The sequence below is a fragment of the Henckelia pumila genome, chromosome 2 (genome assembly GCF_033568475.1).
Source record: "Henckelia pumila isolate YLH828 chromosome 2, ASM3356847v2, whole genome shotgun sequence".
Lineage (NCBI taxonomy): Eukaryota > Viridiplantae > Streptophyta > Magnoliopsida > Lamiales > Gesneriaceae > Henckelia > Henckelia pumila.
In genome coordinates, this window is record NC_133121.1 from 95,332,568 (window position 1) to 95,404,656 (window position 72,089).

A 72,089-nucleotide genomic window follows, 5' to 3' on the forward strand; every position below is an offset into this window, starting at 1 on the left:
TTAAGCTGAACGGTTCAGGACTCATCCGAAGTCATGGACTTATTGGTGGGAAATGGACTGAAGCATACGATGGGAAAACACTAGAGGTTTGGTTTTTGGCAATTAAAGATACTGACAGGAAAATACTTCTCAAATGTGTGTAGCCAGCTGCTTTGTTGTCTCATGTCTGTGATAATAATACCTTTTTTGGCAGGTCCTTAACCCTGCAACTGGTGACGTCATAACAACTGTTCCGTTCATGGCTGGACGGGAGACAAATGATGCCATTGCTTCAGCGCAGGAAGCATTTGCCTGTGAGTTTATGCTGCTTTAGTTGTCTTATTTCTGTTTCTTTTATTTCTTTCTTTTTTCTGGCCCCCATCTGCCTGGTTCTTTGGTCACTCTGGTTTAGACTAATTTTTTTTTTGTTTTGTTACGATAAGTTTTTAATTTTAATTAAAGTTACAAGAAGACCAGCGTAAAATATGTATTTTCTTTTTTTTTTTGAAATAGTAAATTATGTATTTTCACCTGAAGAAACAAATTTTGTATCGAATATTAGTAACTAAACTTCTCCTTGTTCCGTCATCTAAATGTTGGTGTTTCAGTTTCCTGCAATATTCTGCACTTTAAATAGATAATGAGGCCGTTTAGTACAAAAGTTATTGGCTTAAAAAAACACTTAAATACGTCCAGCTTGTTAAAGTGTTGTTATTAAAAAAAGCAGAAGCGGTTTTAGTGTTTGGATAAAAAAATGATTTTTTAAATTAAAACATAAATGGAAGCCAAAAAGCCAAAATTTTTGGCTTTTAAAAAAGCACATGTTTGGGCTTAAATAAGTGATTTTTTAAAAATGTCTATTGTAACCAAACACATAACTTTTTAACAAATGCACTTCTTTTAAAAAAATAATTGTTTTTCCTAAACTATCTACTGTTCCCAAACGGGCTCAATATGTGTCCAAAACTCATCCATGCTTATCAATCTGCTTTCTTGTTTTGCATTGTTAGTTGTCAACTGTGGCAGAAAAGATCTCAATCCAACAGTTCTCTATATATTATCTAATTATTAGCCCAGTTTCTTGACTGAGGTACAGTATGCTCAGTTGTTGCCTGACTCACACAGCGCACATAGCTTCCCAAAGCTAGAGCCATGAGCTACTGTCTATATATAGTATTTCGTGAAACAGTGTTGTTGTTATTTGGACAGGGCACAGAGCCTCCCGTTACACGATCTTGAGAATTGCCTGACTGTGTGATCCAAACTACAAAAGCTAGAGCCATGAGCTACTGTCTATATATAGTATTTCGTGAAACAGTGTTGTTGTTGTTATTTGGACAGGCTAGTGTATTTCATACCTTAACATATCAATTCAGATTTCTGAATGTTGATCTTCGTGTGCTTAATGAATGGTAAAATGGTTCCTGAACACTAATCTTGTACGCTTTAATGACTGTTTTTTTTAAATTATTGGAGACAATTCCATTTTTGCTTCATATCAAGGATACTCTTTATTCCATGAGATCTTGATTACTTTGATCTAGTGCATTGTGGTTGCTCAAAACTTTCATGAGAATATAACCCTATCATCCGGAGGTTTTTTTTGGCTGATGAATTAGTTCTATTTGAATTGATGCAGCTTGGAGCAAGCTAACTGCTACAGAGAGGAGCAAACGTTTAAGAAAATGGTTTGATTTACTAATATCTCACAAAGAAGAGCTTGGGCAAATTGTGACCCTAGAGCAAGGGAAGCCCTTAAAAGAGGCCGTTGGTGAGGTACCTGATTCTTCGTCTTTCTTTTAAAAACCAAACTTTATTTGCGTGCCTTTGATTTGAGAAGCATATAAATTCTTGCTGTTCATAGGTTACCTATGCGGCAAATTTTATTGAATTCTATGCCGAGGAGGCTAAACGTGTGTATGGAGACATAATTCCAACAACGTCCGCAGATCGTCGATTCTTCATTTTAAAGCAGGTAAATATTTTTCCCTGAAATCTTGAGTTCTGTACTTCACATTTTTGTTGTGGCTTTTGTGTATCTAACATTCTTTTAATTCGGGCACATACTTATCAAAGGTTCCATCCTTGCAATAGTGAATATTCAAATAGCTTATCTGTAGGATGGTTTTAATTTTTTTATAAATAATATTATCACACACTGGATGTTATAAATAATATAATCTGCACCTTAGTCCTTAGGCTTAGTTCCCATGGCATGTGTAACTTGCCCCACTGACAATTATGGCATAAATGGAATCATTTGATAAGCTTTGCACACTTGAAAATTTTAGTTGTTTTTGGCCCATAGTCATCTCACTGAAGGTACTTTTTCTTGCAGCCGATTGGGGTGGTTGGGTTGATTACACCCTGGAATTTTCCTATAGCCATGATTACACGGAAGGTAGATATCGGTTTCATTTTGGGTTTCAGTTTATCCTGGCATTTCTGTCAGTTGAAAATATAACCGCACTAGCATTGTGTTTTTTTTAGGTTGCCCCTGCCCTTGCTTGTGGATGTACCGTTGTCATAAAACCATCTGAACTGACACCACTGACTGCACTGGCAGCTGCAGAACTATCCATTCAAGCTGGGATACCACCGGTAATTCTGTTTAAGTGTCATTTAAACTGCATTACACACATTCAGTTTAACAAGTGGGAAGGATAATATTAGGTACATGTGAGTTTAACGAACGGGAAGAAATAAGGGTCATATTCCTTTGATTCTCATGACCTGCTGTCATGCTGTCTTTCTTTGTCAGAGCTCAGTTTTATCTGGATTCTGGAACATTTAAAAGTGAATCTTTTATTGTTCGCCCTCGTCTTTATTTGGCCAGTGTGCTCTATACTTGATAAAAATTATAATCATTGTGCACTATATTTTGCATCCTATTATTTCATTCTAATTGTGATTTTTGAAAGTCAGGGTGTTGTGAATGTGGTGATGGGAGATGCACCTGCTATTGGAGAGGCTTTACTTGCCAGTACCCAGGTTCTTCTTAGTTCATTTATTGTTATATGCATGCAAAAACAAGTATACTAATGTTTTTCCTAACTTATTTAGGTTAAAACGATCTCTTTCACTGGTTCCACAGCTGTTGGGAAAAAATTGATGGCAGGAGCTGCTGCGACTGTGAAAAAGGTAGGAAATATAATATGTGCATCCTAGATTATAACTGCTCTTACCTCTGCTTATGTTAAATTCTTGTGTCTTAAGGTCTCTCTCGAACTTGGTGGCAATGCTCCTTGCATAATTTTTGATGACGCAGATATTGAAGTTGCCGTAAAAGGAACTGTAAGTTGGAGCACCAGTATTTTCTTTTCTCTTGATCCTGATGTTCGCGGTCAGTCAGTGTATTACAATGTTTGATGCATATTCTGGATCTCTTCTTTTTTGGTAACTGATGTGGATACAGATAAAATGGATATCTTTCATTTGTTGCTCATTACACCTGTCCTGGAAATTCAGGCTTCTGGGGATTACAATGTATAAACATTGCGATGACTTCTTTATGTTACCCTCATTTTACTGCCTAGTTCTATCTGGAACTTAATATCATAAAATTTATAGAGCTGCTGATATTGAGAACGATGGATGTTCATCTTGCAGTGACCTTTTGGTATATGGACAGCATTCGAAATAATTCAAACTTCAAAGTTGATCTTAATTTGTCAAAAGCCTGTAATGTTCCAAGTTGTCGTAATTGACGGTGGTCACCTAATTAACCCGGGAGCAGTTTGTGGAAATTTACACGAGAAAGTATGGTACCAGTTGATGTTTGATGTTTCCACATTTTGAGTAGCTTGTCCTAGAGGGATTTCTAAATTGGTGCTACCTTATTAAAAAAAGTCCTTCCTTTTCATCTAATGATTTTGTAGAAAACTAGTATCTTAGACATCAACTGAAGGCTGAACCAAAAATGACACTGCTTTACTAGTCTGCAGGAATTATGAGATATTGTATCATGTCTATTCAAATGTCCCTCTCGTAATTATGCTTGTGCGATTGCAGCTGGCAGCAAAATTCCGTAACACTGGACAAACATGTATTTGTGCAAATAGAGTTCTTGTACAAGAAGGTATTTGACTAAACTAAAAAACTAGACTACAGTCTTCTTAATTTCGTACTTGACATGTGCTATATGTGTTTTTAAAGGGTAAGATTGCTGTCATGATGCCCGTCGGATTTTCATTTTTGAGTATGAATGGTATACTAATGAAATCAAGAAATAAAGGGGCATTAAATTAACCATTTAAAAGGACTCGAGACAAAGAGGTAGGTTTTTGCAGAATTAGAGTTGGCTTTCCTGTATACAAGAATCTTGTACAAGAGCAATCACTCAGATAATTGGAAACCATCTGTGTGCCCTCTCTTCTGTTTTGCTCCTTCTGTGGTCGAATATGGCCTTTTCGTTTGAACCTTTTTCACTGTGTGGCAATGATAAATCACATAATGCAGATTTTTGCATAAGGTTATGATTGCTTTAGATACTTTGGTGAAAGAGGTGGATGTATCACATATTCTGAATTATATCGAATCTCTATAGACACCAATGGAAACGTAGAATGCATAGTATGTAACAAGGAGGGTGAATAAGGATTAAAAATTGCTTATCATGACAATCTACATTTAGTTCGTTTGGTTGAGATGGTGAGATAATGGAATGATTTACTATTGGAGTCATAAAAATTGATGTAAAGTAGAGTGAGATACTGAATTATTTGTTTGGTGTGAAGGATTAATATTTGACAATATCTGAAGTACAAATGAAATAGCTATGCTTTGCTCTTTTGTTTGCTCATCATATCTAAACAAATCTTTACCTGAATTCTAAGCATTTCCTTCAATTTGTTTCTCATTCTTCCATCTCTTTTGCTCTCTCTCTCTCTCTCTCTCTCTCTCTCTCTCTCTCTCTCTCTCGTTTGATCTCGAATAAGCTTTTTTTCCTCCTTTCTTTCCCCATCATTTCTCTTTCTCTGCAACTTGAATTTTACCTTTTCTCTTCTTCTACCAACCAAAAAGGAGAAACAAAATACAAAACTTAAAGCTTGTGTTACGTTTTTTGACAAATTTATACAGCCAAATCAACAGTAGTGCTAAAAACTCTGGACCAAAGTAAGTAGATTCTGGAATAAAAAAGTTAAATGCTTGATTAAGATTGGATTTTGAAGTTCTGTTCTTTTACATGAAAAGAGGGTTTCCCAATTTGTCGAGCCATTCAAGGATAGAGATGGTGAGAAAATAACTTCAATAGAGACATAAATTTGAAAAAGGACATTTTTTTAAAATAAAAAATAAAAATAAAAATTTAAAAGGCTACTATTTGACCTTTTCCTTTTCTCTTTCAAGAGTCCTTTTAATATGAAGCAGAACTATTTTGCAAAATCCTTGGGACTCAAATGTCATTAACCAACATTTTCCACATTGTGGTTTGAGGTATTAAATTATTAATTATCACACATTCCAGTTGTGATGCTTATCGCCCAAAAACTTAGTACCAGTCCTAAGATTAGGAAGTAGGAAGAAAAATGTTTAACCATGTATCATGGCCTAATCCTATCAAGTATCAACCACACAACCTTTATTGTTCGTCTGATTCCAAACTCTTTAACTTTAAATTTGATGATGAAAATGATCGAAAACTAAATATAAATGAGTGTTGTACAGTATATTGTCCACGGATATATGTAAAAAATGCTCTCTCTCTATTTTGTTTATTTAATTTTTTCCATCCCTCATGCTAGTATTTTACTTTCATGTGGATGCAGTGCAAATGCCAAAAGTTCTAGGGATATAAATTGCCTAAAGTGGGCGTTTTATGTTTTAAAATTCATTATTTTGCAAGTACTACTGTACTTAACTAGAAATTATTAACATGTTTGATCTAATGATCTTTTTACAGGGATATATGACAAGTTTGCAGATGCCTTTGCCAATGCGGTCAAGAATTTGAAAATGGGGAATGGATTTGAGGAAGGTGTTGTGCTGGTAATAATTTCAGTTAGCAAATTAATTAAAATCTTACTGCCCTGCAAACGTGGACTTTTAATTTTTTTTTTAAAAAAATTCGGCTCTATTTCTACATTCTATATCTATTGCAAAAGTTCCCTTTCACATTTGGTGGTTGATACATCACATAAAATTAACCATCTAAGTTTCTGGGTTGCATTAACTAATCTAACTTGAAAAGTTTGATGTTAACGCATATTGCAGGGCCCTCTGATAAATGATGCTGCATTACAAAAGGTCAAGTTTATTTAACAATTTCAATTGTGCAACTGTGATGCTTGTAGTTGCGTTTAGCCCGTTTGACCCCTCTCAGGAATTGCCTTACAGGTCGAAACACTGGTGAAAGATGCTGTCTCAAAGGTTTGTTTGGTACCTAATTTACAGCACAGTGACTAGAACTAATGTCCATATGAGAGAAATTCTTTCTTCTTTTCCTCTCTAGTACTTTACAGAAACTAATGATGTTCACGAGTTTTAATAAATTATTCTGCTAGAATCAGGAAACAGAACCAGGTATTACTTTGTTTGGTCTCCTTACTTGTATGATGTATCAATATTCATCTTTTTGGGACAATTGGTGCCAGAGTTGTCCCCAAAGTACAATCTGTAGATGAAGTAGAGTGGTTTCTTGTTGGCTCCACATCTCGTGCATGGCCTTTCCATTTAACTCATTATTTGGGTATATATTTTGTGGCATTGTTTGTAGTTTTCTTTCCCTTTTTCTTTTTCCTTTTTTTAGCAACATTTTTTGTAGTTCATATCATGAAAATGTTGATTTCTGCATCCATGCTTTAAAACTTGAGGTTTCTGGGCACAAAATGCAAGAGGACTTACTAGCCTTACTCTTGCTTTAATGTATTCACCTTTTTTTAAAGGGAGCCAAAATCCTCGCCGGTGGCAACAGACACAGTCTTGGAATGACCTTTTATGAGCCGACAGTTATAGCTGATGTAAAAAATGAGATGCGCATATCCAGGTAACTACAAGAAAAAAACCTTAAGTAGAACTTTCTCTAGTGTACAATTGAGGCATATTTGTTAGTCTTGTCCTTTATAACTGTATAATTGTCTTGGTAAACCGTAAACTTTAAAAATCGCCACTTCTTTTACTGTGGATTGACTAGCACGTGCACTGACTGAGACTAAAGAACTATGAAGTCTGCCACAGAAAAAATAACCCATGTCTTCTGTGGTTAATTAACTGGCGTTCAGTATTATGCTTCCTGGCCGGTACTATTCTACTGTGTGCCTCAGTTGCCTCAAAAGATTGCATTTGAATTTGTCAATATATGGAAAGATGGTCCTATGAGCTCATATTTTTTAGCATAATTACTTGGAAGTCGTGATGAGTCTGTCTCTTGGATCTTTGGAAGTGGAGTCTTCATTTGCTTTCTTGGTGGCGTTGATTGAATGAGGAATGCAAACACTGGCAAAGAGGTGAGGAAACACAAGGGATGAGCTTTATCCTAATTTTGATAGTGAATCCCCTCTCTTGTATTTCCTCTCGTTACATAGCATACTTGATACTGGGTCCATGTAGAGATGTCATTGGATTTTGGTTTAGTTTATTTGGTATGACTCATAGGCATATTCCGTCAGTTAAAGCGCTGGATTCCCTTTAGATTGCCAATAGCTGTGGAAGTGGTCTGTATTGGTTTGGTGTTGAATCAGTCGGCATCTACACCTTTGCTGAACGGAATCATAATTCATAACTGCTCAGCTTTTATTTTTTTTTAACTGTTTTACTTCCATGTAGACTTACAAGTTACTGTTGTAGATGTATCACGATTATCTTATTTCTTTGACATGAGTTCTGAACTTACGAATGTCATGAAGAAAAGCCTGAATAGAGCTTTTTATGTTCTTGATGACACCCTTTTGTTCTAGTTGTCTATGGTAAATTTTGTGGCTAATTTTATTTTGTGGATAATCTAGTGAGGAAGTATTCGGACCCGTTGCACCTCTTCTGAAATTTAAGACCGAAGAAGAAGCCATCCATGTTGCCAATGACACTGATGCTGGTATGAATTATGGATAGATGACTGTTATTATTTGAGACTCGAAATTAGAAACTTTAGCTCATTGGAGGTCTTTAAGGCCATCTGTATGATCGATCTTCATTCACATCTTAAGAATTGAAGTTATTAGTTCTCAAATATTCTGATTGCTGAGTTCAACTGAAGAAGATATCATATCTTTTGTGACTATGTTATATTAACAATTTGTTTGTAGGTTTGGCTTCGTATATCTTTACGTCAAATGTTCAACGTTCTTGGCGTGTTGCTGAAGCTCTTGAATATGGAATTGTCGGAGTTAATGAAGGACTAGTCTCAACTGAGGTGAACCTTGTCTGCATCTCGATGAGATAGATGAGAATTGAAGTTCATACTTGTTCACTAACTTCCATTCATATAGGTGACTCCACATGGAGGTATGAAACAATCAGGTCTTGGCCGTGAAGGATCAAAGTATGGGATGGAGGAATATCTTGAGGTATTTATATTCAGGATGTCTATCTTTATGCACCTGAAAGAATGGATGTGATATTCTATCATCATCGAAAGTTTGTGAATATGGTCTGAATTCTCGTTGTGATTTTTTTTTCTTTGATTTTTCTGTTTCCATGTTTACAATTGGGAACCATTCGTAACTGCCATATAGTTTTTGTTTTTATTCACATCAAATTCCTTTCCAAGTTGGTCATAAATTCTGATCTTCAAATTTATCACAAGCAAAGGGCCCAAATCCAACAAGATATTAGGATTTGCTATGCATGTGGATGCTTGAAAACTCTTATAGCAGATTCTTTGTAGTACCCACAGTCCCGCAACGGTTTGTGTGCAGTTTTTGGATTGGTCGAGGAAAAGTTGCAATAGATTCATGAACAATTTAAGATAATTTTCACGAAGCAAGGAGGGTAAGAGTACTTGCTAGAGCTCATTGTGCCCAGTCTTGCTCGCCTTGGTCTGGTGCTTGAGAGGTGACCCTTGATGGTGTTACCCCATTAAAAGAAAATCCTACACTGAAGAGTAGATATTTATGCAACAGACGTTTTGCCTGTATTATTGGAGGAGCGCTGAGTGTAGCACTTCTCGTGTCGAATCTTTCATAATATTGAGTGTATGGTTGTCTGATTTAGTTTTGGTTATTAATTTCTCCCATTCCAAAAGTTTGAACTGTCAAAGAAGCGAGTTATCATGAGTTTAGCTAGAGTACGAGCAACTGACTCTGGTTCATATCTTCTGGTGCAGATAAAATATGTCTGCTTGGGCAACTTGATTTGAGTTGGATATGAAGGTGTTCAGCATCACTCAGATTCTTGGAAAATGGGATGATGGCATGATGCCATGCCCTTCGCGTCTACTAGCTTACGCTTGGATTTTGTTGCAATGTTGTCTCTTTGGAGCATTAGTATCTAAATAAGCGAGCATCTCTGAATGCCTGAGTTGTAATTCCTTGGTCTAGTTTATCTTGTATAATGCATGATGATGGGGAGGGTATGAACATATTTGCTGGTGGATTTCACTTAAATTTGAGGTCTTTCGTTTTTGGTACAAACGTTGTTGGTTCCTAAACTTTTTCTACCTCTTTTTTGGCAAGTAGCAGCTTCATTTTTAAATTGGTAAACAAACTTCAAACCTTTTTCGAGAAATTTCTTCTTTTTCGGCTTTAAATAGACATCGTTCTATTTGTTTTTGTTGGGTTGCAATTGCATCCTTGTGCGAGATAGGTTGCTGCTGAAAAAAGTGGAGAAATCTTAGTTTTTCTTTGGAACTAATCTGTTATATTGACCCACATCGAGCTGGTCTTATACATGGTATTGTATAATTTCTTTTTAAAAAATAGCTTTTGCGATTATGATTAACATAATTATAATCATGGATTCAAGGTTATATGTACTCTAAAGGTTGAACTTTTAAAAATTTATTAACTAAAAGTTGAACTTTTAAAAATTTATTAATAATTATTAATATTAATTAAAAGTACTTTAAGGTTATATCGCATTGACCAGGGGTGTAATAGGGTCGGGATCCGTCCTGTAAATTTTTTATCCAACTCTCGTCCCGAAAAAAGTCGGGAAATTTTTTTTTCTTCCGATCTCGTACCCGAAACATTTCGGAACCCGACTATTCGGGGGATCCCGTTGGGTAGGGAGAGAAAATCCTGAATTTTTTTTCATGTTCAAGATTTCATTCAAAAAATTAAAAAAATGTGATAATTTTATTAAATATACTATTTAAAAACTTTTATTTATAAATAAAAATAAATATTCAACTTAACATATAATATTAAAATATTTCGGATAATGTTTCAAAGTTTTGTTAAAAGAAAAAATGTATCGGATTATTATTAATAAAATGTTCGGATACAATTACTAAATAAATTTTGTTAAATAGATTATCAAATAAATCTCTTGAGTTTTGTTCTACATATTTGTTCTAATTAGATAATTATAAATATGAATTAATTAAATTATTAATTCAATTTTTTTAAAAAAATACACAAAAATAAAATGACATTTCGTGATTTTACAATTTGATCGTCCCAACAATAAAAATTATGCGAATTAAGTCCACAATTAAGTGTTATATGAGTTGAAACCTAATAATATTTAGCCTATGATATTAATAAAGTTATTAATAAAATATATTATTATATTATTTCGGACGGGTCGGGAATCCCGTCGGGATAAGGTTTTATTCCCGATCCCGCTCCCGATATTAATCGGGATGGGAAAAATCCCGAAAGTTTGGGTCGGGAAAATTTCGGGTTGGGATTTTTTCGGGACGAAAATGGGATATGATTCGGGAAGGGTCGGGATTTCGAGAATTTTTTTCACCCCTAGCATTAACGAAGTTCAAATCCATAAATATCCAAAAAATAATTTAATAATTATATAAAAAATAATATCATAAACTTCAAATTTAACATTCATATGTTTATATTTATTTTCATATTATATGAAAAATATTTCAAATTAACGGTGTTATTTGAAATTCTATTTATATCAGTGATAAGCAACACGTGTAACATATGAAAACCCAGATTACGAAAAAAATTAATTAATATTGCAAAACTATAGTTAATTGTTATATTTATGCACTTCATAAAGATTAACTTTGAATCGCTTTTCAAAAAAAAAAAAAAAAACTTTGAATCTAGAAAAAAAAAAAAAAAAAAAGATTAACTTTGATGAATTCGATATATTGTATGTCTTTTTTCTTTTGCATTTTTGTACTCCTTTGACAGTCATTTTCTTCATTTCTTTCAATTCATCTTTCTTTTATATCACACTCTTTGTTTTCTGCATTGCATGTAATGCATTTATTGCCCACATCCTATAGATCTTCATCATCTTTTGTTAGTCTAAATACATATTGGTATTTTGTGTTTCTCCTTCAAGTTGTTGCATGTTGTCGTTTTAGATGTTTGTTTGTTATTAGATGCATTTGATTATTTTTCTAAATTTTTTTATTAAATCAAATATGATGATTTTTTTTGAGGGAAAATATGATGATTTTTAACATTAAAGAAAATTTAATAAATTGATCAAATTTCATTTTTTGCTTTCTGATGGATAAAATCTTTGAGTGTTACTCTAATTAACACTGTAGCAATATCTTTAAATAACATCACTCTTGCAAGATGGTCATTTTCTTGGACTGAAAATGTCAAACGATATCTATAAAATATATTTTCGTTAATATTATTATTTTTTATTTCAATTGAACTTTATGTTAAATTATTTGTTACACTGACTTTAGAATTATATTGATTTTGATGCTTGAACACTTTGGGCAACTAATCTCTATTAGTTGTTTTGATTATATATCTCATATAGTCGTTGCATGCTTTGTACAAGGTTTTGTTTCGTTTGCCACTTGTGATATTTTTTATTCAAAGGAGTAAATAATATCATAATATCTTGCAATTGTATTTTTTAAAAGAAATAAGAAATTCATATTTTATTTCATTTGTAATTTAAAATTTTAGTTATTTTTTATATAGTATAAATTTGGGATGTGCACTAAAATTTTTGCTAATACTGATATTTTTTTTTATTATTTCAGTATGATTTCGATTCTTTTGTCATCTAATAACATATTTTATATTTTTCTTAAATTGTAATTGAATAATTGAAATTTACCTTTTTAAGTGATTTTTTTTTTATGTTTTATCAAGGGAGAATTGCTTAACAGTGATCAAAGTTGAATCTTCGATTTGCTTGTCTATCCACGTGTCTTTCAATGTTTGTCTATTAACACTGTTTTTTCTAACACGTGTCATGTTTAATGTCAATTTGGTAATGTTCTAAGAAGCCCGTTTAAGCAACGTTTAATCTCGTTTAAGTTTTAATACGCTTAAGCTCGATTAAACGACCGTTTTTTAGAACAAAAGATTTCATTTGTTTTTTAAAATGAAAATATTTTTATAAATATGTATATTTATAGTTTGGAATTTGAATTATCTATTAAATCATATATTTATGGTTAATCTAACATTTTATTTAATGTTTGTTTTAAAATAATTAAAATTATAGTAAAAATTAAAAACGTTTTTTCACACTTAAACTCGTTCTAAGCTCGCTTAAGCTTGAAAAGCATGGAGTTTGACCTCTACGCTTCGACACACTTCACGCTTTTTAGAACCTTGATATTTGAGAGATAAATTTAACTTATTAGTTCCGATTACTTCTCAATAACGTAACTCATGCTCACTTGCTGAAAAGTTGAATTGAAAAATATTTTTTCTTAATTTTTTAGCAAATAAATTTATTTGTGCAATTATGTGTAATAATGACTTTAATAAAAGTTAGTGTCATCTAGTGGAAAAAATAAAGTAAATTGTTTATCATGCTTTCATCTCTAATATTTCATTGCAGTAACGATTGAGTAGTATTCTCGTTGTCACCGATTATTGGAGCAGTGTTACACCTAAAATATCAAATTTTTTTTTAAAAAAAAAGTATTTCTGATTACAAATGAGAAATTCAAGTAACAATAAAATAATAGAAAAACATGTATAAAAACCATTTAATTTTTTTATAAAAAAAAAACTATTGGGCTTACAAGAATAAGAATCTATTTAAATAATTATCTTTTGTTATAAATCATAATAGAAATAGAGAGATGAGTAGAGAGAATTCATGAGAGAAGAGAGAATTCATATGAGTCAATACTCAGGTGCAATTATTATTGAACTCAATCACCCTATTTATAGGAAAAGATTAGAAGATACAAATCTTTACAGATATTATCTTGACATATTTATAAAGATCACGAATCTTCCAAATCTAACTAAATAAGATAATCATCTATAATAATAATATATTTATAACACTCCCCCTTAGATGATTATTTGCACAAGCAATCAATTCTTTAAAATCTCCATTTGGCAAGATTGATGTTCGGGAACTTCATCGGGACTCAAGTGCTGCCTCGTTAAAACCTTGACAGTAAAACCCCGTGGGAAAAATCTGAACGAAGGAAAAAGAGTGCAACACCATATATTTTCTTTGGATATCTTCCCGAAGATAGATGCGCCTCGTTAAAACCTTATTAGGAAAAATCCAGTGGGACAAAATCCTAATGAAGGAAAAAAAAAGTACGACATCTCTCGCGATACTTGTTAATTGCCTCATTAAAAACCTTGTTATGAAAAACCACGTGGGAAAAATCATAAACAAGGGAAAAAGAGTACAACTTTGATTGCTCTTCCTCTTGCAAGCATCACTTGAAATTATTAACTCGTCTTATTCCAATCTTGTGCACTTATTTTCCAAAAATTGATTCAGATGCTGATTTTGCCATAGATATGGTACTTCAAGACCAAATATCTTTTCTTATTCTCCAAGTTGGCAAAAACAATATTTTGAGCATCGAATCCTTCGAGGATGTTTCTATATGTATCACCGTCAAATCAGTGCATTCATGACAAGTGCAAATATTTTCTCATAATCTAATTGAAATATTTTGAGAAACTTTGCTAATATTTTCTCAAATGAAACATGTCACTTGTCAATCATTTGTTATTGACAATCTCTATAAATTGTTGTTCAAAATAATCATCATTTTGCATAATAGCAAAACACACGAATAATTATATCATTTCGATCCCAAATAATTTGTGAAATCTCATGTTTTAATACTTGTTATTCTTCAGGAATAACATAATCCAAATTGTATTCATTGAAAATAATTGATCGTTCACGCTTCTACCGTTCTTTTTCATTTACTTGCAAGTAATATAAGATATGGTCCTGCAGGACATTAATTTATTTCATAACGACCAACCTTCATTATTCTTTTCACATTGAGATATTCACACATTTTCTTTAAAGGGGTTTCGTCACTAAAGAAGATTTATATATATTGTTCAACTTGATATTTCATTGGGATCGATCTCAAATATTCTTGTAGCTTTTATTTTCTCCCCTCAATGTTGGAAACATTGTTTTACAAGAATAATAAATGAGAATTTCGCGTCATAAAATTTCATTTCTCAAGATAATTGATTATAAGATTCAATTTATTTCCAACATATTGACAATCCCTTCAAGAGATTTATTGTAGTGCATTTCTCGCACAAATATTAACTTTCAATACATGAGCATTTGACATAATATTTATAATATATATTTCAGATATCCCCAAATATGACGCATTTATTCTCATGGTTTAATAGTTGATTGGAGGCAAAATAAATCAACTAAACCAATGTATTTATAATCATGAAATTGAAATGCATATCCTCTTTTGATCAAGCTTGTCTTGATTACATATTTTGGAAATTTTTTCAATACGTATTTTTGCAAACATCATGTTGCGCTTCGTGGGCCCACGTTATTTATTCATTCCAGATAATATGGGGATTCTCTAACAATTTTTTGAGCTAATGATAGTGATATCAAATTTGATAAGACAATAAGAATTCATAAAATCTTCTGGATCTTTGATTCAAAAATATCCATATTTATCGATCCAAGAACTTTTGGCTTGTTCATTAACAACTTTGTGCACTATCAATAGTTTTTCAACTATTTATATAATTTGAATGCTCAATTCAATCCATTATGCCAAACTCTGAAAGTATTTGTATCAATGATACTTTTGGAGCTCTTTAGCTCTTCTAGAAATATTGATTTGTAATATACTACTTAAACCAAATCAATATCTGCTAGATTCAAAAATACATATATGTCATTATTGTGTATCACTATTTTATAATATCAATCATATCATCTTTTTTCATCATCAATCAAGCGATCTTATAGATCTTTCAAACATTCAATCAACATACGATGAAACATATGATTTGGATAGACATCAATGGTCTCCACAAACTTTTATATCTTGCTTGATATATATCAATAAATCTTTTTACGTACTTCAGGTACGATAGTGATACGAGATACCGATGAACGTTTAGGACAATACTTGATTATGACGTATATCTAAATATTTTGTGCCGAATTTATGATTCATATCTCGATCATACGAGATGACATATTCTTCCTTGAAGAATTAAACTACAGTGTATCAACTGTGTTCACTGGCACTGTCACATTCACTTAAAAGAATGGACCACATTAATTAGACAATTGTCATAATTGTCTTTCCTTGAACAAAATACTATAAATAATATATTATATTAGAATGATTGAAATTGAGAATCGAATGTACCTTTTCAAATTCTTGTATGCATCAAGTAGATCTTTTACCTTCAACAGTAACATTCGATCTATCACGAATATCGTTTTACATTAAATTCATGTTCCTACATGTAAGATAATAACATGTGATAAAAATACTCTATCATTTATTTAAAAAATGATAGATTAATCAAATGATTTTGAAAAAATCCAAAATTTATATCCACAATCAAAATTGATGAATTTAAAATCCATAATCAAGTTTTATTAAATAAAGATTTAACAACCCAATATATCCTTAAAATATAAAAATTCTCAAATCAAAAAATTTATCACCAAATTGCATAATCAATATCTCATGCAATATATTGACTAATAGAATAAATTCACAAAATTTGTAGTTTTTATTTTATATCATCAAAATAATTTATGTGAATCAAAACAAAACACATTCTAGAGTTTTCCACAATTTAGTTTAAACAAATACAAAATTAATTTACCAAAAATAAATTGGTTCAATAAATAAATAAAATGACTTGAAGTTAGTCATAAATCAACTCATTTACATCATCATGCATAGGCTACCATCAATCCATCATCGTCGTTGCCCAATATAGATGATGGTCCAATTCATTAGGTTTAACATTTATTTTTCTTTTTCCGATTGATAGTGTTGCGATCTTACTACCGCACATTCATAATTTTCAATCAATAGTCTATGCAGTTCATCATTGAACATCAAGTCGCTATTCATAAAAATAGTGACAAATAATAGATCATGCTTCTTCTAGAGCATTAAAAACAAATATATGATTTGAATCGATATCAAGTCAATATCTTTTGATATATATCTCACATATATCTTTAATAATATTTTCTTATGGATATTGACAATTTTAGATCATATATCGATATTCTTTGAGAAATTGTACTAAATTTCTCAATTCATAAGATCCTCAACAATCAAAAGGACATTAAATTATATTCTTCGAAAATATTTCAAAATCTTGGATCTTATATTAATATTCTTCATGAATATTATCAAATCTTGCATATTTTTATCAATATTTCAATATTGATACAATATTGCATCCTTTTATCAATATGTCAATATTGATATATTTTGACATGAAATCAATTTCTTCAATGATATTTGTAGATATTTGATATCATATCAGATATCAATCATAATTTCTTCACTTTCTCAATATACGAAATCATATATCACATCTATATCGTGAATCTATTAAGATTCTCAATATATTATATTATAACTATGAATCTCTTTAGATTCTCAATATATTTGATATTATATCAGATCTTAATCTTGAATATCTCAATATTCAATATATTATATCATGAATTCATGAATATCTTTCGATATAAAACAAAGCGTAGAAAATAATATATTTCTTGTCTTTTTCAACTGATTACAATGTAACATATAAATAAGAGCCTAATCTTCTAAATCTAGTAATGAGATCCCTACAAATCTGGGATAGAATATTCACCATACAAATAACATAATCTGCAGGATTTATCTACCATAATACAGAATTAATTCAAATCATATATTATTTACAGAATCTGACACTCCCCCTCAAGCTGGTGAATGGATATCGCCCATTCCAAGCTTGCTAACAATATCTGTGAACAATCTACTAGATAGTGCCTTTGTGAATATATCTGCCAACTGATCCTTGGAAGAGACGAATGGAGTACATATTAATCCACTTTCCAATTTCTCTTTGATGAAGTGTCTATCGACTTCAACGTGTTTCGTACGGTCATGTTGCACTGGATTGTGAGCTATACTAATGGCTGATTTATTGTCACAATATAACTTCATGGGTGAGTTCCACTTAATTCTCAAATCATCAAGAATGATCTTCAACCATAGCAATTCACATATTCCTAAAGCCATAGCTCGAAATTCTGATTCTGCGCTTGATCTTGCAACCACATTTTGCTTTTTACTTCTCCACGTCACTAGGTTTCCTCCCAAGAATGTGCAATAGCCGGAAGTGGACCTTCGATCATCCAAGGAGCCTGCATAGTCGGCGTCTGTATAGGCTTCAAGAGTCATAGCATCCCCTTTTTGAATAATATGCCTTTTCCTGGGCTGCCCTTAAGATACTGCAAGATCCTGTGGACTGCCTTGAGGTGTTTTTCTTTTGGACTTTGCATATATCTGCTAACTACACTTACAGCATACGAAATGTCTGGTCTAGAGTGAGTTAAATATATTAACCTCCCAACCAGCCTCTGATAAGAGCCTTTATCTACCACTGGGTCATTTGGTGCATCACATAAGCCGTGATTGACTTCAATAGGGGTGTCCACCGGCTTGCAGCCCATCTTTCCTGAGTCCTTCAACAAATCCAGCACGTATTTTTGTTGGGAAATGAATATTCCATGCCGTGAGTTAGCCACTTCAATTCCTAGAAAGTATTTTAACTTCCCAAGTTCTTTGATATCAAACTCTTTGAGTAGGCGCTGCTTTAGTTCCTGTATTCCTTCTATATCATTCCCAGATACTATCATATCATCAACATACACCAGCAGAATAGTCACTCCCCCTGAAGCCGAGTGCTTCACAAACAAAGAATGATCCCCTTGGCTTTGTCTGTATCCCAAGGTAGTCATGGCTTTAGTGAGTCTTCCAAACCAAGCCCTTGGAAATTGCAGGAACTCGTGTGAAGTTCAGAGGTGGTGGTGCTACTGTAGAGGCTGGAAATTTCTTCCTGGAATAGGTTTTGAGTGGCTGTGTTTGGGTTTCTTGTTCCTTATCCGCGATCATATCACTATGTGGAGCTGATTTGGCAGTTTGATCAGGAAGTATAGATGGTGGGCTGTGTAGTAGTGGCAGTGTGCTAGAGTCGAAGGGAAGATCAAGTGAAAGACTTATATCCCCTCCATCTCTATCTGTTTTGTCTTCTGGAAATTTTGAGGGAAAATAAGACTCATTTTCCACAAAGGTTACATCAGCGGAAACAAAAGTTTTTCGAGTGGAAGGATGAAAACACTTATATCCCTTTTGAGTAGAGGAGTACCCGATAAAGATACATCGAAGAGCTCGAGGGTCGAGTTTTCCTCTATTTTGGGAATGTATATGAACGAAGACAACACTTCCAAAAATTCTAGGAACAAGATTATTAGACGCAGTAAAATGAGGAAAAATTTTTGTGAGAATTTCTATTGGGGTTTTAAAATCAAGAATACTAGTGGGAAGTCTATTAATAAGGTGTGCAGCGGTAAGAACAGCTTCTCCCCAATATTGTTTCAGAACATTTTTGTGGAATAGTAATGCTCTTGTGATATTTAGGAGGTGGCCGTTCTTTCGTTCAGCCACGCCGTTTTGTTGTGGTGTATTGACACAAGAGGATTCATGCAAAATGCCTTCTTTTTGAAAGAAAGAAGAAAGGGACATATTAAAGTAATCTTTGGCATTGTCAGACCTAAATCTTTTAATTCTCACATCAAATTGCGTCTTAATCATATTATAGAATTTTGGAAAAATAGTGCTAACTTCAGATTTATTTTTCAAAAGATAAATCCACGTCACGCGAGTGCAGTCATCGATAAAAGACACAAACCACTTGGCACCAGAGATATTGGGAACACTAGAGGGACCCCATATATCGCTATGAATTAAAGAGAATGGAATAATAGTTCTTTTATTGCTTGCTGGAAATGAAACACGTTTGTGTTTTGCAAATTCACAGTCATTACAATGAAAAGACTCTAATTTATTTTCTTTAAACCATAAAAGAAACATTAGCTTAAGGACCCTAAAGGAAGGATGACCTAAACGATGATGAAAAAGCCAAATTTTATTTTTAGTTGACAAAATAGACTCAGAAAAGAATGATGCGGATAAGGATCTCTCCACCCTAGTTCCTCCACTTTGACTTTCTAGATAGAAAAGATCATTCCTCTCATTAGCACGTCCAATCATCCTCTTCATTTTCAGTTCCTGAAACTCACAGTGGGAAGAGAAGAAGGTTACACAGCAATTGGAATCCATGGTTAGTTTCTTAATGGAGATTAAGTTTGCCAACAACTTTGGAACATGGAGGACATTTTTAAGAACAAGGGATGTGCTTATATAAATATCACCTTGACCAGCAATGGTAGTGAAAGATCCATCAGCTAAGGTGATTTTCTTATGGCTAGAGCATGGTGTATAGGTAGAGAAGGATTTGGAATTATAGGTCATGTGATCAGTGGCTCCGGAATCGATTATCCATAACTTTGGAGAAATCTTTTCAGAGATATTAACAAAGCAAGAAATAGGACCGATACCTGAAAAAGCCAAGGAGCTAGTACCTGACGAGGAGGGTTTCTCAAGTGACCCTAAGAAAATTTTCAACGCCTTAATCTCCTGCTCACTTAATCTTGCAGCAAGGTTTTGTGTGCTTCCTTCATTGTTTAATGGTGCACTTACCATATGTGCCTTTCCTCCTTCATCAATGTTTCGATCAGGCCTACCATGTAGCTTCCAACACTGATCTTTGGTGTGACTATTCTTTTTGCAGTAAGTGCAATATAGAGATTCACAACTGTTGAATCTTGATTTTTTGTGTTGATTGTTGAACTTGTATTCCTTTATCCCAACCGTTTTAGCAACAAGTGCAGATCCTTCCTCTCCGCGGGTCTCGAGCATCACCCGTCTGCGGCCCTCTTCTGCCCGAATGGTCGAGATTGTTTCATTTAAGGAAGGCAGATCGGCCTTCCCTAAAATTTGCACTCTGACTGCATCGAACTCCATGTTGAGGCCAACCAAAAATTCATAGGTTCGTTCCCTTTCAATAAACTGCTTTAAGACTGTAGCATCTGATGCACAAGTCATCTTAATGCACTGGTATTGATCCAGCTCTTGCCATAGTCCTTGTAAGAGATTAGCGTACTCTGTTGTGGTCTGATTTCCTTGCTTTGTTGTTGCGATCTTTGACTTAACTTCATAAATCTGGGCTGCATCATTAGCCCTGGAGTAAGTCTGTCGCATGGCCTCCCAAATTTCTTTGGCTGATCCAAGGAACATGCATGTATCACTAATCTCAGGCAGCATCGAATTCCATAGCCAAGACATTACCATGGAATCTTGTTCATCCCAAGATGCATATTTGGGATCCTTCTCCGAAGGTCCAGTACCTGTTAAATGATCCAGCCGTCCTCGACCTTTCAAAAAGGTCTTGACAAGTTGGGACCATTTCAAGTAATTTTTTCCATTCAATCTATGAGCAGAATGAAGATTTTGTAACTCCCCTGTTGCCGCAATATGTTCGATGGTGGCAACATCAGATTTAGGACTAGTTACGGTACTATCGGACAGTTTACTGGAGATGGATGAAAAGTGGCTCTGATACCAAAACAAAGCGTAGAAAATAATATATTTCTTATCTTTTCCAACTGATTACAATGTAACATATAAATAAGAGCCTAATCTTCTAAATCTAGTAATGAGATCCCTACAAATCTGGGATAGAATATTCACCATACAAATAACATAATCTGCAGGATTTATCTATTATAATAGAGAATTAATTCAAATCATATATTATTTACAGAATCTGACAATATATCAAAATTGAAATAATGAATCTCTCAAAATTCTCAGTATATTGTATCATGATAATGAATTTCTTCAAATTCTCAATATAAAATCATGTTGTGCTACTTTATAGCCATCAACATATTCATGATATTTCATGGGCACCAATATATCAATTATTTTCATTGTGCTACTTCTAGAGCACCGATGAATATCTCTTTGTGCTATTTCTAGAGCACCAATGAATATCTCTCATAAATTTGAGTATTGACAACACGTTGTGCTATTCCAATAGCATCAATAAAACGAAAATTATTTTCATTCTCAATTGGTTACAGCATCGTGCTGATAACGTGTTATAAATCATAATAAAAATAGAGAATTTATATGAGTCAATACTCAGGTGCAATTATTATTGAACTCAATCACCCTATTTATATGAAAAGATTACAAGATAAAAATCTTTACAGATATTATCTTGACATATTTATAAAGATCACGAATCTTCCAAATCTAACTAAATAAGATAATCATCTATAATAATAATATATTTATAACATCTTTTACCAATTTTTTAGAGCATCTTCGAACAGTCGAATTAACTCATCCAATACTATTTTTTAACAATATTTTATTAATTTAATTTTAAATAATCAATAAATTAAGTTAGCCATAAAATTAAAACATTTGATCATGTACTGTTCAAAAGTGAAAATAAAAGAACACGATATATTTTTGGTTCATTAAAATAATCTAAATTTTTTTGATATTTTATACAAGATGCAATGAGCCAACAAAATTACTAGTACATAATGAAAAAAGAGATCGGGAATGGTTTATCAAAATCTAAAGCCCATTAAAAAATGGCATGACATGTTAATGAACAAGAAGAAGAGCTGTGCTATGCCTCAAGCCCTGGACAAAATACAAAAAATATTTTTATTTCTTAAAGATCAATGACTCGTGTACCCATGGGTGGCAACTCGTCGGGGGCTTCTTTCTTGATTAAACTGCTAACAAGCACGGGGGCTGCTTACTTGTGTTGTCGCGAAACTTCCATTATTAGCTTATCCATGAACTGACATTTTTTGTCGAACCCCCAGCCTGGATTGCTCTGTACCGTAGCAATGGATCAAATAGGGAAAATCGTGATAATGAAGGCAATTCACAAGCAGGATGATCCTTGGGCTTTTAGAGTGTTGACAAATTTTGATTATACTAAAAAGTAAAAAAAGATCAAGTAGCAACTGGGGTAACCCGTATATAAAACATGAGAATGGAAGACATAAACTTTGAATCCAAAAATGTGATGCGAAACCAATTAAAACCACAAACACGTTCCCTTCAGGCAAATACAAATCAAAACTTGCAGACATTGCAGACAGGTCCCATCTAGAATTGCCAATTGTCAATAAGAATCCATAAGAGCACGTGCACATGAGAACCGCATAGAGGAAAGTCCCCCACGTCGAAGTAGGTAAGATTAGAAAGATTACAACTGTTAGAAACTTAGACTTAGACACATAGAATGTAAAGGACCGAGGCTATGCTAAGCTGTTGAATTTAACATGCATGGATTTCTCACATGAATTTCATGTGGAACCCAAACAATTAGTGAACGATCCACGAATCAGACATCATATGGGATATATCATTCAGTATACTCTAGACTTAACCATTGTCAGGTTGAGAAGAAGGTGTTTTCTAGCCCTTTAGGATAGATAAATCTCAATTACAAAAGGATGAATGTGTAAAGGCTTCAAAACATTTTCCTTCTTTAACATCTGGAACTGAGTCAGTGGTCTAGAACTGCTAATCAAATACTATTTTTCACATTAATATTTTTCGTTCATTCCATTTAAGAAAAAGATAATCATCCGTAAAACTCGGCCCCCCTAAATACATATTTCCTACAACAGTATAAGACTGCAACTGACACAAAAGACACTCAAATAATGCAGCAAAAGGTGCTAATAAAAAAGTAAAAAAAGATAATAAGAGATGTAACCTGTAATGAAAGAACAGCACGCTCAGTAAAGCGTTTTACAGATGCAGGTGCGCTTGCTGGGAGAGTTTTGGCCACTCTTTCTAGCTCTTCTTGCTGTTGCTTGGCAGTTACTCTATCAGGTCCACTATAATGGTCTACAATCTCTTTTATAAGGGGCACAGTCTTCATAGTTTCCTCCATCACTTCCTACAAAATATTAAATAATGTCAGTTAAATATAACGAAGAAATGAAGGCAATAAATGTTTGACAGAAGAGAACGAGACACGCGATTGAGTAACTTCATTATAGGAAACGGCAGTTTGCACTACTCAGATAACTGCTAATTCAATAAGTACTTTCTCTACGGAACCAAAATTTGAATATAAGTACAAACTTAAATATGACAACGTGATGAGTAGGAATACAATCATAAGACCTTAGCAAGAGCAATGTCCAAATGAGAGGCATGTAAAACCCCCTTATCCGGTTTTTCAAGGATTATTTGTAAGAATTTGAATAACGTCAATTTTAAATATTATATCCTTTAGCTGGACAAAGCTCATATCGGCTAATCAATGGAATATTGTAAACAAAAATCAACAAGTATATACCCTGCCGGCCAGGAATATTTTTTCAGCACTAAATTTGGCAAATATGCACATTTCAAGAAGCAAATCAAGGAAACAAGCAAGTCTGACAGTTCTATACATAGTCAAGCAAAATATGAATTCATATAAGTCCTGTTCTCGGTTTATATGCAAGCATTTCAAGCGAATACGAAGTTGTATGATCTGATAAACTATAAAGCGTTATCCTACAACGTAATGCTTTCGGCCGAAACTGCCCGTACAGCTTTTTCGACAAGCTATGTGCATTCATTGATCACGCGACCACATTTCTCCTGTCAAAGGGTCTAACTTAAATGAAACATAGCCATATTTGTTCTTAACTCATAGCACGTTCACGTGAATGCATAAATATATAATAACAAGAGGTCAAGGACATAAATCAAAGTGAGAGTCCTAAAGTTTTGAGAAAGGACTTAAATCAAAGAGCAGTCTAAATTTATCGAGTTCCCAGATTGAATTAGTAACATACAAGTGAATGTTCTGAAATCAGATGCAAGCAAACAATTTATAAGTGTCCATACCAAAAGCATCCGAAACCATTTCGAATTTTCATAGGATTCAACTGTGATAGAACCAAAAATTCAAAGCCTCAAATGCCAGAATCTGAGTATGGTAAAAAAAACAAAATAGATCCAGACAACAATGCAAGAGAATAAAAATCAAGATGCAGTGAATCTTTTTTACCTCCCACTCTTCTTGACTTTGAATCCCTTCATATGCCATAAGGAAAGGTTTCATCTTCTCAAGTGCATCACGCAGAGGGATGGGAGGCTTCTCATCAATATCTGGGTTGGTACCAAACTCTTCCATCAAGTACTCTGGTTCACATTCAATCTGTACAAAAATAATTCCCATAGAAAGGACTGAATGATCTCATCTTTACACGACAAGCCTACAATCAAAAACCTAGAAGTGCATTACCAGTAAGTTAGTGTGAAGTGCATCTATATAAGCATCATCTTCAGGGGAAGGCAGCACCCTACTCGACATTTCCTCGAACCCTTCGGCTAATTGATTCATAACCTCCGGCCCAAGCTTCTCAGCCAACTTCTCTCCATCGGCAGGATCACCAAGATAAAGCCCCTCCGCCTCATCGTCGTCAGAATCCGCATATTTATCTTCTCGTTTTTCTAGGCCTCTGCCTCTCCCGAATCCTCCTTGTCCTCTTCCTCTTCCTCTTCCCCTGCCTCCTCGTGGGCCTAGTCGACCTCTACCACCTCCAATGCCATCACTAACTCTCATGCTCTCACCATCTCTCTTTGACAAAATTCCCATTGCCTTTTTCACTTTGTCCTGAGTCAATTGCTCACCAGCTGAGCTCTTTGGTTTTATTGGCTGCTGGGGTCGGACATGCCGATTTTCACTCTTGGGCTTCAAGGCATCTGCTGCTTCAGGTTTTGTGAGCTTCCCACGACCTGCTCCGGATAAGACATTGATAATTTCGGAAGGCAGGATCTTCTCGTGCCTCACAGGAGATTCAGAATCAATTGAATCGCGGTGTGCATTATCATCCTCAACGAATAGATAGGGCCTTTTGACATTGGGATTCGGTGGCGGCCGTTGTTGGGGTGGCTTAGATTCTTGTGGTGGGATGGTTCTGGGGGGAATAAAACCACCGCCTCGGCCCCTGCCAATGGCAGCAGGACCAGCATCGTTGTTGACGAAGGAAGGGAATGAAGGTAGAATAGGAGGGGAATGAAGAGGTTTACCTCTACCATGGCCCAATGAAGATGGCGATTCGTCTTTGGGAGCAGGACCAGCATCGTTGTTGACGAAGGAAGGGAATGAAGGTAGAATAGGAGGGGAATGAAGAGGTTTACCTCTACCATGGCCCAATGAAGATGGCGATTCGTCTTTGGGAGTGTCCGATTCAGTCTGGGCAGAGCCGTCGACAGTGAAAACGAAGGGGGTGGGTCCGCCACGGCCCCGGCCCCCTCCGGAGGTAGAAAATGCGGCGGGAATGGAGGCAGAGGTGGTGGCGCGGCCGATCAACGGATGGGGGATTTTCCTAATGCTGCTTCTCATCTTGGGTTTTGGGACTGTGCTTCCAAATTCTTCACCTCGTTTCCTTTTCTTTTCTTGTCTTTTGATGGTTTTTCATTCTTATTATTCAAAAAATTGTTCATTTATGAAAAAATAAAATTTAATAAACTCTTATTTATTGGTTAAGTGAGATAAATTTTCTAAAATATAAAATATTATTGGTTCCATCCTTAATTCATTTTTTTTTTGAGAAAATTTCATCCTTAATTCACAGTTATATGAATAAGATTATCTGAAGTTAAAATTCTTGGACAATATTTCAAGCATGCCCCTTTAATATAAAAATGAGTTTTTACAAATCTAAAACGTGAGAGCAGTTGATTCGATCCACATTTTTAATAAAAATTAACATTTTTAACGTAAAAAATAATATTTCTCATGAGTCGTGTTAGAAATTTGTCTAATAAAATTAACTTGTAATACATACTCATAAAGTTTTTGTGCGTGACACATATAAGATGTATTTGTCTGATAATTTTTTTTTTTTTTTTTTCAAATATACAAATATGAGAGGTGAAGAATTTAGCAAGTGCGAGTCTAAATTCAGAGAGAACAAAATTTGAGTTAAATCAAAATAATCGATGTCGATTCTAGTTTGCGCTTTCACAATTTAATAAATAGTATTCCACAAAATGTGTTGCATGATCCTACAGTTCGTTTTTTTTTTTAACGAACAAAATTGAAAATTTTTAAAAATACAAAAAAAAAAAATATAGTATTTTTCTAACCAAATAGTCATAAAAAACGCAATAAATATATCAATTTGACAAAGTAAGAGACATTTTCGTAAATAAAAATATATCGAAGAACACAAAGTAAGTATCATCTTGATAAATAATAAAACATCTAATGACTAAAAAAAAAAAGCCATATAAAATGACTAATTTGTCAATTAATTTGTGTTTTATTAAAAATTAAGTTAGTATATAATGATAATTTCAAATCAAGTTTCACCAATTAATTGAAAGTTAGATAATTAGATGATATGTACTATAATAATATAGTAAGACACATAATATTTTTTTTGTAATTAAATCACAGTGCACGTAGATACAAATTTTTTTTCCAAAAACATACAATTTGTTTTAAAGTTATGATATTAGATACCATTTACAAATAAGAAATTCAACATAATGAATGAATCTAAATATAATGCTTTTGCAACAATACTTGCAAAAAAGTCTAACATAAATATCATCACAACTTGACTTTCTCGTCTTTAGCTTAATGGGACAACATGGGAATGCATGAAATGATGCAAACTCTTTCTCCGATGACTGAAATGAGAAGCTTGAATACATTATCAATTCATGGATCGGGTAGATGAGATCTTAGCATATGAGTAATACCCAAATCATGCATCCAATGGTTCGTATTTTTACACATAAGCGTAATTAATTATATATTGTTCACGTGGTAAATCATAGGACATTAGATCTATCATTGGGATAATACACATATGTTAGGTTGAAATGTACCCATGGATCGCATTGATAATAATTTCTTTGACATGCATCTTTAGTATTTGTTGTCTCACGGTCGGTAAATCCGTGTAATATGCTTCTCCGCTAATGAAGGAACGAGACATCAATGGCAAATCCATTGGTACATTTATACAAACCTACCACTCTAATTTCACAAGCATATAAAAGTAAAAAAAATATATATATCTTGGACTTGTACATTTCAGGCCATTCCTAAGCGAAGGAGTAGATGCGGATACCTCATACCTTGACGCCATTCAGGTCGTTGTTACTGCTTCGAGAGATTGAACGTGGAAGTTTCATTGATGGGCTCAAAGTGCCAGTTGGGATCTACATTTGTCGGTTCCACTGGGGATATACGCAAGACTTGCTCATGGTATTCGTAAAGTGTTTTTCTGTGACCGATGCTTATGTATGTGATCCCTGCAGCTTCGATCAACTGATATATATGTGTCTGCAAGTAATAGTATAGTGTAAGAAGCAAGGATATTGATGCCAATCACCAGTGGTAACTAAACATATGATAATTCCACAATAAAGGAAGAGGCACGCAAGAATTACTAGATAACAAATCTATGACAAAAGATATAGGGAATTGAAGGTAATAAATTTCAGTCACCTCGTTGGCTTCGTCTAAAGCACTAGTAGATTCATCCAAGAGAACTAAGTTTGGTTTTGAAAGCAACAAACGTCCAAATGCTAGACGTTGTTGCTCACCGAGAGAAAGAACACTAGACCATTCATACATGGAATCTAGATCAAATCGGGACAATATATAGCCAAGCCGAACGTCATGTAGGACTTGAATTATATCATCATCAGTAGGCTTCTGAGGCCTTGGATCCATGTCTTGTGCCATCGCTAGGAAAGGTAGTGAACCTGCAAAATAAATCTCTCGACAACTTTAGCTCTAAATAAGTGCATGTGTACCCATACTGGACCTATTTTTCAGGCTTCAATGCATTTCCCAGTTCATGTCCTTTTCAATCTACTAAGATAACATGTGTTTAGAATGTCTTAACAGTGGTGAAAAAATTAACAAAAATATTTCAAGATAACTACCAAAGTTTAAAACATAGTGAATGTGGTTAAGTTAGACGTCTAGCTTTTCTCAGGACTTTCCTACATGGCCGACTGTGTGTATTTCATAATCAAGTAAATCTGTAAATGCAATCAATTGAAACATACAAAAACTTGAAAGTCCTCGCAACATATAAACATTTCATGGGTTTATAAGCATTAACAGTTCAATTTGCTATCAAATGTCCACGTGGAATATTAAGGCAATAGGAAAGAGTACTTTTGAAGCAAAGAAATCTAATATCTATCGCAGTTTCAGCCATGTACGGTGATACTCAGGGATGAGGTGGCATATATGAGATATCATACCAGTTGGTTTATCATTGTCTGACATGGAAACTGAATCTTCACACCAAGTAGGATAAAGCAATTGTTGACGAAGCGTTCCCAAAACCATATATGGTTTCTGAGGAAGGAAAAATACACCTCTTGAACGTTCATTTTTTCGTCTGTTTTCATGGTCCTTGGTCTCTTCCACGGAACTTACTTCAAGAGAAGACCGGTTTGAAGAAAATTGTGATAAAGAATCTCCCTCATTTCTCTCATAAGATGTGACAGTTCCCTTTCCAAAGCTCCAGAGACCAGCTACAGCTCTTAGCAATGAAGTTTTACCACTTCCACTTGGTCCAGTCACCTGTTAATCAAGCCAAGCAATAATAATATTTCCATTCCTTCACTTTCCCAACTCATTTTTGTTATTACCTCAATAATGAAATACAATTACTAACCAGCAAGTGGTTCCTCTCATAGACGTCCAAAGACAAATCCCTGATAAGAATTGCTCCGCTTGGAGTCATTAGAGTCAAATGACTGATACTCATTAACTTTGAACTGTTATCAAGGGGCACAGATCCATTGGAAGTGCTACAGTCGGAAACAATGCATAATTCACGACAGATTTCTTCCAAGTTGTCAGCATCACTTCTAGTGTCTTTGTTGTTTAAAAGATCGTCGAATTCACCTGAGATTTAAACTTTCTAAATTACATCGCATGCTGGCGTGCTGTTGGAAATTTACAACCATCAACAATGCTACAAAAGAAATGCAGCAGTCTATGTAACAAGATCCATACATCGAATAGCACATTAGCACAAATTCAAAATATAAAGGGTAAGATAGAATCAGGCAATCAGCAATGACATTGTTCTATCATAGCCCAAATAAACTATAGTAATCCATGCACATTCACCAAATAAAAAGGTGATTCTCGCCATATTTTGTCTTCCATCAACAACATATACATACCAAATCAAGAGAGCTGTATAAAGCCAAATCAGTGAAGCTGGTAAATAAATGGTGGCCATGATGGCTGATAAAAATTTCTAAAACTGATTATTAACAAAGTTTAAAATTGTTTACTCATGAAGCATCACCGCAGCTCAACATAGAACTTCAACAATCAACAATGACAGGTGGTTTCCACATATCAGCATTTAATAAAATCAGAGTTACATGATAACAGTTGCTCTTACTTCAAGATATTCAAGAGACAATCTTATATACACTTCTAAAAGAGAATCAACTTACCTAGTCGCTCAATGACAGCAGAAAAGGCACTGAGAGCTTGAAATTGGTACACGATGAGGGAAAAATCTCCAAGAATGTGATTAAATGCAGATACAGACTGATTAATGACTCCAAATTCAATTTTTCCAGAAAAATACATGGGTGCAACTACTGCTGCAGGAAGAATCTGGATCAAGTATCTGTAGCCATTGGTGAAGAACTCCAGATTTCGGGAAGAGATCAATAGTTGCTGTAAATTTTAAGATGGAAATATTAATATAATAACATAAGGGACTTACGATATCAAGTATTAACAGCTTTTAATATAAGAAAAAAAACTGGTTTTGAAAGAATGGGTGGAGATAAAATAAATATAAGGATATTTCATAGGGATTACATTATATTTTCATTTGCTTTTCTCTACTCTTCTGTTGGAGATCACGATCAGATCGGTCATATAATTAGATTGATTGTGTGAATCGTAAATTATTATAGATTATGGAATGTGTAGATACGAATCCATAATTTATATTAGGGAAAATTGCATATATCACCCTTGTGAAATCCCGTGTTAGCTAATAACCTTCTGTGAAATTTTTTTAAGCTAATAACCTTCTGTGAAATTTTTTTAAGCTAATAACCCCTTGTGATTCTAGATTTGTAGCATACACACCATTTTCAGCTAAAAAATGACGAAAATACCTCTACATAAAATAAATGATAAATTAAATAGTTCATAAAAGTCAAGGGCATTTTCGTCATTTTTTAGCCAGAAGGGGTGTGTATGCTACAAATCTAGAATCACAGGGGGTTATTAGCTTAAAAATTTTTCACAGGGGGTTATTAGCTAACACGGGATTTCACAAGGGTGATATATGCAATTTACCCTTTATATTTTTTCCTATTTTAGTCTTTCTCCCTGTAATTATATAAACCAGTGTACATATGTTGAAGAATATATGAGATTTACACTCTTCTGACATGGTATCAAAGCATATACTGATGCAGATTATGCAGGATCACCTGTGGATAGGAGATCTACATCGGGATATTGCACTTTCCTAGGGGGAAATTTGGTGACATGGAGAAGGAAGAAACAAAATGTGGTAGCACGATCAAGCGCCGAAGCAGTCGAGCAATGGCCTTGGGAATATGTGAATTATTGTGGATCAAGATAATTCTTGATGATCTTCAAATCAAGTGGGGACCTATGAAACTTTTATGTGATAATAAATCTGCTATTAATATTGCCAATCCAGTGCAACATGATAGGACGAAACATGTAGAAGTGGATAGATACTTCATTAAGGAGAAGATTGATAGTGGACTTATACCGTATGTCCCTACCAATGGTCAACTCGCTGAAGTGCTCACTAAAGGTCTGAACAATCCAGCCTTTCAAGACATGATTTCCAAGCTGGGAATGGAAGATCCATATCTACTAGCTTGAGGAGGAGTGTCGGAAATCACGATCAAATCGGTCATATAATTAGATTGATTGTGTGAATCGTAAATTATTATAGATTATGGAATGTGTAGATATGAATCCATAATTTATATTTTTTCCTTTTTTAGTCTTTCTCTCGTAATTATATAAACCAGTGCACATACGTTGAAAAATATATGAGAATTACACTCTTCTGACGTCTTCTTTTCAGTATTCCTATATTTATCAGGACACTAACAGCAACCAGTGACAATGAAAAGGCAGTACATCAAGTCATCAACCAACCAATCAGGGTAAGAACTAAGGATCAAGTCAATAAAAAGTTATTTAGAATTAGAATTAGATTTACATAATTCTCTATTTCATGTCGCATTTTACAGATAATTGTGAAAGATTGATTCCACCACTATGTTTGAAATTTGATAAGATGAAAGTGAAATACTCAAGGTGAAAAAATCTAAATGACGTGGAAACAGCACAAATGGCTGGTCAGAAGGGTTTAGAAGCTTGTACTACAAAAGACGGCCATATGACTTCCATACACTGAGATTTTCGAATGCGCTTCTGAAACGCTGCATTAGAAGTTGCATCTCGTTTTGTTCGCCACCATAAAATGCAATGGATTCAGCATTTTCTCTAATGCGCACTAGTCCATAACGAAAATCTGCTTCTTTTTTCTCTTGCAAAAAGTTCAGATTCACCAGTCCCTGGAAGGTAAAAAGTTCTCAATACCGAAAGGTAAGTTGTTACAAACACTAGTTTATGATAAAAATATTCTCTTGCTCCAAGGAATTTTAAAAAAGCATATCTATGCAGTTTAATAACTACATAATGTTTAAGGAGAGACTTACCTTTCCAAGGACGATACTGATAGCTGTTCCACCAAGTGAGTAACCCAGAAGAACGAGAAAAAGTGGTGGATAGATCCCATACAAGATATTACTGAAAGATATCAAGTCCACGGAAGCATTGAAGAGTGTCAAGGAAAATGCGAGAGCTGTTGCTGTGAAAGAACTTAAATCATCAACAATTCGCTGATCGGGGTTATCAATTATTGACTGAGATTGTATTTTGTAAAAAGTTCTATTCTTCAAATATCGATCCATGTAATAGCTTGTCATCCAAGATCTCCATCTCAAAGAAAGAGTATCTTTTGCATAATCCCTCAAAACAAAAACCTGAAAATAAAATAATATGAGTATGAATAACTCCTAAAATCAGCAGAAGCAAGGACAAAAATCAATAGAGAAAAATGCAAAAAACACGAGGAAGCATTATTTGAACTCATACATAGTAACACTCCGAGTCTCCATTTAAATGAAGTAAATAAAAGAAAATTCTAGGAAAATTTTTTAATTTCTTCCCTTTCTCACAGAAAATTGTTCCTCGGACATTTGTTGCCGTGTAAGATATAAATCAGTCAAAAAATCATGTATTGAATACTATCAATAGCATATAAAAGGTAAAGGAAATTTTCCACGTAGCATTATTCCTTTGCGAGCCTTGCTGTAATCTAGCATCCAAATATGTTCAGAAACAATAAAATAAGGCACATACTTGTACTTCCCCTGCATGATATATTCCTAAATAGGTAAATGAACACCAGTAAACAATTCACAGGAATTACAATCTGTAATGGAGCTGCTTAGCCTGCTTTATGACACATTTCAGTTCAAGTAACAACATTCTGAAATTATATAATCCTCAGGTAGTGACCAAACAAAATGATGACTAATAAAAATTTGGAAATGTTTATTTTCTATCACTTGAGAAAACATATATATTTGAAGTTCGATGGTCTAAAATGCTTGATATTAGCATGTTAAAATATTATATATGCCCTGGTTGTTAAAAGTACGACGTCTTAGTTCTTAGTTTTTGGTAATTTTTTAGAATCTAGTGTTTTGTTAAAACTTTGCAATGAAGGTGTTGAAATCATTTTCATATTGGTGTTTTGGCCCATAGCTTCGAATTCCTAATAATTTATCGAACTGTGTTAAGTATTTATACCTCACCAGTAGGTAACACACAACGTGTTACCATAACTGTGGTGATGTAATTAATTGGTCAAGTATGATTTCTAGGTGATGGTGAATCAATCAACCTGTGAGTATTTCGAACACTCATATTGTCAGCACTCGTTGTTATGATTACCATTTGATGCATGACTAAATTTGACAAGTCCCTTCGTTATTGTATGTGTTGGATTGAGGTTATTGTTGTGATTTATGGAGCTATGGTCATGTCCAGTTGTCCACGAAGTAGACGAATTGCTTCAGCGGTACAATGATCTTGAGTTGTGAGGTTCAAGCACATCATGAATCTAAAACGTCCAAATGTATTTTAGCCAGAAAAAGATAGAAGCAACATAGATCTAGATTGGATATTAGACATCATGGTGGAAGCAATAAAGACGTTTCATATCCTGTAAAGAATGCAGAGAAGACTAAAACGGGAAATACCTAAGAAAATGGAGCAATGTGCTCACCGGAATGCCAGTAGCAAAAGCAGCCAAGTAATACGTCAGTTGCTTAGTAAACTGTTCTTGGTCCTTGTCTTCAATCACAAGAGAACACATCAGAGAAGTCACCCTCGTTAGTATATCAAACAGCTGCAAAGATAGTACAATAACGTGAAAAGAACAAGGGAAAAAATCATACTGGCGAGGGCATTATAGAAGTCACGGCCAAGAAAATTGAAACCAACACTGATACCCGTTGTCCCCAGAGTAAGTGCAAAAACACCCGCAAGCCGCCACCGAGCAGCGACCTTATCATCGGAAAACCAATAAGGAGCAGCCACTTCCCAAAACCTCTTCAGCAGGATTTGAACATTTGGGGCCTTCCTCCCTGTATTCTCCTACACTCACAACAAAACCAACACATTCTTTTAAAACAAGCACTCAATTTTGACGCATTGTCAACATCCAGAACGGTACATGAATAATCGGAGTGTGAATAAACAACCTGATCAGATTCCGGCGAAGCAGAGGACAAATCACTAACAAAAGCTGGAAACAAAGAGGAATCCGATTTTTTCCTCCGAGTAGCACCAAGAAATGAACGATTAGGAACCAAGCTGAACCGACACAATTTGCGATACTTGATTTGACTGGCTGTAGTACTTGTTGACAAAGCTCGACGAATGTGGAATTTATGTGGTGGAAGGTACACCGTGGATTCCAGTCCTATCATTTCGGTAGATGTCACGACCATTCAACTCCGATTCATTGGGTTTGCTCCGGCGGCCATTGATGCTACTGGATTCCTCCGCCAGTGAGCGGTGGTGGTGCTCAGCTGAACTACTTGGAAGAATCCCGTTTCATTTCCCAGTGGTGGTTGGAAATTTTTCCAATTCAATTTTGTTATTAAAATGTATTATCCGCACACGGCGGCTCATCATATCAATGGCACGGAGGTTTTTTTTTTTTTAGTAGTATTATTATTTTTAATGATAAGTCTAGTAACATCGCGTGAGATCCGTCTTTATTCGTTATCGATCAGTTCAAATAAATAACGGGTCCAATTGATAGTTTATATTGTTTGTTATTTACTTTTTCATATTATTCTTATGTATTTTATTAAATTTTCATCATGCTCTTTGTCCATTTTTTTTACATTATTTATCAATTTTTTTTCTAAATTAAAATTAAAAATAGTTTTATTTTATAATATAAGTTTAACATTTATAATAAATTTAAAACTATTTTTGTATGTATATTACTATTTAAATTGTTTTCATAGTATTTTACCTTTTTTTGGTAATTTCGACAATAAAAAGATTTTATAATACCAAATAGATCAACATCTTTAAGTTGTTTAAAATAAGTCCATCCAGACACTTCAACAACTTATTTTTAAAATAAGACCTGATAGCTTATAAACTCTTAAACAGCTTATAGTCTGTGTGCTTTCAGTATGTTTTTTAAAAATAAGTGTTTTTTTAAAATTAACTTTTAAAACCAAACGTAACATTTTTTTTTAAAAAAAAGTACTTTTATTTTATAAAAAAATGTTTTTGGTCTCTAGCTTCTCTAATCAAAGAGACTCTAAGATAGATGCAAAGAGGAGTGGACTTTGCATTTGGATCTCTGAATGGAAAGGAAGATAGTACGATTGATTTTTGTTTTTAAACGGGTCGACCTTTCACAGATGTCTATATTATTTTTGTTATATGAAACTTATATTTTAGAAAAACTACACATAAAATTTGAATATAATTTGTAATTGAAAGGGCGATCAATTGGGTCTATATAATACAATTTTAGAGAAACTACACGTAAAATTTGAATATTTGTAATTGAGAAGGCGATCAAAATTGGGTCTATATTGTATATCAGGATTGAAATGATCGGATGACAATTAACTATTTTGGTAAAAAAAAATTCAAATGTATATATTTCAATAAATATTACTTAATTAATACTAGCAAATGAGCACACACGTTGCGTGTGAAACATAATATATTTATATTTTTTTTTTGAAAATTTTAATTTAATTACCATATTGTACAAAAATAAATATGATATAAGATTTAGTAATATAATTTTTTATATAAAATATGAGAAATTAAGCATTTCTACAAAATTAAATATGTTTATGAGTTAATGTATGAAAGGATAGGTTTGGAATTAAGAAAAAAAAGGCTTAACCAAAAAAGCAGTTACTATTCACCTCTTTTGCTTTATTAATAGTATAGATTATATATATCTTGCAAATTTTAATACCAGAACTTAAACTATCTTATATATATAGACCCTATATCATCTAAATAACTATGGCATCCGTGTCCTAATTATACATGCACAAAGATTAAAAGCAGTAATCTTCAAAAAGAAAACGAAAAAGCAAAAGAATAACAACAAAATTATTCTCATCAAATTTTGTTGGATACTGGAAATTTTTATTTATTTATTTTTGTTTGCAGATACTCAAAGATTTTTAAGATTAATTATGTATTGCATTGGAGTCTCACTGACGTCGACATTTGTCATGACATCATGATTTTATGGTTAATGTAAATAATCCTAAGTGGATATTTACACAATCTGATTTTGTACATTGGTGATATACAGATTATATATATATATATATATATATATATATATATATATGTACAACTAATATTTAACAAATTTATTTTATTTTATTATATTTCAACGTAAGAGCTGGAAGGGCACATCTCTTTCTCCATTTTTTGCTGTCAGAACAATGACTATGGTGGACTGAGTGGGTTTTCTCCAATTGTGAGTCAAAATATTACACTACTACATGTTTTCTAGTTATTTTCTTTGCTTAATTATTTGGAGTATCTTACTATTTTTTAAAAATAAAATTAATTAATTAATAATTGATTTGGGGTTATATATATATATATATATATATATATATATGTGTGTGTGTGTGTGTGTGTGTATATGTATATGTTTTGATCAGTGCTCAATTTGTTGAATTACTTGATTATATATATATTTTCAAAAATTTATTTGTGAAAATATATCTATCTTCGTTTTTAAAATGTACTAATTATTAAAAAAAATATTATATATATTGCTAAAATCATATATACTAAGCACATATTGGGTCAGTCTGGAAATTATGTACCTTTTTTTCCTTTTGTTTTTAATTATTTCAGAAACAAGTGTTTTTTTATACATATAAAAATAATAAATCTGCTAGAAAAATAAGCAAATATCAGTTTAATTTGAAGTTGAAAAAATTTATTGTAAGAGATCAAATGAGCCTTGGGTAAAATAAGCAAAAATAATTTTTTTTTGAAAAATGACTGAAGTGAATAGGGTTGGATACGGTACGGTATACCGTATCAAACTCTCATATCGTATACTGTACCGTACCGTACCATACCGTACCATACCGATATGAAGAATTTCAATCCGGTACTATACCGAAAATTCGGTATATCGAATTTTCGATATGGAGAATTTTTATACCGAATACCGTACCGAAAATAAAAAAAAATCGGTATACCGACAAATTTCGGTACCGAGTTTTTTTTTTGATATACCGTGAAAAATTTAAAAATAAATAAATAAATTCGGTATATTCGGTATACCAAAATAAAATTTTTTATATATGACGGTATTTTCGATATTTCGGTATTTTTTCCCAGCCCTAGAAGTGAACAATACTAATAAGTGGGTTTTTTTTAAAATGTATGCTACGTTTTACATTAATAACAATAAATTATGATACATTTTAGAATTCAAATGAAAATTTTTGTTATTAAACATTGTAATGTTAGATATATATATATATATATAAAATTTATGATATCTACAAATAGTAAAAAAAAATCTGTGATATAAATGAAGTAGGATAAATATATAGAATGAAATTTAGTAAAATTGGAAGGAAAATAATAATAACAATAATTAAAAAATATATAAACTTAATTAAACAGTTCAAATTTAAAACGCAGTAGTAGTAGGATCTTGTACTTTCAAGTAATTCAAACAGCATCATTAGAATTTAGAATACATATTTTTTAAATTTATTTCTTATAGATTTTGTTCCGTTAAATTTTCTAAAACACCATGTACCATCCCACATAAGTGAATATTGTGGATAACTGCATTTTATTTATTTGTGTGGCTTGTATAAATTCTATTGCATAAATTAGTTATTTTATGTATAATTAGTTTTTAACAATTTTAGATTTAAATAGAACAATTAATTTTATTTTAAAATTTTAATGGAATTTTCTAGTTCTTTTAATCTTAATTGGATGTAATTTTTAATAAATATATTAAAATTATTTAACGTAATTACAACAATTAGTTATAATTATGAATTATCGAAGTATAATGAACATCTTGGTTTGTTAATCTGATCATCTACGTCGGGGAGGAGGAGTTTAATTTGTTAAATTATGTTATAACAACACGTGAAGAATTAATGTATGTCTATTTGTTTAGTTCACAATTCTCCACGTCACGACAATTTACGAATCTATCAGGTGTCATGAGTACGTTAAAAGTTCGTAAATTATGTCACAACAAAACAAATCAAAATTATCTCTGTTGCGACAACATAGATGATCAAAACTTAAATCCTCACGTCAAGAAATCTAAATCATGTGTTGCTGACAACATCGAGGGCTAATTGCATTCACACCCCCTGTGAAAAGTCTAAAAGACATAAAATCCCCTAAGAAATATTAATAGGCTAATGCATCCCTTAGTTTTTTAAAATGTAACAATTTCACCCCTATGTTATACAAACTCGGGCATATTTATACCCTCTCATAGGGGTTTTTATGCTAATTTTTTTAAAACATAGGGTCTAACATGCTATTAATTTTACACATGAGATTTTATGCCTTTTAGACTTTTCATAGAGGGTGTGAATGCAATTAGCCCACAACATCGATGATCAAAACGTAAAAATGCATGCATGGACAAAGGTTACAAATTTCCTTTTAAATTATTATTTTCACAGTAATAATAATAATAATAATAATAATAATAATAATAATAATAATAATAATAAGATATATAAAAATTAGTAAATAGGGGTTTGGATTTGAGAAATTTGGCGGAACGAGCCTAGGGCGTGTGGATTTAAAGGAATAATCAATCCATGGCGTAACGTTTTCCTACTCTTCCAAGTTTCCTTTCTCGATCGAAACTGTTTGATTTTCTCTCTCTCTCTCTCTCTCTCTCTCTCTGTGTGTGTCTCTCTGGCAAAAGCAAAGCATTTGGGTTTTATTTGTTTGTTAATCTCCAAATACATACATATATACAAACACACGCTGGAGATATATATATATATTCAGATACATGCATGCGCGCATGTAAAATCAATCATACATACGTATTCGTATTGCATTTTACATATACGTGTCGATCTCTGTGTCTTTTTCTGCTTTTTTCCGAGTATATAAATCGGTGATGAGTAGCTAGCTAGCTAGGGTTTTCTCTCTTCGATCGTCTACTGTCAATGCAGCTTCGGCCCACTTCAAATTAATCTTCAAGGAAGAGCTAGGTAGGCTCAATTCTTGGTTTCATGGACCATGGGAACGCTAAATCATCAGCAGAAACTGAACCCAGCTTCAACTTGGATGACTGGATGAAAGAACTTTTGCCAGATCATGAAGAGCTGGTTGAAGCCGCTGATCAATTCGGGTAATTTTTTTTTTTTTTTTTTTTTTTTGCATTATTAGCGACTCCATCTCATGAATCTTGATTTTTAATTAGTGATTTTAATGTTATTTCTAATCAGATTTTTTTATGAATATTTTTTTTAAATTTTTTTTCTTTTTTCAACTTAATTTTTTGTTTTCCCCTGGCTTAAAATGATGCTTCATGCGAAGTGATTCAATTTGCTGGTTCTTTGTTGATCTGGTGTTGATTTGTTGATACAAGGGAGATATGTATGTTGCATGCATAATTCCTCAACTCTTATGTTAATTTTCTGGGGTTTTTAATGCTTCCTAACCTGAATTTTTGGGTTATTTTTTGACATTCAGTAATCGAACAAGGACAAATCAGTAGATCCGCGAGATTGAGACTGCTTCTATCTGTTGCTTGCAAAAGATATCTTATATATGTTGAGGTTTTAGAAAGTATCTGGATTCTTGTTTTTGGTTGAATTTTTAATTTTGAGCATGATTGAGGTATAAGAGACGAAATTTTAGTTTTATATTGTTTTGGAATGTAATCATGGTAAAGATCTACTCACTTACTTATTTACTTGCTTTTTGTGCATTTTTACCTTTTTAATCACATAATTTTTCACGTAGCAAATTAGCTTTTATTTTGGAATGGATAATTTCCTCATTTCAATTCATGTAATAACTTACTCTATATATTTTCCTTTCTTAATTTATTTCTTTCTTCTTGTTTTTTTGCCCCCTTCGAATAGTAATACTGCACTTGTATCACAAAGGACAGTACTTCTGCTACTAAGAATTTATATACTATTTTTGTTTTTGTCAAGATGAGGATATGCATTTGATTTTAGTATAATATTGTTCAATGTAGATTCAAATGCATGGTGAATCCTTTGATATTGTGCAAAAATGTTGGAAAAAAAATTGGCATAGTTTTTTCCTTTGTACTTGGAATCTGACGTCCGATGGATCACTAGTTCATCAAGTATATATCATCATTGCAATACACTTGCTGTTGATCATAATTTTTGTTCCTTTCCTATGTTATCTTTGACAGCAAGTTAAGACATGATATTGTCGTGTCTGATCGACCGTTACTTGAAATATTCGGCACCTCTAATTATGTTTTTAAATATGACGTCATTGGCGAAACGTCATGGACAACAACTAGCTAGTTAGTTAATTCAAGTTAGTTATCATGCCAATTAAAGAATATACTCCATGCCTTAAAGTGGAATTAAATTTAACTTTCTGTGATCAGAAATAGATTGCAATCAAATTTTACATTAGTAGTTTCTTTTTTATTCCGTTTAAATTGTGGTGAAACCTATTTTATCATCAAGTTAGGCTCCAAGTTGGAAAACAATGGTATTAATGATTTAGAGTTCTCATAATTACATGCAGGATGGGGCAAGCTGGAATATTATTGCCACCCCCAAGTGTAAATAATTTTAGCCAGGAAAACAAGTCTGTGCAGATGGAGAGAAGCTATCAAATTGATCATGCTACTTCTGTAAGTTTCCTTAATTCTCCAATGTTCCTCTAAATTTTGGCATTTGGCTAGCAAGAATTGAGAATGATTTTCTATATTAAATGTATAAAATAGCTTGAATTATTTTATGAAATCATTAAGATTGTTGTTTTTGTAGATTGTTAATGAAAACCAAATTTACTCACGATTAACGAATGGTTTAACATGAACGCGAATATACATTAACACCTCTCATTAGGATATGTTAGAATCAAGAACCTAGATGCATGTGTGATGTTATGGGATTTTTTTGCTACTTTACAAGACTACACCGGAGATCGGACAATGTAAAGCACATCATTCTGCTGTAAGTTGTTACACAATGAGGGCTACTTATTAATTTGTTATGTTTTTAATGGCGAAAGCCTTGTATCCAGTAGTAAATTATTGTGTCATGCTCCTCTCCAAAAAGATATATAATTTGGTATTTCGGAACGAAAGTAATACTAATTTGTTTCCTTCATTTTAGGCTATCATGTAAGAGGGATTAGTAAGTTTATAATACTTCATAATTATTTTTCTATTTTTGATTTAAAAGAAGTTTTGAAGTATTTTGCTTTCAAGTTTTTTATTTCAATATTTTTATTAGAAGTTGAAATTATAGGTTAGCTAAGAAATTTCCTGAATAGTTTGATTGAAATCAGAATGAATTCATGTGTATTGTTTTCTGACTGTAAAATTTTGCTGGTAGTGCTTTTTTACTTCACTGTGAATAATTGTAGCAGACATTTGCATTTGCAAAAGTTAGAAAAGACATACAGTGACAAAACATATTTTGATGATGAATGCTTCATTGGTATATATTACTATAGTCATTTTCTTAATGCTCTAGATTTTTTATCTATTGATTTGTTCATCATCTGCAGTCAAATGTCTTACCCAACATATGTCAGAACTCGAAGCCAATGGTTTCTGCTTCAGGTACCTCTAGAACTATGCATAGAGGCTAGCTAGAATGATCCTCCATATGTTTGTTGTTTTATGTTGTTTTTAACAAAATTTTCTTCATAGATGTCCCGTAGATGTATCCGATGAAAGTTTATAAGGTTTTACCATGTCTGTAGTTTTATCCTCTCAGAAGCATCTCAAGAAAACTATATTACATTATCTATTTTTCACGGTCTCAGCATATATGGTGCAAATTTAGTTAGTTACTCTTCACTGCATGTCAGCACGACACTTTGCAGCAAGACAATTTTGTGCATCAAAGGAGAAGTTGAATCTATTAACAGAAAACATTATTGTACGTACAACTTGAATTTTTAGGCTTATGTATTTACAGGCAGCTCGATTATCCAAGTCAGGCAAAATATCCCAAGTAGTTCATCTACCAAATACTCTGGATTCCCCGAGAGTCAGACTTCAAGCAACATGGTCACTCAAATCCATCCGCACCATCAATTTCAGCATCAAGTCCTTATGCAGCCAGCAAACAGACCGAATATTCAATCGCCGGCTTTGCATTCCAATTCCCATTTGAGCAATCTCAGGCCACAACATCCAATACATGTACTTATCATTCCCATTAACATCTATGGATCTTTTTGTTGCAACTTTTTAAATTGTTATATCAGGACTTGGACACTAGGGACAGGTCTAGGAATTTGTGAGAGTTGGAGCGAGATGGGACAAGATGATTGAGGTGGAGATATTCAATGGATTTTGATGGCAAAACTAGTGGTTTTTAAAAAATTTCACATCAAAATTCAAAATTTTAAGTGCCTCTGATTGGAAGGAAGCAATCACCGCCTCCTTCCTCCAGGTCTAGCCGCGCTGCTGTCCATCTCAAACAAAAAATTTCAGATTTTACTTGCATATTTAATTGAAAAATGCTAGCAATGCCCTCCCAAAATCCATTGGATTGTCCGCAGATGAAATTGCAGCGGTCACACCTATTGGTCTTAGTTTGTGAAGTATCTCGCTCGTAACACATATCTTGCACTTGTTGAAAGACAGAGACATAGCATTGATCGCAATTCCTATTATTGATACATGACGCCATAAAATTTTATCTATATTTTAGCAGAAGGAAAGCCCCACTTTTGGAATGCTGCAACAACATAAAATTGGAAACCAGTCAAGTTCCTTTATGGTGAACGGCCAAGAATCATTTAATGTAGTTCAACACTCTGATCAATCAACATCGCACAATCAAATAATGCAGCTGCCTCAAAAAATGCTGTTGCAACCGAAGTTACAGGGAACTGCTTTTCTTCATTCTCAGAATGTGATGGCTATTGATCAGAAGATGCCAGCAAATCAGTCGCAACCAATTCAAGTTGGATCTTCGCAAGGTATGTTCACAGCCCATACATATAGATCGCATAATGTTTTGATGAATATTTAAAATGGTCTCACTGTACTTTTGAAATCACATTTTAAATGTATATGTTTTGTCGGGTAAAATTATGTGAGTTGAAAAATAAAAGAGGATCAGAAACATAGTAGCTTTATTTATCTCATCGCACATATAATGCTGATGGTTGGTTTTCATCCTTTCCTAATCGATGACTCCTAAGAGTCAAAGGAGAAATTTTTTTTTTTATCAGATAAATGATAAATTACTAGCATTGGATTTGTATATTATAGAAATTAAGATGCTCAAATCCATGTCTTAGATAACGATAACAAAATAAATTCCAAACTAAGACGTGAAAATATGTTGAACTGAACTCCTTTTAACTAAGATTGTTAATGTTATTTCCCTTTTTGGTAACCGCTATCTGGTATGTAACCTACTCGTTGTATGTCGCACTTGGCACTGATTTGCCGATGTATTTCCTGTTCTCTGTCTTCTAGATATTTTTTGTTTATTTCATTTTCACAAGTAGTTACTAAAACTCCGCGTTTCAATGCCCTGTCCATTCAAATATTTCTGGCTGATAATTTGAGATTTGTCTGTTCAAAGGATTATTAAACTACAATTCTCAAGCCGGGTTGATGAATTCCAGCGATTGGATTGATGCAGCATTCCAGGAGGTAAAATTACTACTGATGGAATCCATTTGTCTTTTAAAAACAGTCGTTTTAATCACTACTTAAAGTAAGTTCTTCATCACGTGGCATCAATATGGCATATATTTTTAAATGGAGTTTGAGTCCTCTGTAAGAATATTTATCTTGTCTGTGAAGAATGAGGAATTGAAATTTGTGCCTTTTCTTCTTCTCTAAACTATAATGTGTTGCAATTTTGCTGACAGATTCAATTCATGAAGGAAATGTACATGTCTGAATTGATCAAATTATTCGAGAAATCACAGGAGTTGAGACATCAGGTACGAGTCGTATCTATTTTATACTTTTGTGTCACAGCACAAGATCATGTATGTTCATTTGTTATCCCTTTTATCATTACCATTCGATACTGATGTTGGAAAGTATGAATTCTCATGCAGGCAACCAATGCAGAGTCAGTGGCAAAACACGAAAGGAATCGGACTTTCGCAGAAAAAATAATAAGATTCCTACAGTTGTCCAAAATGGATCTTATGATGAATTACAGAAAAGAGAAATTATCCAATATTATTCGTGATGTGAGGTTACACCTTGAACGATTAATTTCCAAGAATCACGTTCCGTTGCAACGACACCCTCAGCAACTTGTTGAGATGTCTGGTGGTATGATGAGAACATCCCCGATGCAGCAAAGACCAAACTTTCTTCAGTACAAAATGTCTAATCAGTGCCTGAACAGCCAACGTGCAGGAATGCCACTGTCTTTGATGCAGCAAGGGGCAAATACATTTCAGGTCAGCCCTTCAGTTGGACTCAGAGACACCTCGCCTATAACAAACTCCAATGCATATAACTTGATGGGTTCAGGATTTCAAAAAGGAGTTGAGCACATGGCTCGTAATATGTTACTTCATCCTGTAAGTGGAACCGCTAACAGTAATGATACGATGACTTTACACCAAAGAGTTTCCTCATCAAAGAACATCCTCAACTCCTTGGATTCTTCTGTCAGCTCTATTACTCAAAAATCCATTTCCATTTCACCTCAGCAAAATAAGCATCGGGATCAAGCTATGGAAATACCAAAGCTGAAGCAACCATTACAACAGTCGCTGGCTGAAAAAAATAAGCGTAAGGTGGTACCAAAATTGAACAATGATTTGAAGTATGAGTTTATTTCAGGATTCAATCAAAATCAGCCAATGTCTTCCTCATATCATGTTTCTCCTCAAAATTCCCAGCTCTCTTCGACATATATTGAGCCGAAGGATTTTTCATCCACATTTTCCAATTCCGCAACACCGTTGCTACCAATTTCCTCGCCACCAGTTGTTCCATCTCCTCTGACTCCGTTAACTCCCTCTTCGGCACCAGTAGATTCTGAGAAATGTCATTCAAGAATTCATTCATTGTCTCTTGACGAGAGGAGAAAAGTCCATCAGATGCCTGCTGCTCTATCTCAGCTCAAAAATGCAAGCCAAAATCAATCCCTTGTAACTGAAGAGACTGGACTACTGAAGTCTCCTTTGCTTGCAGAGTCTACTTCTCCAGTTGTCCATCAGCCGCCACTTGCTAAAGAATACCCGTTGGACCGACTGGTTGAAGCGGTTTGTCCAATTTTTACACTATTTACATTTGTTTGCAGATATATCCAACAGCACACACTTTCAGTTATGGAACACCTGGTTGGTGTAACATTTATTTATATAAGCATGTATCTGCTTTACTACTATTTGAAGAAATTTATTTTTACTTTGGTGTTGAAGGTGAAGTCTTTATCAACCAGAGCTCTAAATTCTTCACTACGGGATATCTACGCTGTGACAAAAATGACTGACAGAACAGCAAGAAGCCTCTCTCACAGTGAATCAGATAGGATCTTTGTCCAGGACCTGGCTGATGATATTAGAAATTATGAAGATGGAAACTTCAGCCTGATCTATGAAAGTTCCATAGAGACGAGGATGAAGCGTCGACTGAGCACCATGGTTTCTGATGATTCAATACTGGAAATGGAATTGAATGCAGATTCTCCGACGAAGAGGTTTAAAAAAGAGGATCTCATCTTACAAGAGATCAAGGAAATTAACCAGAAGCTTATTGAATCCATGGTGGAGGTGATAAACACGAAAGATGTTTTCCGGGCGGAAGCTGATAAAGGAATCGTCATTAGGTGCTGCTATAGTCCGGTAGGACGTTCCTCAGAAAATACGGTAACCGTTTTTGGATCTTTTTCTTTTCTACTTTCTGGAATTTCCGCAAGTTAAACAATATGATTGCCTGCTTACAGTTCCCTACTCTGCTTCTGGAACTGATTGTGACTCCTGATTATCCAAATTCTTCTCCTGTTGTGTCGGAAGCATTGCCTGTTGATTTTAGGTGAGAAACCAATTGTATACACATAATTTTTGTGACTAAGTTTTTCTGTGAAATCATTTTTTTAGTGAGATTCTCATTATCTTGTTGGGATTCGTTTGCTTGCTAATGGCACTCCTAGAATGCGTTAATGACACTCCCTGTTTTCAAATAATGGCATAAAACAAATTGACAGGAGGATAAATCTTACACAATCGAGAATGAAGGATTTATCGCAGCCTGACATGATATGTGTGCTTTATTTCGCAGTGGTGATGAAGAAGGGAAAGATCTCTGGACAAAGGCTAAGTCCATTTTCACCTTGTCACTTAGAAAATGTTCGCACCCGATATCACTTAAAGAAATGGTTAAAACCTGGGATGCTTCTGCTCGTGCTGTGTTACTGGAGTTTGCTGAGCAAAGGGGAGGTGGTAGTTTTAGCTCAAGATATGGCAAGTGGGAAAATGTTATTTCTTTTTCTCCTGTTTCCTAATTTTTTCCCTTTTGTGGAAAAACTTGTATAATTAGAAACTGATGTTCTAGAGCATTTAGTTATGTGTTTGTATTTTGGAAATGTTGGAAGTCTTATCTTCGTTCTTATAACTTTTCTCAACTCTTCTGGTAGTTCATTAATCTTAGTTTTATCATCAGTGTAAAAATGACCAAGCTGCCCGGTTTTTTTTTTTTTTTTTTTCCCTTTTCACCTTTGCTATTACTTTTGGTTCTGAGACTTGTACTAGACTAGACTTGCTAGTTTTGTGCAAGTGACTTCACCGAGAAAACATAGATGCTTTGATATGCATCAGGCCTGCAGTCTCATAGTCGAGAATCTACACACAGGGCCAAATCGACTTTGGGGGCATGTGGAAACTTTTGAACTCGACTTGCTTGAGCATCAATCGAGCTCGAGCTTGTCTACAAATTCACAAAAATGCCCTTTACTTCCCTGAGCTCAATTGTTTGACGAGCACTTGAGCCTGAGAAATTAAAGCTCTAGCTTAACTCAAGCTCTACTTATGATCAATTAACAATTACATGCAGCATTTGGTATCTAACTAAGATGACCTTAATTTACTTGAATTTTTTTTAATGCTACATATATGACCATACATATATATATCTATACTTAAAAATAGTTTTTCATAAAATATAATTCATAATAAAAATCTATTGCATGCCAATAATTTAAATACTTAAACAAACTAAAATCTCATGCATGAAAGTTCCATAACGAAAATTCGAAAACACGACGATTCCCATGCAAACATCTAAAATCTCAAAACCAAGCGAAACAGTGAAATTTAGTAATCATGTGCGGAAATAACATAATGCATAAAAATTCCAAAATAAACAATATCATAAACTGGCATACGTCATGGGTGCTAGCTGTCACGGATGCTCAGGCGTCTTCATCGTCAGTAGAAACCACATCCACAAAACTAGCATCACATGCACATCATTTAAATCTAATGAGCCTAGAGACTCGGCATGCTCTATCCAGTAATAACAAATACCATATAATAAAATCGCATACAAGCGTGTATCACTTAAAAATATCATGAGTTATCTTATGCATGCATGCTCGTAAAAACATTTGCATAACGATGAGTCGTAAACATAAACATATATGTCGAATTATCACTTTTAACAGAAACATTAATACTTTTCATGGGAAAAGTAATACTTTTTATTTCAAATTAACATATATTAGAAGTAATATTTTTACCAAAAATAATATTACTTATGACCTAAAAAATAATACTATTAAAAAAACAAATATTTTTTTATGTCAAATGTGCAAAAAAAGACAAATTTCTTTATGTCAAATTAGCAAACGAATGAAATGATACTTTTAACATAAAAACTAATATTTTCCACATAAAATCTAATACTTGTCACTGAAAAATTAATACTTGTGACATAAAAAGTATTTAAATTTGCGTTCGTTAAAAGTAATACTTTGCATATAAAAATTAATACTTTTATCATAAAAACTAATATTTTGCACATGAAAAGTAATACTTTTTATGCCACGTTAGCATACATTAGATCTAATATCTTTTACATAAAAACTAATATTTTTCATTGAAAATGTAATACTTTTGACATAAAAGAAAAAAAAATTATGTCAAAGTAGCTGTAGTGACCCGTATCCGTAATTAGCGATTAATGAGTATGTTAATCATGTGATCATGTTTGGATTAAGTAAAACATGATTAAGGAAATTCCAAATGGATTAATGGAGTTCAGAAATGGATTCAGGACACTCGGAAATGGTGGGTAAGGTTCGAGGGGTTCGGACGCTCCGAACCTGAGTTCGGAGGATCCGAACATGGACGGAGCCAAGGATCGGAGGCCTGATGAGTTCGGACGATCCGAAGATCATTCGGACGATCCGAACATTAGCCCAGCCAGCTGTCCTGAAATATTATGTCATCGGTGACGTCATAGGGGTGACTTCGGACGATCCGAAGAGGCAGTTCGGACCATCCGAACAGTGTATTGGACAGGTGCATGGTTGCATGCGTTTGGATTGACACGTGTTGGAGATCGGACGATCCGATGCGGCGATCGGACGGCCCGAAGCAGATTGGACGCTCCGAAGGCACGATCGGACGGCCCGAACCCTCGCTTATATATAAAGAGCCAAGGAGCTCATTTGAGACTTGCACCAACTTCCTCTCCTTCGCCCACGTGGCTCTATTTTAGGGCTTTGGGTACTCTTATTTTAGAGTTGGAGTAGGGAATATATTCTAGTATAGTCAGACAGTGTCTGACATAGTAGCGGAGCAGTGCTCGTGTAGTGGAGCCGTGCTCGAGGCTGTGAAGCTGCAGCAGGGGTGTGCCCCTAGTCCGCGATAGTCGTCATCAGTGGGCTAACGACAGACACATGTATAGCTATGGTCTTCTTAAATTATTTAGGAGTATGAAATAGCTTAGTTAAGACTGTTAGAGCTTAATTAATGATGCATGGATAATTGCATTGTAGAGTTGATGATAGGCTTGGAACCTAGAGTGGGACTGCTAGGACTGCCTGTAATCAGGTACGTAAGTACTGACTGAGATAACCAGCGGGTTTTGCATGCTTATATGTTGCATTTGTGTGTCATATTATTATGTAGCATGTGCATATCATATTGTGCATGCCCATCCTTTGAGTTGAGCCATGTAGGGCCGCTCAGCCTTGTTTGGACGGTTGATGTCTAGTGCTTTGCTACCGACGGGTATGGGCTGGTACTAGCATCTAGGGGACACGGTCCACGTCCTGTAGGAACGAGAAATGTACACAGGGTTTGCTCCCCGGGTGGTACCACTCGTGTCCTAGGCGCCATTACTGAGCAGTTGTATACAGTTATCCCAGATATGGATACCCAATCATTTGCATGCATCATATTTGTATGCTTTACCCGTGCTTTCGTATTGAGCTTAGAGCTCACGTCCAGTCTTTTCTGTGTATCTGGACACCCTATTCGACGGGGCAGGTATAGGTGAAGGATTGAGCACCAGGAGCTTGGAGTAGCCAGTGACCAGTGAAGACAACAGGATTAGCTGTAGGTTTTGCCCTTTAGGCTTATTTATTCGATTGGGTTGTATAATCGAATTTGTTTAACCGGTTGTATTCTGCCAGTCTGTTTTTATTTAAGTTTTCCGCAGCAATTTATTTTAATGCATGCTTTATTATGCTCTTAACTCTGATTAGGTAGTGGAGCCGGGTTGGGTTGCTACATTTATTGGTATCAGAGCGCATGCATGCATGAGACTTGGGATATAGTATTAAAACTTTGGGTTATCCTTATATGATTGATGAGACCTTGGAAGAGGTGATGATGCGACGATTAGATTGCCCGAAGACTATCATCATCTGCAAGATTTCTGAAGATTTGGCTTATGGGATTCCAGCAAGTGCAGACAGGAGCGATGGATCGTGTTCGAGTTTTCAAGACTTCTACTCATGTGGATCCTAGCTTTGGATCAAGTACCAGATGTCAGAGGCAGTGGCAGATGATTGGTGGGGACTTACTTGATGCTTGCATCTATACAGTCATTACCATGATAACACTACTATGAAGATTCTCCAGTCGTAGTTGGAGAGATTATCAGATAGACCTTTACCAGGGAATGTCTCAAGTGCCTAAGGCATGACAGGTTTTGAGCGTAAGGTCTTTAAACTCATGCAGAACATAGTTTTGCCGGTATGCTTGTATCAATGCGTTCGGTAGGCAAACGGGAAACTTCATGTTGAAAAACATGATTTGGTTACAAGAAGAATGCTGACGGTAGATCGTGAGCAGATGAGGTCGACTGACATGCACTGACGCAGAGCATAGCGGGTTAGCTATCACGTGCCATTTCTCCGGATTTCTTTGTAGGAGGACATTTAGAGAGACTTGGATGGGAGTACGCTTGCATTGATGCGTGTGTCGATTAGAAGCTTCATGCTCAAGAAACGAAGACTAGTACGATGATTTAAATATTGTATTGATGTAATTTGTAAACAGTATTTTAGTTGTAATGAATCATCATACTTTGGTTATATCATTTCAAGTTCGGTTGTACATTTCATTTTATTTTGAATACTGTATGTATTACATGAGATTTTAATAAAGAGAATTGTACATAACTTGAAATAAATGATACATGTACTAATTATCCAGCAATTCATGAATGATTGCATGATTGTGCGGAAGTTCGGCTTGGGGTTAGTTGATTAGTGTTCAACTATTGCAGCTCATGGGATTTGAGTGAGCCGACTGTGACTGTTTGACTTGTGGTTAGTCTAGGCGTTTTCCTATGATTGACCTAGTTAGTCAGGGGACTAAGATAGTGCCAGCAATGAGGTGATTCATCTGGAGGCATGGGAATATTGTTCGGTTTAGAACATTGTGCTTTGTTCTAGGTTGTTTCCTTAGAACAGTAGGCTGTCTGACCTTTGATAGGTTTAGATTTGTGATGATTGGACTTTCATCAGAATACAAGGTCCAGTATATGCCAAGAGTTGTGGACTATGACCATGACTAGACGTGATGGGGCGCGACCCTATGCTAGTGTTACTCTGGGAGTCCTTGTACTTCAGAGGGTACCTGGGAGCCTTCGTGCTTCAGGATTGGAGGTGGGAAGGCTACTCAGTCTAGGGATTTGGAAGCAGTCACGACAGGGTATGACCTTGGATTAGATATCATGTTTGATATCGATGGTTCGATATCTTCTGGTGTGCCAGAGATATAGTTTGAGTGTTCTGCTATGGGAACCGGTCTTGGAGGATTTCCTTGACGAATACGTACTCTAAGCAGATAGGTTTTAACCTTTGAGTTACTGCTAGACGTGTGAATCTAGTAGGAAGACGGATTTCTACCAGCGATGACTAGAGGTTGTCATCAGAGTTGTGGTTAGAGTTTTCCTGTGATAGGAATTATCCAAGAACTTGGATGGGATGTTGTTTTAAGACTTCAACTTGAATACGAGGACTACTCCTTGATGATTGGCTTCATCAGTATTGGATTATATCAGAGGTTGATGATTGTACGTACAGGACTATTTGAGATGTGAGGGAAGCGTGGCCTATGACCGTGAAGCCTTTGTGGTTGTCCAGGTGGGTTATCATGGTAAGCTACCTTAGTCTTGAATTGTTGCACAATCTTAATGAGAGATATAATTAGGAGTGTGTCCGGAGATTGTGAGAATCTTGGAGATTCGTTAGTTATGATTCTGAATTTGACGAATCGTGATGTTCATCCTGAATGAATGAAGCAAGGATAGTGAGTCCAGTGTTTGCGCTATGTACTGTCTGATATTTTCAGAGGTTGAGCGTAGTATTTTCCATGAGATGGAAATGATCTAGGTTGATAGATCGCAAGCGAGTCTTGGGCTTAGTTTGTCTTGATGTTCGCCTTGGGTGAACAAGACAATGATTAGTAGCGCTAAGGTGGCACGGGATCTGTGCTAGTGACTACTAGTGGCAATTGGCTGACTCTGTCAGAGTTAAGTTGATTAAGTTTAGTGTACGAGGCAGCTGTCAGTAGTAAGGCACGAGATTGTGTCGATAGACTACTAATAGCTATTTTCTTGTTATCAAGTATAGGTGTGTTGAAACCAGAGAGATTTGGGTATTCCAAGTGTTTGGAAAATAGTTCTCTGTGGCAGCTGAGTCATGATTATTAATTGAGCCATGTAGGTTGGATGATCAGTGGTGGTCTGATCTTATGAGTGCAAGTCTAATTAGATCGACGAGTTCGATTGGTTGAGCCAATCAACTATGATCGAAGTGTATCAATTAAGAAATACTGGGAGTAGTATTTTTTGATTAGTGCTTAGGAGATGAGTACTTTGTATAGTCTCAGAGCATTCAGCACTTTGGATGATTTAGAGTCTCTAGGATTTCCAGAGATGAACATTTTGAGATTTCTGCTAATCGGGAACGATTGCAATTGGACTTGTATGGACAAGTTAGGTGATAACTTGATGGTGGAGACAAGCGAAGGAATTGGTAGCTCACTGGATAGTGTTCTTGTGATGATGTCTTAAGTATACCGTTGGGATTGAGATCCAACGAGAATTGTGTACTCTTATGGACATCAGTTGTCTGATCATGAGGTGTGACATTAGCTGAGATCTAGTTCTCGAGATCCAGCAGGTTGTGTCACTAATATTTCAGCGAGTGATGTGCGATATCTCTGATTTACTGAGATAGTCAAGGATCGACTTAGTAGCCAACGAGGTTTTCCTTTGGAATCTAAGATTTCGCAAGATCGTGACGGATCGAATTGGTTCTTTCAAGTCAGTGAGTGTAGTAACCCGTATCCAGAATTAACGGTTTACAAGTAATTAATAATCCGATCATGTTTTGACGTAATAAAACATGATTAAGGGAGTCCCAGATGGATTAACAGATTTCGGAAATGGATTCAGAACGCTCGATAATGGTAAGAGGGTTGTCGGGTTCGGAGGCTCCGTTGGTAAGTTCGGACGGTCCGAAGGCAGGGTTCGGACGATCCGAAGAGTGGTTCGGACGTTCCGAACGTTCTGCCGACAGTCGTCATGGATGACGTCATTATGCTGACGTAAGCAGTGACATAATATTGGGTTCGGACGATCCGAACTCCGTCTATAAATAGGGGTGCCGAGCTCACATTTGAGTGCACCAATTCCTCTCTTCTCTCTCGATTCCTTAGCCTTTCAGCTCAGATTTAGGGAATTCTAGGCGTCCCGTTGGGAATTCGGAAGTGGCATAGAAGTCCAGGCATTGTAGCGAAGCTGTGGCCTAGTTTTGAGGCATTCGACAGCAAAGGGCTAACGACGGACGAAGGTATAGCTTTTGCTTCCTAAAAATATTTAGGAGTATGCTTTAGCTTAGTTAAGGCTTTTAGAGCGCTATAATGATAGTAGTATCATTTGGCAGTGAAGCGCAGATTATAGGCGTGGACCTAGGGCTGATAGCACTTGCCTAGTATTTGAGGTACGAAAGTACTGTTCGAGATATCCTGACTGAGTATGCATGTATTATGTGACTGCATGATTTATATGCCATTGATTTATGCTGCATTCATTTGCATATTGAGCTATCTCGTTCGAGATATCTGTTAGTAGGGTTTTTCCCTATCCTGTTCGTGGATGGACTTCCATCGATTTGGGTCCGGCATATCCACTGGTATTTTGGTATGGGAGCCACCTCCTGAAGCGACGGCACAACGTGCTACATACCAGGGCCCGGTCTGTCTTTGTTCTCTGATCCTTGACCTCGAGTTTATAGGGAGTTCACTTTGCATGCATGTATACTCATACTCTCGTGCTGAGCGTTTTATGCTCACGTCTCGTACTCTGTGTTTCTGGACACCCAATTCCATGGGGCAGGTTTGCGATTGGACGAGGTGGGTGGATCCAAGAGGGGCTAGGCAGTGGTTGATCAGCTGGAGCTTCGTTTAGGTTTTTATTCTGTTGTTTTGGGGTTTATACAGCTATTCGATTTGGTTGTATATTATTTTGGATATTTACAGATTCCTTTTCTTGGGATTGTATAAATGTTATGGTTTCCGCAGTTGTATTCTGATTACTGTTTTGATTAAGTTAATTGCATGCCTAAGTTCTGTTTAGTAGGTGACCTCGGTAAGAGTCACTACATTTATGGTATCAGAGCATGCATAGTTTTCTTGGGAATTTAGATTCTGCATAAGGTAACCGTGAGGTACTTTTGTAGATGACGAACTACGATGACCAGAGTAGCCATGGTAGTGGAGGTGGACGCTGAGGAGATGACAATCGTGAGCATCGTCGAGACCGTCATCATCGTCGTCGTGATGAGGAACGTTTTAGCGTTCGCCGATTCTTGCAGATGGCACCTAAGCCCTTGGTTGGAGGTGAGTCTTGTTGGAACATGGTCGTTCTCCGGATCGAAAAAGAAAGTGATACCCGGTGCAACGGAAGTTTTAAAATTTTATATGGAACGATTCCATATGTGTATCAAATTCCTACGATTAAAATTGATAATATAAAATTTAAACAATATAAATTTTACCTTAAAATATCGAAGCGAGATTATGGACACCAACAGATTAAACTGCTCTTGTTGTATATCCCAGGAACTGATGAACGAACGATTCTTCAATCAGGTCCATGAACAGAAGTTTAATCCCTCTGATAGACTGCACTAAAAAGTCTATCAGAAGTTTCTACGAAGAGATAGAACAGATATGATCTGTTAAATCAGTCTGCAAATTCAAAAATTCACAGACTGAAGTTTCGAACACAGTAGGGGAGGGGGGCGGCCGAATTTTCTAGGGAGAGAGCTCTAGGATTTTCGAAAATTATGACCTTGTGTTCTCTAATTTCTGCACTGCAATAACTTATTTATAATGTGGGCTGCTAACAGCTTAGGGCCCATTAGTCATAAGTTCAAGCCTGACAAGCAAAGCGAGCATGTTCAGAAATTAATATAAAATTCATCGTGACTCAGATTGATAAACCAATTTCACCAATGTGCACAGAAACCATTTCTGCATCTTTTAAAGTCAAGATAAATTTTCTGAATCCGAATTCAGTGGTTTCCAAAAATGTCCATCACCATGTCATTTTAGGAAATCTTACTCCCTCTACTTTTAAATAAGAAGTCCCACTTCTTTATTCACTAAATTTAACTCTTTAAATTTAATAATCTAAACGGGGATTAAAAATCCATTACTTGTGTGACCCTCAATGGTTCAGGGATACAGCTAGCCGTGAGCTCACAACTCCTTGTGACTCGGAACAACAATTTCCGACTTGCCCATCGAATCATGGTAAGAGCGCCTAGCAACATCGCCCCATGATTCCCTAGGTATCACTAATAGTGCCTGCAAGAACCAATAGATTTTGGTTAGCGTACAGTACGGTCCCTTCATCCATATATCCCGATCGAATCAACAACCATTGGTAAATCGAGAGTCGTTCGAGATTCGATAACTATGCAATGCATCTTGAAGATCAAATAGTGACATCGCATGTGCTACTAAGAAACCATTTCTTAAAACACATCATGTACTCTGGCCAGAGATTCGTCACACTAATATCTCCTCAGATTGTATAGGATATCCACACTCGCAAGTATGTGGTGAATCCTTGACAACAAAGCATCGACTCCTATATGTGTCGTAACTGTACCCAATCCCGACACCTGATAACCCTAATAGAGTCGGTAAACGAGTCAAAGCATAGTACTAGCATATAGAGTCTCAATGATATTTCAAGTAATAAGGACTAATGGTGTACAACCAAAACCGCGGACTTTATCCACTCGATAAGTGATAACCACTTGGAAAGTCCGGATAGGGTAGTTCGATCATTCATCATATGAATATCCATTTGCATGCTTTGAACATCTCTATGTTCCATACCAATGAAACGTGGTACTCGGCATCGCAAATGCTAGTCTCAATCTCGAGCGATCCTTATCCTCATTAACGGACGGCTCAATCGACTAGGAACTGTTTAGAATATACAGTGACTATAAGATGTGTTTCATGATAGCCATCCCCATGTGCTACCACATCTTACATACACTATAGTATATTCAAGGTCTTCATCTAAACATCTTATAGTATGTCACAACATAATAATATGATAAAAGATAAAGTAAATGCCATTATAAAAGTGTAAATTATATTAACCAAAAGATTGTTTATACATAGAGTCATAAAAGCCCTTAGCCACAAGTTGGCTCACCGGGCACCCACTTTTTCAATCTCTCACTTGCCCTAAAGCCAACTAGTCATACTACGTAGTCCCATTCTTCGCGATGTTTGTCAAATAATGGTCCTGGAAAGGGCTTAGTAAGTGGATCAGCGATATTATCTGCAGAGGCCACTCTCTCGACAGTGATGTCTCCTCTTTCCACGATCTCCCGGATGATGTGGTATTTCCTCAGTACGTGTTTGGATCTTTGATGAGACCTTGGTTCCTTTGCCAGAGCAACGGCACCCGTGTTGTCACAGTACATCGGGACTGGACCAACAGCTTCAGGAATAACGCCCAACTCTTGGAAGAAATTCCTCATCTAAACTGCCTCTTTAGCAGCAGGTGATGCCGCAATGTATTCTACCTCAGTGGTGAAATCCGCTGTGGTGTCCTGCTTGGAACTCTTCCAAGAGACAGCACCGCCATTGAGCATGAACACAAATCCAGAGGTTGACTTCGAGTCATCCACGTCACTTTGGAAGCTAGAGTCGGTATAGCCTTCCAATTTCAGTTCTCTTCCTCCATAAACCATGAATACATTCTTAGTTCTTCTCAAATACTTAAGAATATCCTTCACGGCTTTCCAATGCATTTGACCGGGATTGGCTTGATATCTGCTCGTGACACTCAGAGCAAATGCCACATCCGGTCTGGTAGATATCATCCCATACATGATACTCCATATGGCTGACGCATATGGTATGTGTGTCATTTTCTCTATCTCTTCGTCAGTCTTGGGACACATAGACTTGGATAGAGAGACTCCATGACACATAGGTAGATGTCCTCTCTTGGACTCATCCATTGAAAACCTTTTTAATATAGTGTCGATGTAGGTAGCTTGAGTAAGTCCTATCATTTTCTTAGATCTATCTCTATAGATCTGTATCCCTAGAATATAGGACGCCTCACCCAAATCCTTCATCGAGAATCTACCTGATAACCATATCTTTGTTGACTGCAACATCCCTACATCATTCCCAATGAGTAAGATGTCATCAACTTAAAGTACTAAGAATGTCACAGCATCCTTAACTACTTTCTTGTACACGCACGGTTCCTTCGGGTTCTTGATGAAACCAAAATCCTTTATTGTTTCATCAAATTTCTGGTTCCAACTTCTTGATGCTTGTTTGAGACCATAGATCGATCTCTGAAGCTTGCATACCTTATGCTCGCTTCCCATGGATGTGAATCCCTCGGGCTGCATCATATAGATTTTTTCCTTAATGTTTCCATTAAGAAATGCAGTCTTCACATCCATTTGCCATATCTCATAGTCATACCATGCTGCTATGGCAATAAGGATTCTTATGGACTTGAACATTGCGACTGGTGAAAAAGTTTCATCATAGTCAACTCCTTGTCTTTGAGTATAACCTTTTGCCACCAATCGTGCCTTGTAGGTCAGTACCTTTCCATCAGGCCCAAGTTTTCTCTTATAGATCCATTTACACCCTATTAGAACAATTCCATCGGGAGGATCTACTAAAGTCCAAACTTGGTTTGTATGCATCGAATCTATTTCCGACTGCATAGCTTCAAGCCATAAGTTCGAATCCACATCAGAAATTTCTTCCTTGAAGTTTCTTGGATCACATCCAATGTCGGGTTCACTTTGATCCCCTTCAAAAAGAAAACCATATCTAATAGGAGGCCTAGAAGTCCTCTCGGATCTTCTAGTAATAGGCGTGCCAATCAATGGTTCCTGAGGTGTAGGATCATTATTTTGTATCTTGGGTTCTTCTCGAATTTTTTCGAGTTCCATCATCTTGCCTTTCTTATCCAATAAGAACTCCTTCTCCAAGAAGGTGGCATTCCTTGAAACAAACACTTTTGTTTCAGTAGGATGATAGAAATAATATCCGATTGAATTCTTTGGATACCCTACAAAATAACATAAGGTGGATCGACTATCCAACTTATCTCCCACTGTCTGCTTCACGTAAGCAGGACATCCCCAAATCCTCAAGTACGAATACTTAGGAGCTTTGTCATTCCATAACTCGTATGGTGTTTTGTTCACTGCTTTAGTGTGGACGTTGTTCAACAAAAATACCGTCGTTTCAAGAGCATAGCCCCAAAACGAAGGTGGGAGCTCAGTGAAGCTCATCATAGATCGAACCATGTCCAACAATGTTCGATTGCGACGCTCCGAAACTCCATTCAGCTGAGGTGTCATAGGAGGAGTCCACTGAGAGAGAATCTCATTCTCTTTTAGATAGCTCAAAAACTCGGTACTCAAGTATTCTCCACCTCGATCCGATCGAAGTGCTTTAATACTCTTACCTAGTTTGTTTTCTACTTCAGCCTTGAATTCTTTGAACTTTTTAAATGATTCAGACTTATATTTCATCAAATATAAGTACCCATACCTAGAATAATCATCAGTAAAGGTAATGAAGTAGGTGTGACCAAATTTTGTACCAATACTAAATGGTCCGCAAACATCTGTATGGATCAAATCCAATAGATTTTGACTACGCTTAGGTTTTCCTTTGAAAGAAGATTTAGTCATTTTTCCTTTCAGGCAGGACTCACAAGTAGGTAGAGAGTTAATATCAGACATATCAAACATGCCCTCTCCCACTAGCTTGTTCATCCTCCTTGAGGAAATATGACCTAGCCTAGCATGCCAAAGGTTTGCCGGGTTTTGACTATCGCTTTTCCTTTTATTTGTTGTTACCGGTTTATCAACATAATTCATTGGAATGTCTTTTAATTTTAAGTTATATAGATCGTTTTCAATTGTCCATTTCAAATCAAATATTCATTCTTGTAAATATTGCAAATCATATTCGCAAAATTTCAAGAAAGATCTTCTCTATCAAGAATAAAAAAAGAAATAATGTTTTAATGAAATCTTGGTACAAATAAAACATCTCTCTCAAAATATAGCTTAAAATTGTTTTGCAAAATTAAACAAATGTTTTCCATAGCTTTTGGATTCAACTCTGGAACCATTCCCGAGCCTTAACTGGGTCTCACCCATCCTAAGCTTACGACTTCTTGTCATCATCTGCAACTCATTGCAAATGTGAGATCTATATCTGGTATCCAATACCCAAAAATAGTATTAAGTGAAACATTTATAAAATATATCCTTTGTAGTTCATAACTACTCAATATACATTCTTTGCAGTTGCGTTTCCAGTAACCGGGTTTCTTGCAGTGATGGAAAACTTATTTAGACTTGTCCATCTTTGCATGTAACATTTGTCCTTGAGATCATGGTCCTACCATTTCTCTAGTTCGGCCAACCTTTCCGAAGTTACATCAGCCGGGGCTATTTTTCGGAGGAGCCTTTTCTAACACTTAGAAAATCTTTTCCGAATTCAGGACAATCTTAACTCATGGAACCTTTCCGTATAGTTTGCGCCAGTCAACTTGTTTTGTTCGAGAATCGAGAATAGTGGATTACGCGAATTCATTATAATGAAATACTGAAAGGAAACAGACAATAATCGATGATTTTTTAATTAATTTACTAAGACATAAAATATGGCAAAATTTTATTTTATGAATCTCACTCCCACTATTTTAACGATTTCACTACCCTCTAGTGAAAACGAGAAACATTTTCTTTAGTGGGAACATGAAGTCCAATTGACAAACTATAGTCCCGAATAATATCAGCCAACCATAATTTTCATAAGGTAGAGCCCAATTGCTTCCAAAGAAACCTCCATGTTTTTACCTCATGTCCAATAATGGCCCAATAATATGATGCCGTTTATCGTGACACGTCAAGATGACCCATCAATATTAAGTTGTGATGGACGGTCGCCATGTGGATCCCCAATAATATGAGCCAATCCCATAGGAGTTCCATCCAACTTACAACATGTGTCGATCCAATGTACAGCTTTCCGACGAACGGGCCCCCCCAATAATATGAGCCGGACCGTATCCGAGGGTAGCATCTCATACATTGATCATTGATGGAAGGTAGGAACATTTAAACAATATTTAAATTTCCTTTATTTATCTTGATATCAATTTTAAATCATATTTAAAATGAGGGATTTTTAATTTTTGAAAATTTGTCTCATCATTTAAAATTTGTATGCTTGCGGGATTCATACAATTTAGTCTAAACATGCATACAATGATAATATCATATATTATATTTTAGGATGATCGATTCCATTACTAATCGACCCGTGGTTGCCAATCACGAGTCTAAGTCCAATCCTAGGTGATATGCAAGTATGCAATGCAATCCCATTACATTGTGCTTCCAATTTACATTTCTTCAGTCTTTATCATTGCTTGCTGGTCCCACCTCCATCTTCAAAATCTCCCATTATTTCTAGTGAATTTACAATAAATTACTATGACAAATAAAGGGATACATTATAGGGGTGGGAACGGGCCATAAACTAAGCCCACTTTTATTACAAATGATAAAATCAAATTTGGGCCATAAACCAGGCCCATTAATAAAATACAACAATCAATAATAAAGTCAAATGTAAACAACCTAACATACACCTATAATATTGGTCATGACAATCGATCATCCTTATCCAATAATATTTAATTCAAAAATTAATTTATTGGACATCATGCAATGGCAATAAATATAAATAGATAAAATCATATTTCATACATAAAATCTTATTTTATATATAAAATCATATTTTATCTAGTTTATCCATAAAATCATATTTTACATATAAAATCCAATTTTATACATAAAATCATATTTTATTATCAATTGTACCAAAATTAATAATTAAAGATTTAATTTATTGGATTAAAATTTTAAATTTCCAAAATTCAAAATTTATCCAAAAATTAATTTTCTTAGTTTTAAATTTTTTTTTTCTTTTCCGTTTTATTTTTCTGAAAAATCGAGGCTTTGTACAATCGATAAAATTTTAATCGTAAAATCCGAGAACAGCCTGGCTCTGATACCACTGTTGGAACACGGTCGTTCTTCGGATCGAAAAAGAAAGTGATACCCGGTGCAGCGGAAGTTTTAAAATTTTATATGGAACGATTCCATATGGGTATCAAATTCCTACAATTAAAATTGATAATATAAAATTTAAACAATATAAATTTTACCGTAAAATCTCGAAGCGGGATTATGGACACCAATAGATTAAACTGCTCTTGTTGTATATCCCAGGAACTGATGAACGAACGATTCTTCAATCAGGTCCACGAACAGAAGTTTAATCCCTCTGATAGACTGCACTAAAAAGTCTATCAGAAGTTTCTACGAAGAGATAGAACAGATATGATCTGTTAAATCAGTCTGCAAATTCAAAAAATCACAGACTGAATTTTCGAACACAGTAGGGGAGGGGGGCGGCCGAATTTTCTAGGGAGAGAGCTCTAGGGTTTTTGAAAATTATGACCTTGTGTTCTCTAATTTCTGCACTGCAATAACTTATTTATAATGTGGGCTGCTAACAGCTTAGGGCTCATTAGTCATAAGTTCAAGCCTGACAAGCAAAGCCAGCATGTTCAGAAATTAATATAAAATTCATCGTGACTTAGATTGATAAACCAATTTCACCAATGTGCACAGAAACCATTTCTGCATCTTTTAAAGTCAAGATAAATTTTCTGAATCCGAATTCAGTGGTTTCCAAAAATGTCCATCACTATGTCATTTTAGGAAATCTTACTCCCTCTACTTTTAAATAAGAAGTCCCACTTCTTTATTCACTAAATTTAACTCTTTAAATTTAATTATCTCAACGGGGATTAAAAATACATTACTTGTGTGACCCTCAATGGTTCAGGGATACAGCTAGCCGTGGGCTCACAACTCCTTGTGACTCGGAACAACAATTTCCGACTTACCCATCGAATCATGGTAAGAGCGCCTAGCAACATCGCCCCATGATTCCCTAGGTATCACTGATAGTGCCTGCAAGAACCAATAGATTTTGGTTAGCGTACAGTACGGTCCCTTCATCCATATATCCCAATCAAATCAACAACCATTGGTAAATCGAGAGTCGTTCGAGATTCGATAACAATGCAATGCATCTTGAAGATCAAATAGTGACATCGCATGTGCTACTAAGAAACCATTTCTTAAAACACATCATGTACTCTGGCCAGAGATTCGTCACACTAATATCTCCTCAGATTGCATAGGATATCCACACTCACAAGTATGTGGTGAATCCTTGACAACAAAGCATCGACTCCTATATGTGTCGTAACTGTACCCAATCCCGACACCTGATGACCTTAATAGAGTCGGTAAACGAGTCAAAGCACAGTACTAGCATATAGAGTCTCAATGATGTTTCAAGTAATAAGGACTAATGGTGTACAACCAAAACCGCGGACTTTATCCACTCGATAAGTGATAACCACTTGAAAAGTCCGGATAGGGTAGTTCGATCATTCATCATATGAATATCCATTTGCATGCTTTGAGCATCTCTATGTTCCATACCAATGAAACGTGGTACTCGGCATCGCAAATGCTAGTCTCAATCTCGAGAGATCCTTATCCTCATTAACGGACGGCTCAATCGACTAGGAACTGTTTAGAATATACAGTGACTATAAGATGTGTTTCATGATAGCCATCCCCATGTGCTACCACATCTTACATACACTATAGTATATTCAAGGTCTTCATCTAAATATCTTATAGTATGTCACAACATAATAATATGATAAAAGATAAAGTAAATGCCATTATAAAAGTGTAAATTATATTAACCAAAAGATTGTTTATACATAGAGTCATAAAAGCCCTTAGCCACAAGTTGGCTCACCGGGCACCCACTCTTTCAGTCTCCGGAGGATGCGGAGAACTGGTTAGACCGCATGGAGACGAATTTTCAGACTTTCCACTGCACCGAGGAGCAGAAGATGGAGACCCTTGGCTATCTTCTAGATGGGCGAGCTCGTAGGTGGTGGAGGTTTACTTCTACGCCCTTTGTTACGGCGAGAGGAGTGGCCACCTGGGCCGAGTTCCGCACAGTTTTTCAGAAGCTGTATTTTTCTCCTGCACTCCGTCAGTCGAAGGCGGGTGAGCTACTGAGTCTGCAACAGGGAGCCATGTCTATTGACGAGTATCAGCAGAAGTTCTTTGATCTGCTATCCTATTGCCCCGAGATTGCTGACAGCTCCGGGATGAAGTATAATATGTTCCTTCAGGGCCTTAACCCTGAAATCCACGAGCATGTGGCGGTCGGCGATGACATGTCCTACGAGGGTTTGATGAGCCGTTGTCACTAGGCAGAGGACAGCATTAGGTGGAACAGGTCTTTCTCTCAGTCGAGGCCTGCTAGTTCTTTGGGTCCACGTGCCCAATCTTTCAAGAAGTCTGGATCTACTTCTTCCTCTGGTTCTGGAGGTGTTGTTCGCTTTAGGAAGAAGGATAAGTGCGACCATTGCGGGAAGAACCATCCGTCAGACAAGTGCCGTAGAGCCTCTGGAGCTTGTTTCCGATGTGAAGATGTTGGTCATATCCGGAGAGATTGTCCACTATCTGGGGGAGGCGGTTCTGGTTCAGGATCAGGTTCTCAGGCCACCGTTCAGTAGAGGTCGCACGGACAGTCTGCTGGGAGTTCTCATTTGAGGCCGCGGGCTTCTGGTCAGGTGTTTTTCTTGAGGCATGATCAGGCTGTGAAGGAGAATGAGAAGGTCATCGCAGGTACATTTCTACTTTATGGTATACCTGCTATCGTACTTATTGATACTGGTGCATCTCATTCCTTCATTTTTGCACGGTTTGTTAAGAGGCATAAGTTACCATGCATTGCACTAGATGTAGTAGTTTCTGTTTCTACTCCGACGGGTCAATCTGCTTTGGCCAAGCGTCTAGTGATGGGTTGCCCTTTAGAGTTCGAAGGGAATATTCTGGTAGCGAATCTCATGGTCCATGCAATGGACGATTTCGATTGTATTCTGGGGATAGACATGCTGACTACCTACCGAGCTTCAGTGGATTGCTATCAGAGATTAGTACGCTTTCATCCAGATGGGAGTGATAGCTGGTTTTTCTATGGTAAGGGAGCGCGACCCCCGATACCTTTGGTATCAGCTTTGAGAGCCTGTCGAGCTCTAGAGTCTGGCGGGGAAGGCTACCTTATCTATGAAGTTGATTTGTCCACTGAGAGTATTGGGATAGAGAGTATTCCTGTTGTGGATGAATTCCCAGATGTATTTCCAGATGAGATTCCGGGTTTTCCTCCTACTAGGGAAGTCGAGTTTGACATAGAGTTGATGCCAGGTACTTCGCCTATTTCTCGAGCACCGTATTGTCTGGCTCCATCAGAGATGCGCCAGTTGAAGAATCAGTTACAGGATCTGTTGGACAAGGGATGCATTCGTCCTAGTGTATCTCCTTGGGGAGCTCCTGTTCTCTTTGTGAAGAAGAAGGACGGGTCTATGCGGTTGTGCATTGACTATCGGCAGCTGAATCGAGTTACTGTGAAGAACAAGTATCCTTTGCCTCGCATTGATGACTTGTTTGATCAGCTGCAAGGTACTTCGGTTTACTCCAAGATTGATTATAGATATGGGTATCATCAGTTGAGATTCCGAGATCAGGACGTAGCCAAGACTGCATTTCGTACTCGCTATGGACATTATGAGTTCCTAGTGATGCCATTTGGTTTGACTAATGCACCGGCTATATTTATGGATCTGATGAACCGTGTCTTCAGGGAGTATTTAGACAAGTTTGTCGTAGTCTTCATTGACGACATCTTGGTGTATTCGCGTAATGCGGAGGAGCATGTTTCTCACTTGCGAGTGGTACTGCAGACTCTTCGAGACGAGCAGTTGTACGCAAAACTGAGCAAGTGTGAGTTCTGGATGGATCGAGTGGTCTTTCTTGGCCATATCATATCCAAGGAGGAGATTTCTGTTGATCCGAGCAAGATTGAGGCTGTGCTGAATTGGTCGCGTCCAACTACGGTTGCTGAGATCCGTAGTTTTCTGGGTCTGGCAGGATATTATCGACGCTTCATTCTGAATTTCTCTCAGCTAGCTCGACCGTTGACGCAGCTTACCCGCAAGGGTGTGGATTTCGAGTGGTCCTCCGAGTGTGAGGAGAATTTCTATGAGCTTCGACGGCGATTGACTTCTGCGCCGGTGTTGGCATTACCATCAGGATCTGGAGGGTATGTGGTATACACTGATGCTTCTCTTCAGGGTTTAGGTTGTGTCCTGACTCAGAATGGGCATGTGATTGCATACGCTTCTAGACAGCTGAAGCTTCACGATGACAACTATCCAGTTCATGATTTGTAATTGGCAGCCATTGTGTTTGCTTTGAAGATCTGGCGTCATTATCTGTATGGCGAGAAATTTGAGATCTTCACCGACCACAAGAGTCTCAAGTATTTGTTCACTCAGGCGGAGTTGAAAATGAGGCAGAGACGTTGGATGAACTTGCTTATGGACTACGATTGCGAGATTAAGTACCATCCGGGAGCTGCTAATCTCACCGCTGATGCTTTGAGTCGCAAGGTGCGACTATCCGCACTGCAGACTTGTTCGATGTCTAGTGCGATCAGTGACTGTTGTACTTCAGGGTATACCTTCAAGCATAAGAAAGGTATGCAGAGTATCCAGATGTTTGCGATAATATCTGAGCCAACTTTGTATTCGAGGATTCGGGATGCTCAGATGTCTGATTCGAAGACCCAACGTTTAGCTCGCCTAGCTAACGAGGGTAGCTCGTCTGGATTTCACTATCAGTCAAATGGTTTTCTATGTTTGTCTGGTAGACTTGTGATTCCGCAGGATGAAGAGTTGCGAGAGGAGATCTTGTCTCAGGCACATCGCACCAAGTTGAGTATTCATCCGGGAAGTAACAAGATGTACAAAGATCTACGTACTCGGTTTTGGTGGAAGGGGATGAAACACAGCGTATATCAGTATGTCTCGAGATGTTTGGTGTGTCAGCAGGTCAAGACAGAACACCGACGACCTGGAGGTTTGCTTCACAGTCTGCCTATTCCTGAGTGGAAATGAGAGTTTATCACGATGGATTTTGTGACCCATTTGCTGATGTCCTCGAGGAATTGTGATGCTATCTGGGTTGTGGTGGACCGACTCACCAAGTCAGCGCATTTCATCTCCTATAGTCGAGAGTACTCTGTGGATCGCATGGCACGTCTGTATGTTCAGGAGATCGTTCGACTTCATGGAGTGCCTGTGAGCATTGTCAGCGATCGAGACCCCAGGTTCACTTCTAGGTTCTAGGGGAGTGTTCAGCGTGCGATGAGTACTACTCTCAGTTTGAGTACTGCCTATCATTTGGAGACAGATGGTCAGTCAGAGCGCACTATCCATACTTTGGAGGATATGCTTCGAGCTTGCACTATGGATTTTGGTTCAGCCTGGCAGGATCATTTGCCATTGATCGAGTTTGCGTACAACAATAGCTATCATACTAGCATTGGGATGACACCTTTTGAGGCTTTGTACGGGCGACGTTGTCGTACTCCACTCTTCTGGGAAGAAGTGGGGGAGAGGCAGGCTGAGGGACCGGAGTTTATCCAGCAGGCAGTAGATATTGTTGATCAGATCAAGAAATAGATTAAGACTGCACAAGATCGTCAGGCCAGCTATGCTAACACTAAGCGTAGGCCTTTTCAGTTTGATGTCGGGGAGAAAGTATTTCTGAGAGTGTCACCATTACGCAGGATTCTCAGATTTGGCCTTAAGGGCAAGTTGTCTCTCAGATTTATTGGTCCGTTTGAGATCTTGGAGAACATTGGCGATTTGGCTTATCATTTGGCTTTGCCACCGTATCTGTCCAGTATTCACAACGTGTTCCACGTATCTCTGTTGTGACGGTATGTGGCAGATCCGTCTCATATTCTGCAGCGGTTTGAAGTTCAAGTGGATAAGGATTTGACCTATGTTGAAAGACCTATTTGTATCCTGGATCATAAGGATAAGACCTTGCGGAACAAGGTCATTCCTTTGGTTTTAGTACAGTGGCAACGCCGAGGTGCTGAGGAAGCTACTTGGGAGCTCGAAAGCAGGATGTGTAAAGAAAATCCTGAGTTGTTTTGATTTCATTTTGAGTTGTAATCAGTTGTGAACTCTGTAATTGTTTAGTTGAATGAAGAATGTTTTGGATTGTTGTTTTACATTCGGTACTTAAGATCGGATTTCGAGGATGAAATATCTTAAGTGGGGGAGAATGTAGTAACCCGTATCCAGAATTAACGGTTTACAAGTAATTAATAATCTGATCATGTTTTGAAGTAATAAAACATGATTAAGGGAGTCTCAGATGGATTAACCGAGTTCGGAAATGGATTCAGAATGCTCGATAATGGTAAGAGGGTTGTCGGGTTCGGAGGCTCTGTTGGTAAGTTCGGACGGTCCGAAGGCAGGGTTCGGACGATCCGAAGAGCGGTTCGGATGATCCGAACGTTCTGCCGACAGTCGTCATGGATGACTTCATTATGATGACGTAAGCAGTGACGTAATATTGGGTTCTGACGATCCAAAGTCCAGTTCGGACTATCCGAACTCCGTCTATAAATAGGGGGTGCCGAGCTCACATTTTAGTGCACCAATTCCTCTCTTCTCTCTCGATTCCTTAGCCTTTCATCTCAGATCTAGGGAATTTTAGGCGTCCCGTTGGGAATCCGAAAGTGGCATAGCAGTCCAGGCGTTGTAGCAAAGCTATGGCCTAGTTTTGAGGCATTCGACAGCAAAGGGCTAACGACGGACGAAGGTATAGCTTTTGCTTCCTAAAAATATTTAGGAGTATGCTTTAGCTTAGTTAAGGCTTTTAGAGCGCTATAATGATAGTAGTATCATTTGGCAAGGAAGCGCAGATTATAGGCGTGGACCTAGGGCTGATAGCACTTGCCTAGTATTTGAGGTACGAAAGTACTGTTCGAGATATCCTGGCTGAGTATGCATGTATTATGTGACTGCATGATTTATATGCCATTGATTTATGCTGCATTCATTTGCATATTGAGCTATCTCGTTCGAGATATATGTTAGTAGGGTTTTTCCCTATCCTGTTCGTGGATGGACTTCCATCGATTTGGGTCCGGCATATCCACTGGTATTTTGGTATGGGAGCCACCGCCTGAAGCGATGGCACAGCGTGATACATACCAGGGCCCGGTCTGTCTTTGTTCTCTGATCCTTGACCTCGAGTTTATAGGGAGTTCACTTTGCATGCATGTATACTCATACTCTCGTGCTGAGCGTTTTATGCTCATGTCTCGTACTATGTGTTTCTGGACACCCTATTCCATGGGGCAGGTTTGCGATTGGACGAGGCGGGTGGATCCAAGAGGGGCTAGGCAGTGGTTGATCAGCTAGAGCTTCGTTTAGGTTTTTATTATGTTGTTTTGGGGTTTATACAGCTATTCGATTTGGTTGTATATTATTTTGGATATTTACAGATTTCTTTTCTTGGGATTGTATAAATGTTATGGTTTCCGCAGTTGTATTCTGATTACTATTTTGATTAAGTTAATTGCATGCCTAAGTTCTATTTAGTAGGGGACCTCGGTAAGGGTCACTACAGTGAGTCACATCCATGTAGACTGTTTGTCAAAGATATTGCGTTTTAGCAATGAACGACAATCAGGGCGTTTTGTGTGACAAGTTACTTTGAGTATAAGTGTTTCCCCGGAGTGACTAGGGAATAGATGAATTAGTCCTTCCGACGCTAAGGCTTATGCTTTCAGCAAAAGAGCGATTTGACTGTTGAGAATCCATTGGGATTTAGTTCCAGAATCTTTTTGTTCAACCGTGGTAGGATGGGACGAGCAATGATGGTATCATCAGAGAATCCGTGATGAGTAATACTAAGTGCAGTGACTGTCGAGTTTCGAGACGGAACAGGAAGCGTTTCCATATGTCTGTGTACTGTGGAATGTCCCAAGCATATTGTTAAGAGCTTGCCTTAGTCTTGATGTGTGCACAGTGATTTCAAGTAGGTATAACAATCAGGAGGATGCCTATCGAATGAATTCGTAGGTGAATAACCTATGGTCGAGATGATGTAGATCATCAAAGGTGTGATAACTTCTATTGCAATGTATGCGTGACTTCGCAGGCCAATGGTTAGACGACGACTTAGTGTCAGTATCGGTGAGCGATGATAGTTTTCATCACAACACAGTGTTGGGAATGGTGTTTCCTAACTAGAGTTAAGCACCGAGAACTTTTGGAACCATTAGATGGTTAGATCTAGTTTGATGATTCGACGAATGTCATAAACCAGTCAGGTTATGACTTGGTCTTCGTTAGTCTAAGATTTTCCTTGGGATGATGATCGCGATTGAGCGGGTGTTGGTATCTTTCGTGATCAGAAAGATCGTGGTCAGTATGGAAGACGTATCAGTGTTGTGATACATTAGTGCCAAGGAAGTTTGAATGTCAACCAACAGCGCAGTAATCTTAAGTAGGAAGAATGTTAATGCGGTTCAACATTAATGGAGCTTGCAGGGAATTCGACAAGAGTCTGAGTGTGTCAGGAGCTATTTCGACCAGACACTCAAGCTAGGGTTTTTAGTACGTTCTCGAGGTTTATCCTAGATTTCGAGGATGAAATCTTCTAAGGGGGGAGAATGTAGTGACCCGTATCCGTAATTAGCGATTAATGAGTATGTTAATTGTGTGATCATGTTTGGATTAAGTAATACATGATTAAGGAAATTCCAAATAAATTAATGGAGTCCAGAAATGGATTCAGGACACTCGTAAATGGTGGGTAAGGTTCGAGGGGTTCGGATTCTCCGAACCTGAGTTCGGAGGATCTGAACATGGACGGAGCCAAGGATCGGAGGCCCGATGAGTTCGGACGATCCGAACAGTAGACCTGCCAGTTGTCCTGAAATATTATGTCATCGGTGACATCATAGGGGTGACTTCGGATGATTCGAAGAGGCAGTTCGGACCATCCGAACAGTGTATTAGACAGGTGCATGGTTTCATGCGTTTGGATTGACACGTGTTGGAGATCGGACGATCCGATGCGGCAATCGGACGGCCCAAAGCAGATCGGACGCTCCGAAGGCACGATCGAACGACCCAAACCCTCGCTTATATATAGAGAGCCGAGGAGCTCATTTGAGACTCGCACCAACTTCCTCTTCTTTGCCCACGTGGCTCTATTTTAGGGCTTTGGGTACTCTTATTTTAGAGTTGGAGTAGGGAATATATTATAGTATAGTCAGACAGTGTCTGACATAGTAGCGGAGCAGTGCTCGTGTAGTGGAGCCGTGCTCGAGGCTGTGGAGCTGCAGCAGGGGTGTGCCCCTAGTTGCGGGATAGTCGCCATCAGTGGGCTAACGACGAACGCAGGTATAGCTATGGTCTCCTTAAATTATTTAGGAGTATGCAATAGCTTAGTTAAGACTTTTAGAGGTTAATTAATAATGCATGAGTAATTGCATTGTAGAGTTGATGATAGGCTTGGAACCTAGAGTGGGACTGCTAAGACTGCCTGTAATCAGGTACGTAAGTACTGACTGAGATAACCAGCGGGTTTTGCATGCTTATATGTTGCATATGTGTGTCATATTATTATATAGCATGTGCATATCATATTGTGTCTGTCCATCCTTTGAGATGAGCCATGTAGGGCCGCTCGGCCCTGTTTGGACGGTTGATGTCTAGTGCTTTGCTACCGACGGGTATGGGCTGGTACTAGCATCTAGGGGACACGGTCCACGTCCTGTAGGAACGAGCAGTGTACAAAGGGTTTGCTCCCCGGGTGGTACCACTCGTGTCCTAGGCGCCATTACTGAGCAGTTGTGTACAGTTATATCAGATATGGATACCCTGTCATTTGCATGCATCATATTTGTATGTTTTACCCGTGCTTTAGTATTGAGCTTTGAGCTCACGTCCAGTCTTTTCTGTGTATCTGGACATCCCATTCGACGGGGCAGGTGTAGGTGCAGGATTGAGCACCAAGAGCTTGGAGTAGCCAGTGACCAGTGAAAACAGCAGGATTAGCTGTAGGTTTTGCCCTTTAGGCTTATTTATTCGATTGGGTTGTATAATCGAATTTGTTTAACCGGTTGTATTTTGCCGGTCTGTTTTTATTTAAGTCTTTCGCAACAATTTATTTTAATGCATGCTTTATTATGCTCTTAACTCTGATTAGATAGTGAACCCTGGTTGGATTGCTACAGTAGCAAACAATGGAATTAATACTTTTAACATGAAACTAAGATTTTTCACATAAAAACTAATGTTTTTCAATGAAAAAGTAATATTTTTTATGTCAAATGTGCATACATTGGTTAAAAGTAATATTTTTCACATAAAAACTAATACTTTTATCATAAAAACTAATACTTTTTCACAAGAACTAATACTTTTGAAAGGAAAACTAATATTTTTTATGTCAAATTAACACACTTTAGAAAAAATATTTTTAACAGAAAAACTAATACTTTTGATCGAAAAAGTAATAATTTTCACAAAAAAAGTAATACTAAAATTAGATAAGAAAAAACATTCAGCACATATTATCATCAAAACATAATATGTATTGAATCAAAGTAGAACAAACTAACTAATATTTTCTCGTTCATCTCTTTTTCTTCTTC

The 72,089-nt window shown here is 36.2% G+C and overlaps 4 protein-coding genes across 7 annotated transcripts in view; 2 read left to right on the top strand and 2 right to left on the bottom strand.

Moving 5' to 3' along the window:
• Positions 1 to 9,545, top strand: part of LOC140880618 (succinate-semialdehyde dehydrogenase, mitochondrial) — a 10,368-nt gene extending 823 nt beyond the window's left edge. For all 4 annotated transcript variants that reach the window (XM_073285214.1, XM_073285211.1, XM_073285212.1 and 1 more), the window contains 18 exons: positions 1 to 86; positions 194 to 293; positions 1,619 to 1,755; positions 1,844 to 1,954; positions 2,318 to 2,380; positions 2,470 to 2,580; positions 2,905 to 2,970; positions 3,043 to 3,120; positions 3,196 to 3,273; positions 3,991 to 4,057; positions 5,882 to 5,967; positions 6,193 to 6,225; positions 6,316 to 6,348; positions 6,864 to 6,964; positions 7,923 to 8,008; positions 8,220 to 8,326; positions 8,403 to 8,480; positions 9,239 to 9,545. The exon at positions 1 to 86 is cut by the window's left edge and continues 28 nt beyond it. In XM_073285214.1, coding sequence (XP_073141315.1) covers positions 1 to 86; positions 194 to 293; positions 1,619 to 1,755; positions 1,844 to 1,954; positions 2,318 to 2,380; positions 2,470 to 2,580; positions 2,905 to 2,970; positions 3,043 to 3,120; positions 3,196 to 3,273; positions 3,991 to 4,057; positions 5,882 to 5,967; positions 6,193 to 6,225; positions 6,316 to 6,348; positions 6,864 to 6,964; positions 7,923 to 8,008; positions 8,220 to 8,326; positions 8,403 to 8,480; positions 9,239 to 9,271 — 1,454 coding nt within the window. In that variant the 3' untranslated portion in view covers positions 9,272 to 9,545. The remainder of the gene's footprint in view (positions 87 to 193; positions 294 to 1,618; positions 1,756 to 1,843; positions 1,955 to 2,317; positions 2,381 to 2,469; positions 2,581 to 2,904; positions 2,971 to 3,042; positions 3,121 to 3,195; positions 3,274 to 3,990; positions 4,058 to 5,881; positions 5,968 to 6,192; positions 6,226 to 6,315; positions 6,349 to 6,863; positions 6,965 to 7,922; positions 8,009 to 8,219; positions 8,327 to 8,402; positions 8,481 to 9,238) is intronic.
• A 12,392-nt stretch (positions 9,546 to 21,937) lies between these two features.
• Positions 21,938 to 25,875, bottom strand: LOC140882998 (uncharacterized). The gene is made up of 4 exons (XM_073289282.1): positions 24,732 to 25,875; positions 24,495 to 24,644; positions 23,202 to 23,387; positions 21,938 to 22,307 (listed from the first exon to the last, which is right to left on the bottom strand). Exons 1-4 carry the CDS (start codon positions 25,833 to 25,835, stop codon positions 22,227 to 22,229), a joined length of 1,521 nt encoding a protein of 506 aa, XP_073145383.1. The 5' UTR covers positions 25,836 to 25,875; the 3' UTR covers positions 21,938 to 22,226.
• Positions 25,876 to 27,309: 1,434 nt separating this feature from the next.
• LOC140880341 (ABC transporter D family member 2, chloroplastic) lies at positions 27,310 to 34,754 on the bottom strand. The gene is made up of 10 exons (XM_073284696.1): positions 34,337 to 34,754; positions 34,031 to 34,229; positions 33,859 to 33,926; positions 32,222 to 32,548; positions 31,913 to 32,077; positions 29,945 to 30,173; positions 29,146 to 29,378; positions 28,727 to 29,051; positions 27,957 to 28,216; positions 27,310 to 27,791 (listed from the first exon to the last, which is right to left on the bottom strand). Exons 1-10 carry the CDS (start codon positions 34,583 to 34,585, stop codon positions 27,606 to 27,608), a joined length of 2,241 nt encoding a protein of 746 aa, XP_073140797.1. The 5' UTR covers positions 34,586 to 34,754; the 3' UTR covers positions 27,310 to 27,605.
• A 4,199-nt stretch (positions 34,755 to 38,953) lies between these two features.
• On the top strand, positions 38,954 to 46,834 carry LOC140877961 (mediator of RNA polymerase II transcription subunit 15a-like). Its single transcript, XM_073281561.1, has 11 exons — positions 38,954 to 39,513; positions 40,905 to 41,013; positions 41,898 to 41,952; positions 42,314 to 42,540; positions 43,058 to 43,325; positions 43,940 to 44,010; positions 44,232 to 44,306; positions 44,427 to 45,593; positions 45,753 to 46,199; positions 46,277 to 46,365; positions 46,612 to 46,834. The coding sequence occupies exons 1-11, from the start codon at positions 39,395 to 39,397 to the stop codon at positions 46,832 to 46,834; spliced, it is 2,850 nt and encodes a 949-aa protein (XP_073137662.1). The 5' UTR covers positions 38,954 to 39,394.
• The last annotated feature ends 25,255 nt before the right edge of the window (positions 46,835 to 72,089 follow it).

Excerpts from the sequence above, each read along its gene's own strand:
- LOC140882998 (XM_073289282.1), bottom strand. The coding sequence starts at position 25,835 with ATGAGAAGCAGCATTAGGAAAATCCCCCATCCGTTGATCGGCCGCGCC. Across the intron at positions 24,645-24,731 it reads CACTTCACACTAACTTACTG|ATTGAATGTGAACCAGAGTA; the intron begins GTAATGCACTTC and ends ATTTTTGTACAG. Across the intron at positions 22,308-23,201 it reads GTGCTGTTCTTTCATTACAG|AGCAATCCAGGCTGGGGGTT; the intron begins GTTACATCTCTT and ends GCTACGGTACAG.
- LOC140880341 (XM_073284696.1), bottom strand. The coding sequence starts at position 34,585 with ATGGTCGTGACATCTACCGAAATGATAGGACTGGAATCCACGGTGTAC. Across the intron at positions 33,927-34,030 it reads CTTCTATAATGCCCTCGCCA|ACAAGGACCAAGAACAGTTT; the intron begins GTATGATTTTTT and ends TTGTGATTGAAG. Across the intron at positions 32,549-33,858 it reads CTTTTGCTACTGGCATTCCG|GTTTTTGTTTTGAGGGATTA; the intron begins GTGAGCACATTG and ends TTTTATTTTCAG.
- LOC140877961 (XM_073281561.1), top strand. The coding sequence starts at position 39,395 with ATGGACCATGGGAACGCTAAATCATCAGCAGAAACTGAACCCAGCTTC. Across the intron at positions 43,326-43,939 it reads TCAAGTTGGATCTTCGCAAG|GATTATTAAACTACAATTCT; the intron begins GTATGTTCACAG and ends GTCTGTTCAAAG. Across the intron at positions 46,366-46,611 it reads GCATTGCCTGTTGATTTTAG|TGGTGATGAAGAAGGGAAAG; the intron begins GTGAGAAACCAA and ends TTTATTTCGCAG.